At 36.7% G+C, this 72,089-nt stretch overlaps 3 long non-coding RNA genes across 4 annotated transcripts; all 3 read right to left on the bottom strand.

Moving 5' to 3' along the window:
- Positions 1–33,357: 33,357 nt before the first annotated feature.
- Positions 33,358–37,882, bottom strand: LOC149145699 (uncharacterized). Of its 2 annotated transcripts, XR_016264248.1 has the most exons (3): positions 36,935–37,590; positions 36,695–36,749; positions 33,358–36,431 (listed from the first exon to the last, which is right to left on the bottom strand). It is a non-coding gene; the product is annotated as an uncharacterized LOC149145699 (long non-coding RNA). The 2 variants fall into 2 exon arrangements; XR_016264247.1 differs by having other exon boundaries at positions 36,695–37,882.
- A 6,179-nt stretch (positions 37,883–44,061) lies between these two features.
- On the bottom strand, positions 44,062–49,528 carry LOC149145698 (uncharacterized). Its single transcript, XR_016265183.1, has 2 exons — positions 45,865–49,528; positions 44,062–45,763 (listed from the first exon to the last, which is right to left on the bottom strand). It is a non-coding gene; the product is annotated as an uncharacterized LOC149145698 (long non-coding RNA).
- Positions 49,529–57,724: 8,196 nt separating this feature from the next.
- LOC149145697 (uncharacterized) lies at positions 57,725–61,982 on the bottom strand. The gene is made up of 2 exons (XR_016265182.1): positions 58,175–61,982; positions 57,725–58,140 (listed from the first exon to the last, which is right to left on the bottom strand). It is a non-coding gene; the product is annotated as an uncharacterized LOC149145697 (long non-coding RNA).
- Between the last annotated feature and the right edge of the window lie 10,107 nt (positions 61,983–72,089).

The following is a 72,089-nucleotide window of genomic DNA, read 5'->3' as shown; positions in this document are numbered from 1 at the left end:
AAATCATTTGCAAAAAGGATTGTTGTTCCCCAGCTAAGAGGGAACTGTAATTGTAGAACAAGGTGGTTTCAATGAATTTTTGTGGCTCGGGAGAAACTAGGTATACTAGAGCCTTTTGAATCAGCTCTAGGGTCACCTCCAGGATTTTGACTCTGGTAGAAGATATCAAACAATTCTTCTTCTCAACGTAAGATGCAATAAGCCATGAAATGAACTTAGGAAAAAGATAGACAGAGGGTGCAATTTGGTAATATAGCCCTGATTCAACTACTTTGAAAGGGTCCTCTCCCTTGACGTAGAGGTCATACATGTCAAACTAGAGGTCTGACAAGTGGTAGGGAGAGGACGGGTCGAATATTTGTGCCTCTATGTCCATCAATGGCTCAGTGTAGGATGAGGGTTTGGCTTCCCATGCTTTGGGGGTCTTTGGGGCCAGTTTCTTCATTTTGAGCATGGAGACAAAAATTACAGGTAGGAGGCTAGCAGATTACCTGGTTGACCAGGTGAGAATTGGAGAACAACGTAGGTGGGAGCTCTGGAGTAGTCCGGTGGATGAATGACATCATTGACCAGTGGAACGGTGGGAGAACTTGGCTACAAGAAGAATGAATTTAAATTCAAACGGATAAATGGGTAGGGCCTTTATAGGCGGAGGGAAACGATCATCTAACGTCAGATGAGGTCATGAGGAGGAGACACGTGGCAGAGAATGATTGGAAGGGTGACAGGTGGACCATGGAGGGGGTACTTTACCATTACTCGACGCTTGCTTTTTGGCATTTTCAGTGACCCAATGCATGGCGGGTGTAGTCCCCAACTCTCTCCAATAGGTGGGCGAGTGGGAGGCGGCATCAAGCCGAGACCCCCCAGAGTTAATTTGGGTCCTCGATCAGCTGATCCTGCCTTGTTGACTTTTCAACTCTGGGGGTTGACGTCGATGTATCGGTCACGCCAGTCCCCCTCCCCCCGAAATGCTTCCTTTAGTTGGTCAAGCCATGATGAATGGTGATCCACCTTTTAGTTGCTCGGTCTTTAAGCAGGGGCCCTCCAACAATTTTCCTTCATCCTTTCGGCTTTCAACCGAAGGAACTATTTTTTTGATATTTAACAACATGTGTCACATAACATTTACATCAATGTTGTAACAAAACATAATTTTGTTTTCAAAAAGGTTAGTCAGATCTTGATTCAAAGTTGAAGAATTGTCATATACCTTTGATGAAAGAACAACAACTATTTCATGAATCCTCTTAACACGGCAAGCCTTCTTAGGCATTATACTATAGGTGTATTGATGTATTGAAGTTCCAACCACATTATTTAGTAATATGTATAGAAATTAAAGATGTAGGGAATTTGTTTCTCATATACCATTCAAAATTTCAACCTACATGCTAGTAAAACCTCCAGTTTACATGTCAATCAATAATTGATCAATTCGGCTAAAGTGTGGATGCAAGAAATAACCTCGATCTCATTGTAGACACATATACTAGGTCAAATATTTGTCACAATAAGACTTCAATTATGCATAGGCTTACATGATACAACAAGGTGTTAATATACAAACCCTTACCATATTAGAATCTTAGCAAAAATAAACTGAATATAATCACTTTATAATGATAGTTCTAAAAAATTACTTCAAGGCATACTTCAACTAGAAATTGCAGTGTCACATCTTAGTAATTGCCTTAGTTTGTATGAAAAAGGTCTACTATGAAGATACTCTTAAACTTTCCTTGAATGTCATAAGCAAGAAAAGTCACAGAGGCTTTGTATCTCAACAAAAGGTTGCATTATTACAAAAAAGATACATAAGTTGTGCATATATTGGCCTCTTTAAGAATTTGAACTGAGCTTAGAATTACCTTTTCCTTACTTCCAAAGAAAGTCTGGATATACCTTAGAGATCAACGAACCAATATAAGGTTACTTAGATTTTCTTCAAGAGAATGAGAAAAAAAAACAATCAAAACCCCCAAACAGAAACCTCGACATAACGATTTTACCTCAGAACCTTCGATCTTCCTTGATACATTTTTAGGAGCCCTGGAAATGTATAAAAAATGTCCAAACATTTCAGAACTCGCTCAAATTTATGCCCTAACAAAGGGTTGAACTTTCTTCATAAAGAAAGGGCAATTATATCAAGAAGAGGGTTCAATTCAAAGTGATAAAATTTGAATAAGTTAAAAAATGCCCTACGAAATTTTCAATTATACAAAAATTCTACCAAAAACCCATATGAGAAACCCATGAATCCCTTGAGCCAAAATGTAGTTAAAAAAAAATATTTCCAAACTAGCCTCCATCTGATCTTCCAATACTCCTTAGAGTGACGTAATTTCATAGAGAAGAAAAAATGTGAATTGCTTGATACATTTTTTATGAGGATCGATCCTCTTTTTATAGTGAGGGATGAACCTCTAGGAGGTCGAATTTCCATAAAATAAGGAACAAATATTCTTTAAAATTGAATAAAAGATCCTCTTTTAGGCCAATTTTCTTTGGAATGAAGACACACTCTTGAATTTTGAAATTGTCCCTCTAATAATTAATTTGAACATTCCTTTTTGACCTTGACCATGGAGAAATTATAAATTATAATTTATTCATTTAATGTGCCTTAGGCCAACATGTAATACCATGCCACATCATCTCCTTTTGGGGATATTTCCCATAAGATGAGGTTTCCAACTTTGATAGGGAATATCTCTCAAACGTGAGGATTCTCATGACGATCCATATACCATTGAATTAATATGATGAGAGGAATGCAATGATAATGATCATGAGAAAAAAAAAAAAAAACTAATATTCGTACCCAAAATTTCTCATTAGTTGTGGGGAATCTAAGGATTTTTGTCCTTTAGACCTTCAATTGATGAAATCCAGATAAATATTAAGAGCATTCAAGAACCAACTTTGGCATCAATGACAACAACATTCAACATTATCTTTTAGAGTTAATGCCTCTTACCTTAGGAAATTTTTGTATTTCCCCTTTTCCTTATAGCATTAGTTGAATTCGGAAATCCAGAAGTTCAGAGCTTGTAGGGGTAGTTTCCTTATGAATGACCTTGATATCTCAATGTATGTATTTTCCCTTTTGTTGTGTTAGTATTTGGAAATCCGAAAGTTTGAGGGTTTAGCAAAGGTCGTGCCTTTGCATAGGCTCAGATTTACTAGATTTCACATCATTTCCGCGAGTTAGAATATCCAAGGATAACAAAGGTTGTTAACCTCTTGGGATTTCGGATGCTCATAGGCCTGGATAATTCCCATTTTAATTTTCATGTGGGGGTTGCAACACATAAGTAATATTGGTGCTAGCACATGTATGTTGTACTAGATTTAAATCTAAATATTTGGGATTGGCGAAAGGCACACGCCTTTCTACAAACCAAATAAAAAATAAGCTAGATATAGTTTTAGGTGTTGGAATACTGGCCCACTAGGGGACCATTCCCAATGAAACCCTTCTCAAAGTTATCCTGAGATCCAGGATTATGGGTGTGTCAAGGGGTATCCACAAGGGACAAATCATGTACATGTGGATGCCAAATGATAATATAAAGGTGACGTGGCATGTGTTGACATGGCTGAAGTGATGTGGTTTGGGTTGGACCTTAACGAGAATCTAGTGGTTTTGCCACACACTCAAAGCAGGTTAGAAATATTTTCAACATGATAAAATCACTTTTATTTTCCCACATATGTGGAGTGGTATCACCTTTTTTCCCATTGAATTGGTGTTCAACTTCGTGCAATTTAATAAAGAGAAATCTATGCATAGTTGAGGTTGAAACTCAAGATTGATTGGGGGGGTGCTTAGGGTTGATGTTTAAGAAGAAAGGGGCCCCCCTTCCCAAAATTCAAACCCAATAAGTCTGGCAAAGGGTCTACGATACTAGTGTGACACACAATATGACAAGTGACTCAAAAGATAAGTAATAACATAGAATCCTCCCTTCGAGTAGGAATCCTCCCTTTACATCACATAATTGAATAATCCTTGGATGATTCAAATGACAAGAACTCCTTGGTATATATAGGAGTTTAAAGGATCATAATACAATTAGGACGTACATAACAATAATAATGTAAGGGCACAACAATAACATAAGTGGGATTCTATGGGGCACAAGTATAACAATATGGGGGCTACGCTAGTATTATAGGGGTCTAACATGCCCCTCTCCTTCAAAAATATGTTGTCCTTAATGCCTAAGTATTTTTGGATGCTTTTATATAAAATAATCATCCTCCCATGTGGAATCTTCAACAAATAAGTTCTTCCACTTAATAAGACACTCTGAAATTTATCGATTCTATAGATATCATATTCTTGTTTTCGTGATTGCTTTAGGCTCCAATATGGTTTTTCCTTACTCATTAAGTTATGGCCTTATATTTTGAACTAGGATCTCGTCAACTATAAGCTTCTTTAATCATGAAACATGGAAAACTAAGTGTACTCATGAAGATGCAAGCAACTCTGATTTGTATGCCATAATACCAATCTTTTATAACACCTTGTAAGGGCCATAGTACTTGGGTGATAATTTATTATTCTTCTTAGCTTGCTTGAGGGACATTTGTTTGTATGGTTGTAGTCATAAAAATACCCAACTGTCCACATCAAATCTTATTTCACTTCGATGTTGATCTGCTTGTTGTTTTATTTGATTCTACGCCAAAGTCAAGTTATCCTTTAAGAGTTGGAGAACATGGTTGTTGATGCTCGATGTGATATTTCACTTCTTGAACCTTAGGATTGTCTCTTAAATACGATGTGATGGATGGTGGATGATATCCATAAATTGTCATAAATGAGGTCATTTTTGTTGTGGTATGGAAGGAAATGTTATACCACCATTATGTCATAGGTAACCACTTGACACATTGTGTTTGTTTATCATATACAAAGAAAGATATCCTTCCAAAGATTTATTCACTATATTAATTTTCCTATCAGATTGAGGATGATAAGATGAGCTATGAGCTAATTAAGTGCCAAGACAAGAAACTAATTCTATCCAAAATTTTCCAATGAAAATGGGATCTCTCTCACTTACATTAACCTTTAGGTTTCCATGTAGGTTTTTAATTGTTTCCACAAATTCAGTAGCCACTGTACTGGATTTGAAAGGATGAGATAATGCACAAAAGTGTGCATACTTGGTAAGTCTATCAACTACCACCATGATGACACTCTTTCCTTCGGACTTGGAGAACTTATGAGAAAATCCATTGAGACCTCCTCCCAATGTTGAATTAGAGTGGATAATAGTTGTAAAATACCTAAGGAATTAATTGTATCAGTTTTATTTTTTTGGCAAATCAAACATTCTGCCACTTTCTTATGAATATCAGATTTAATGTCATCCCCAAAAAATTCCTTCTTAACCCTTTGGCAAGTTTTAAAAAATCCTGAGTGCCCTCTTTTATGAGAGGTGTGTAATTCCAAAAGACCTTTTTGTTTGAGTTGGGAGTTCTTACATAGATATAAATAATATTTGTACCATAGTGAATCTTTTTTTGAGATAAATGTATCGGATGCAGTGGGATCTTGCTACAACTTGTGAATGAGTGTCCACACCTCTTCATCGTTCTTCCACTCATCCCTTTCTTTAGTTATCCAAATAGGTTGGATAATAGAAATGACAGAGAGAAATGCCTCCACATCCTCTTTCCTTCTTGAGAGTGCATCTACAACAACATTTTTCTTCTCTTTTTTGTAGATGATTTTGAAGTCATAATCCAACATATCCATTTTCACTACTCTTCTAAAGATAATATTTGTTCCAAGAAGTATTTAAGACTATCATGATTTTTTTTTACCTTGAAGTGTCTTCCCATTATATAAGGGCATTATTGCTTTAGGGCATGTAGTATTTCCAACATTTCCTTCTCATACATAGGTTTTTATAAACAATTTCCCTTGATTGGACGACTTTCAAAAGAAATAGGTCTTTCTTATTGCATTAAAATAACACCAATGCCATTTTCAAAGGCATCACATTCCATAATAAGGGTTTTTTTGGAGTCTAGTATAGCTAAGAGCAGAGCTTAGCACATTTCCTCTTTAATATAGTCAAAGGCCTTAGTTGCTTCTGGAGTCCAAAAAAATGTATCTTTCTTTAGTAATGTTGTTAGAGGTGTTGATATTTTCCCTTAATTCTTAACAAACTTGTGATAATACCCAGTCAATCAAAGAAATCCTCGAGGATGCCTTAAGGTTGTCGAGGTTTTCCATTCTTTGATTACTTTAATTTTGTTAGGGTCTCCCTTAACACCATCATGAGATATAATATGTCTCAAATATTCCACTTCTTTTACCCCAAAGAAAATTTGGAGAGTTTTGCATACAATTGTTTCTCCTACAATAGTTTGAGGACCCTGTCAACATGTTGAACATGATCTTTCCAAGATTTTTGTAGATTAGTATATCATCAAAAAATATTACACAAATTTTCCAAGGAAGGGTTTGAAAGTGGAAAATCATCAAACCTTGAAATGTGGAAGGTGAATTAGTAAGGAAAAAAGGCATCACCAAAAATTCATAATGACCTTCATGAGTTTTGAATGTTGTTTTTGGAATTTCTTTGTCTTCATTCTAATTTGATGATATCCTAAACGGAGATCCAACTTGGTGAAGTAAATTGATCCATGTAGTTCATCCAACAATTCATTAATGATAGGAATGAGAATTTTATCTTTAATAATGAGCTTGTTGAGCTCTCTATAATATAGACAGATATGCCATGATCCATCCTTCTTGTGCATCAATACTGCTGGAGAAGAGAAATAGATTTGGCTAGGTTGAATTATACCTCACTCTAGCATTTCTGCAACCCTACATTCAATTTCACTCTTCTGGGCATAGGGATATCTATAAGGTTTAATGTTTGTAGGAACACTTCCTGGAATCAAGTGGATAGCATGATCATGATTTCGAATAGGTGGGAGACCTTTGGGAGTCTCAAATACCTTAGAATGATTGTCAGGACTCTTCGGAGATTAGAGAAATGGATGCCTTAAATGTTTGAACATATAGTGAGCATAATTGTTCAATTACTCCTCATTTTTCCTTCTTCAAAATATTTTCCATGCCATTAGAGTTGACTATCTTCACAAGTTTCCTTGTGATACACCTTAATTCAATTTCCTTTCCTTCCCAAATAATTTCAGAAAAGTTCTTGAAAATTAAATGTTATCGTCCCCAAAGATTGTACTCAGTTGACTCCTAATACAACATGAGCGCCCCCCATTGGAATTACAAGTATTGGACTATTTAATATATAATCCCCTATGGTTAGATTGATATTATGGCACTTCCCTGAGCAATTTATAGTTCCTTCATCTGCAGCCATCACTTTACACTCAAGTGTTGGATATAGAAAGCAATTTAAATCCTTGGCTATTGTACAATGAATAAAATTATGGGTACTACCTGAATCAATCAATACTGGTACCTTTTTATTCTTGATATATCATTTTATCTTGAGAGTTTAAGAAGTGGTAATTCTCACTAATGCATTACATGGTATGGTCGGATTCATTTCTTATTTTGCGACTCCCAAGGTTGGTTCTCGGTGTATATATTCTTCTTTTTATGTTTCTTGTTCCTTTTCTTCCTCCTATTCACAATCTATGTAAAATAATTTCTTCTAAGTACACTTATGACCTTTAGTTTATTTGTTATCACAACTATATAAATAATAATAATAATAATAATAATAAAAACAAAACAAAAAAAACAAAACAAAAAACAAAAAAAACAAAAAACAAAAAAAACAAAAAACAAAAAACAAAAAACAAAAAACAAAAAACAAAAACAAAAACAAAAAAACAAAAACAAACAAAAAACCAAAAAAAAACCAAAACAAAACAAAACAAAACAAAAACAAAAACAAAAACCATTTTTCTCTTTTTCCTCCAGTTGTTGTGTTGTCGACCTTGTAGGTTGTTGGAGGCTAGGAGTTGCAATACTTCCATCTTTATAGGTTTGAGTGGTAGACCTTGTTGTTTCCATAATATTGCTTTTAACTTTTCTTGTTGTTAGGATATTCCGACACATAGGAAATAGTTAAGTATAACTTGGTCTAGTATAGAGTTAGGTAAAGTGTGTTTCTTTACTATGTACATTTTGTAACTTACAATCCGATAGTCACGATATGTAGTGATCCGACGGTTCATTCTCTCCTCGATATTACCGACACTTGATCCGTGGCTTAAAACCCGATTGGTCCATGATCTCTATTTAAAGAGCATGGAGGGTCATTTGTAGGTTAACCGTCCATGAGAGAACCTTATGTAAATTTTCATTCTTTTATTAATAAATTGTCTGAAGTGGTCGTGTTGGCTCAGGCCGTGGACTATTTCCCTCTTTGGGGGTTTTAACCACGTCAAAAGTACTGGTGTATTGATCTGTGATCTGTTTGTGAGCGGTGTCCTTTGGTGTTCTGTCTGAGGAACTTACCCTGTAAATTCCTACATGGTATCAGAGCTATTTGAGGGCCACGTCCATTGGTGATCCAAATCTGAAGCTGGTAGAACTGCATCCGACTACCGTTTCCTATATCTATTGTTTCTGACTTCTTTCGGGCCGAGAGGACTGCTCTGTTGTGTTGGGAGCATCTGTTCCAGTGAGGAACCCCTTTCGTTTCACGCGAAAAGGTTTCCGGTAGCACTAGTTGCGTCATTTTTAAGATCTGGAGGTATACAATGTTTATTTGCAGTTTACAGTTATTTTCTCTTTGTTTATTTCAGTTTCGGTTTATTTAGATTTTTTTCATTACCTGATTTATACCATTCATTTCTGCGTATGCTCTTTGCCCCGCGACTTTGTGCGATCTGGGCAAATCAGAAACAGAAAGGAAGGATTTTTCTCATGCGTATGCTCTTTTCCGTTGCGCCTTAGTGTGATCTCGGAAAATCAGAAACATTGAGGAAAATATTTAGTTTCCGGCTAAAGCTAACATCGAGCCGTAAGGTTCGTTTTTTTTTTGTATGTCCGTGTTGGGCTTTGTGTTTTTTGTTTTGTAGGGAAAAATAGCTTTCTCAAAGCAAGCACGCAACCCAAAGCTTCAACCCCCCCCCCCCCCCCCCCCCCCCCTCTCTCTCTCTCTCAAACTTTTTGTATAGCTCACTTGGTCCAAAGATAATTTATGAGAGTAGACGTCTTGAGTTCAAGTCTCCTTTTTGTGGGGGCGGATTTTTCATTTCCGCACATTCCCGCACTTCGTCGGCATCTTCATCAAATTTTCTTCAAAAAGCCATAACTTCTTCATTCGAAAGCCGTTTTCAGAACCGTTTTTTTTAAACAGCCTAATTTTTCGAGATCTTTCCATTGGAACACTTAGTTTCAGCATCTATAGCTTCAGTTTTTGTTAAAATGGAAAGTCCATGCCAAGTTATTCTTGACACCAACTACTTCCAATGGTGGTCCTACATTGTGGATTTACTTAGAACTAAAGGTCTTTACAGAATAGCCTCAGGCCAAGAGACCAAACCGAAAGATGAAGATAAGGCAGCTAAATGGGAAAATAGGCAAGATCAAGCACGTGGTTTGATAGGGATGTCTATTCTCCAGATCTTAGATTCCATATTGCAGAACTTGATACTCCTGATGAAGCATTGAAACAGATTACTAAAGTTTTTGGAATCAAAAATGAGCTTAGAGCCCATCAACTTGAAAATGAGTTGCTTACATTGGACCCCAATAATTTTTCTTGCATTGAAGATTTTTTGTCCAAATTCAAGACCCTTAGACTTCTCTTGGAAGGTGTTAAGGTTAAGAAAGAAGATAATAACCTTATCTATTCCATTCTTACTAAGTTGGGACCAGCCTACTCTGTATTTGTTTCCACATTCCATTCTACAAGAGAAGCCTTCATTTCTCAAGGACAAGACTACAAGTCCCCTTCCTTTGATTCTTTTTGTGATTCTTTAATAAGAGAACAAGAAAAACTCTTACACCTTGGTCTTCTTCATTTTGGAAACTCTTCTAAGAAAGTGTTACCCGCCCAACAGCAACCAAATTCAAAGAATCCTAAGAAGTTGTATCCTAAAAGGAATGGTCCTAAACCAAACAAGGGTCCTAAGCAATTTCACCCTCAAAATGAAAAATCATTTCAAAAAATGATAAGACAAATAAAAACAAAGGGAAGAAGACTGATAGACATTGCAACTTTTGTAATCGAGATGGCCACTTAGAATCCAAATGCTTTAAGAAGATGGAAGCCTTGGAAGCAGCAATGAAGAAGCATAACATCCATTTGGAGCACTCTTCAACTTCAACTTCATCTTCAGGAATGGCACTTTTTGCATGTGGTTGTCAAGCATCTCGGTCTGGCTATGCACTAAATATATCTTCTTCCTCTCATTCTCATGAGTGGCTCATTGATTCTGGAGCTTCTTATCACATGGCCAAAAACAAAGCCATGTTTTCTTCTTTAAATGATTGTAACACCAAAAATATATATGTTGGTGATGATAGATCTCTTAGTGTTGTAGGGACTGGAACTATTCATATAGAAAATGGTCAATTTAATGATGTATTATGTGTTCCAACCTCATCCTGCAACCTTCTATCTGTATATCAGATAACTCATTCAGGTGAAGGTAAAATCGTTGAATTTTCACCTCACGATGTTGTAATTAAGGACCTAAGAGATCCTAGACAGATTTTAGCTACTGGCATTGCTGATGATTCTACAAGGTTGTATAAGTTTCACAACTTTGGGTCATCAAATATTGCCTCAATATTTGTTGCTCATAACGATGAAGTGAGCAAACTTTTGCATGAGTGATTTGGTCACTTAAACTATCGCTCTCTTCAGAATCTATGTAAAGAAAATATGGTGACAGGTCTTCCAATGGTATCTTGCAGAGATGGTGTTTGTTCCGGATGTGTACTCGGAAAACATCATCGGGACAGTTTTGAAAAACATGCCTCTTGGCACGCCTCAGCCCGTTTACAGCGCGTGCATAGTGATTTATGTGGTCCACTTCCAGTTGTTTCATTCTCTGGCTACAAGTATTTCTTAACTTTCATTGATGATTTCTCCAGACACACTTGGGTATACTTCTTAAAAATCAAGAGTGAAGTATTTAACATGTTCTTGGCCTTTAAGGTCTTTGTTGAAAAACAATCTGGACATCAAATTCTTAAGCTAAGATCTGATAATGGCGGAGAATATGTTAACAACAAATTCATCAACTTTTGCACTGAGAATGGAATTCAAATGCAACATACTGTTCCATATACTCCACAACAAAATGGTCTAGCTGAAAGGAAGAATCGCACCTTAAAGGAAATGGCTAATTGTATGCTTCAATCTAAAGGACTTAGTCTTAATTATTGGGCAGAAGCAATTAACTGTGCAAATTACATAATAAATCGCACTCCTACTAAGGTTTTAAATAATATCACTCCAGAAGAAGCATGGAGCTCAATCAAACCAGATGTAAGTCACTTTCGTGTTTTTGGAAGTGAAGCATGGTCCCATATTCCAGATGAGAAACATAAAGCTTTAGAACCTAAGAGTGAAAAATGTATTTTTGTTGGATATTCTGAAGATGTCAAAGGATATAGACTTATTCCACTTAAGTCCAAAAATGTTATCATTAGAAGAGATGTAAAGTTTGTTGAAAATATATCGGCCTACAAGCCTAGTTCGACAGATGTGCCACCTCTCCCTATCTCTTCTACTTTTGAAAATATTTCTTCTTCAGATGATGAAAGCGAGGATGAAAATCCTCCCCCACCTTCTCAGGATCCTCCTTCAGCTCCTCAGCTTCCAAAATGGGTCCGCGCTACTCGGGATGCAGCAGGTGATCTTGTTGGTGATCCTACGGATCAGCGGCGTACACGTTCTCAGTTTGATAGAGCCTCTTCTTTACTGGCTCAAGCTTCAGTGAATTATGATCCTGACACCTTTGCAGAAGCTTCAGGCCATCCAGATTGGGAAGCAACTACGAATGAAGAATATCATTCATTATTGGCAAATGATACATGGGATCTTGTTCCTCTACCAAAGGGACGAAAACTTGTTAGATGCAAATGGGTTTACAGAACCAAGTATGGACCAGATGGGAAATTTGATAAGCATAAAGCTCGTCTTGTTGCTAAGGGTTTTTCACAAGTTAAAGGCATTGACTATACTGAAACATTCTCCCCTGTTGCCAAAATGAACTCTATCCGCCTTGTTCTTTCCCTTGCTACCTCTTTCAAATGGGAAGTCCATCAGATGGATGTTAAATCCGTCTTCTTGCATGGGGACTTGCATGAAGAAATCTATATGGAACAATCTATTGGCTTTATACAAACATACTCCAGCCTTGTATGTCGGCTTAAGAAATCCCTTTATGGTCTCAAGCAAGCTCCTCGAGCTTGGTATGCCAAAATGGATAACTTTCTTTTAGAAAATGGCTTTTCTAGGTGTCATTCTGACAATACTGTCTACACCAAGAAAGTGGGCAAGTCTCTTATCATTCTTGTTCTTTATGTTGATGATCTTATCCTGACTGGTAGTGATCCCAACATTATAAACCATGTGAAGTCTAGCCTTAAAAGGAAGTTTGAAATGACAGACTTAGGACACTTAAATTATTTTCTTGGTCTTCAAGTCTTGCAATCCAAGGAAGGTATTTCCCTTTCCCAGTCCAAGTATGCCTATGATATTCTACGCCATTTTCACATGGAAGACTGTAAGCCAACCCCTTCTCCCTTTCAGTCTGGAGTCAAACTTTCAGTCCCTTGTATTTCTCCTGAAGTTGATGCTACCTTATACCATCAACTTGTAGGAAAACTTTTGTATCTAACCCATACTCGTCCTGATCTTTCCTTTGATGTTGGCCTTGTTTCTCGGTTTATGAAAAACCCACGTGAAAGTCATTGGAAAGTCATTCATTATGTTCGAGGTACAGTTCAGTTTGGGATTCATTACAGTGTCGAAGCATCTCCTCTATTGGTTGGTTTCACTGATTCCGATTGGGCTGGTGACCCTGATGATCGGAAGTCTACTGCAGGTTATGTGTTCACTCTTGGTTCAGGACCTGTTACATGGGCTTGCAAGAAACAAGTTGCCATTTCTCTTTCTTCAGCAGAAGCAGAGTATCGTGGTGCCATAGAAGCCAGTAAGGAAGCCTTGTGGCTTTGTCAGATCCTGTCAGAGTTTGGCTTTCAGCAGCAGCATCCGACTACACTTTGGTGTGATAATCAAAGTGCCATTCAACTATGCAAAGATCCAGTCCAACATCAGCGCAGCAAACACATTGAACTGCACATGCTCTTCATCAAAAAGCTCATTCACGACCATGTTCTTGAAGTGCAATATTGTTCAACAAATGATCAAGTTGCAGACATCTTTACAAAGGCTCTCACAGAGGCGAAGTTTGCTAAACTTCGATTTATGGTTGGAGTTCAGGAAGTTGTCACTAAGGGGGGATAGGCTCTAGTGCCTCCTTCCTTCTCCTATTATGTCATATTTTTAAATCCTTCAATCCTATCCCAAGTTGTTCTTAAGGGGGGATGTTAGGATATTCCGACACATAGGAAATAGTTAAGTATAACTTGGTCTAGTATAGAGTTAGGTAAAGTGTGTTTCTTTACTATGTACATTTTGTAACTTACAATCCGACGGTCACAATATGTAGTGATCTGACGGTTCATTCTCACCTCGGTATTACCGACACATGATCCATGGCTTAACACCTGATTGGTCCATGATCTCTATTTAAAGAGCGTGGAGGGTCATTTGTAGGTTAACCGTCCATGATAGAAGCTTATGTAAATTTTCATTCTTTTATTAATAAATTGCTTGAAGTGGCCGCGTTGGCTCAGGCCGTGGACTGTTTCCCTCTTTGGGGGTTTTAACCACGTCAAAAGTTCTGGTGTATTGATCTGTGATCTGTTTGTGAGCGGTGTCCTTTGGTGTTCTGTCTGAGGAACTTACCCTGTAAATTCCTACACTTGCCACCCTAAATTTATCTTACAATTACTTAGGTTCCCAAAGGAGAACCTCATGTTGGATGTTATCCTTTAAAGTTCAGACCTATGAATAAATTAATCTGATGGTCCTCTTGAATATTAGTTACTTTGATATTCAATATTTATAAGTCCTCAATGTGTTCCACAACAAAACACTTTTGTTTGAGATTTATCAATCGACGAAAGAAGGTATTGCTCTTTGTATATTCATAATGCACTATCAATTCCTTTGTAAACATTGTTAAAGTGATAAGTGATTTACAAGAACAAATCCATATATAACACACAAAATTATTGGGTTTTAAATATAAAGATGCAATGTGTACATTTTATGTGTGTTACACATTGTGTAAAACAAAGAACTACTCCATCTATAGTATCCATGTTACAGGATCCTTGCCATCAAAATTATTCATATTGATATTTGAAATATGGTTGGTCTTCAATGCAAAGTTAGAATCTATAAAATCATGATTCACATTCCTTTTGTTCTAATCATGAGAACCATGGAATACCTTGTCACCACTATGAAGCATTTCTTGCAGCAAATTCGTCAAACCTTCTTTCAAATATTCCATTTCACCTTTTATTTATGCTTTTAGGCCATCCATATTAACATTGATCATTGCTTCCATTTCATTTTTGGTTGCTCTTTATGAGAGAAAAATTTGTTGCATTTGGCCCCATAATTTTGATATATCATGTTGCGTATCTTCCTCTTCTTCATGTGTCATAGTATAGATTCCAAAGGCCTTAATGGGTGCAATTTTTTTTTGTTTGGGAGGAATTTTGGAACCAATTAATGATATATGTGCTTCAATATGCACTTTGAATCACTTCAAACTGATATTTCAAACATAAGTTATGAAATTTTAAAAATACACACCTTTTAAGAGCTTGATTTTGGGCTTGTCGATATGGTTGACCCTGAAACTATTGTATCTCTATTATATTGGCCTCCCAAGGTATGAAATTTGGTCCTAAGGTGACTCTCTATGTTTTCTATCCAATGCCACAACTCAAAACACAATTGGATTCCTCAAGATAAAGTTATGCCAAATCTCTCTCAATGACTTGATTATGGACTAGTTCAATAGAACGAACTTGTACAGGATGTCACGTGTCATTGTTTCAACCTTTGACCTTGAAAATCCTACTCGAGAAACTACAGTCCATTCAATTTCAGTCACTATTATGGAATTCAAATCTTGTGCTCGAAGGGAAAGTTATTTCGATTTTCCACGGGACATTTGTTTGAGAGTGAATTTTGGAGCATACAAAAGCCCTAACTTCACTAGATCATATCTCTGAAAATATATTGAACCAAGGTATGAAATTTTAATCATATGTTCATCAAGATTTCACCTCCAAGTGGTAAAAAATTCATGATCTAAAGCTTCAAAAAAATAAAAAAATAAAAAAAATATAGCGAAAAATTCCATGATGACCCATTTGAAGCAACAAAACCATAGGATCAAGAGCTCTAATACCAAATGTTATATATCCATATAAAAGTAACACAAAAAGTAAGAAAAGAGAGATCAATGACTAGATAATTATCCACTTCGAGTGGTAAACCTCCCTCTACATCACATAAATGAACAATTTTTTGATGGTTCAAAAGACAAGACCTCCTAGGTATATATAGGAGTCTAAAATATCGCAATATAATTAGGGCCTACAAAACAATAATAATGTAAGGGCAGACCAATAATAATAGTGGGATTCTATGGGGCACAACATTAACAATATGGGAGCTACACTAGTATTATTAGTACCTATTGATAGTGTTGGAAACTGCCAACATAGAGGGGGTCTCCCTAGTATGAAGTCCCAACTAGACCTCATATTGTTTGGAGTAGGAGCTCCATCTGGGAAATAGGTCTCACTACCATAATCTTAGTGATTTTCCTTGGTTGCAATAAACAACATAAGATAATACACATATACTTTTGATATAAGAAAGTAGGTTAACCTTGTGAAGTATTCAATTGCAATGTGTATAAAGGTTCTTTCATGAGCAAAAAGCGAAAGTGAGTCTTTAGAAGAAAAGTAATAGTACTATCCTAATAAAGACACACTCATATCTGAAAATAATTTTTAATTATCCTGTGAAATAGTTCACAAAGACACAACGATCATGAAATCAAGAGACACACAATTCAAAGGTGTATACTAAAGCTAACAATATAGTTCATTTTCCTTAGTATACGTGAACATAAATATACACTGCAAACATTGAAATAATAATCTTACAACATTCATGATAGATGCATTAAAGTGTGGTGCCTTTGAGAGCTTCAAATCATCAAGTGAATGTCCCGATACACAATTATAATGGTACATCACTAGCTCTACTATTGGAACATAAAATCACCACTTGCTCCTCAAAAGGATGATCTTCTGTCCTATGCCTAGCTTGAGAAGCCAAGGTGAAATTCCTTTGCTTGAGTTATGAGGGTTCATTTTTAACAAATGGGATGACCTTTCACCTACCATATGACTCTTGACCTCCCTCGTGACTCTTGAGCTCCCATATGATTTTTGAGCTTCTATGTGAAGTTTGAGCTCATATATGAATCTTGGACTTCCATGTCTGACCCTTGGGCTTCCACACATTTTACGTTTTCTATTTTTTAAAATACAAAATTACATTCCACAAATTGTGGCAAAATACATGGACAACATAAGACTTTTATGATGACACTTTGAGAAGCCATAATTTTCCGATTGTGACATAAAACTTAAATATAGTGTATCAATGCCAAGTTCTTCTCTTTGCTGCTATAATTTTGTCCTTAATGATAGATATTTATTGTACTTCATCTTCTCCCTCCTTAGGGGTTTGATTAGAGTCTTCCATGTCATCTTTATCTTCATCCAACTATCATGATTCAGAGTTCCTTTATCTCCCTGTTTGATGGTCCCTTTGTGTATCACTTCACAAGTGTCTTCTTGCAACCTCTCCTTGATGACCTCCTTGAGAATCATATTGACATGTAAGGATAATAGCACCTACAACTAAATTTCACTCATGATAATACAATATTAGTCCCGAAATCACCTAGTCTAACTTGCTTTCTCATGAAAAATGTTGATTGTGATGGGGCAATGCGCAATGGTTGAGAAAGAGGTCTTCTTTGGAACATTGCACAAGATCAGGAGGAAAGAAGTGAAGGATGAGGGACTAGGAGTTCGGAGTGCACAATCTCAAGGGAAGAGGAGGAAATATTCTACTCATTTCGCAGGCTCAAGAGGTAGGGAAGGCAAGCTTGCTCATTGTGACTACGCAGTGCATAGTGCTTGAGGAGAAGGGTGTAAGAGTTGGATAATTGAGCATTGTAAGAGATGAAAGATGACCTTACTACTCACTGAAAGTGTGCAGTGCAAAGAGAATATGAGGTTGACTAAGGCATTGCACAAAGGGAAAGTTCAAGGGACAAAAGTGGCAACCTAACTAAGCCAGTGCATAGTGGTTGAGGAAGAGGCTCAAGGGACTGTGCAGTTGAGCACTAAAAGGATCCAAATATGGCCCCACTAGCCACTGAGAATGAACAATGCTCAATTCAAGGCAGGGTTGGTCAAGCTTGCATAGTTGAACAAGTAAAATCAGAATGATAAGTGACTAGTAAGCTCTAAGATTGCTCATTGTGCAGTGGAGGAGGATGTCCTCTAGGATTTCACAATGCACAGTTCCAAGGGATAAGGACTTCATCATTGTCCTAGGAATGTGTAGTGCATAGTGTTTGAAGGTTGAAGGTTGTTCATTGATTGTGCAAGTTGGGAGGAAAAAGAAAACTCCAAAATTGACTAATTGTGAGATAAATGCAACAAGAGAGTAAGAGAATATAACAAGTCTTAAACATGATCAAACACACATATACAACCTTGTACATGACAACAAGATACATAGTACCCAAAACCAACATGTAAACAGTGAAATGATGCTTATATCCAAGTATGACATGTAAGATACATCTCTACAACACGAGTGTTGACTGTCACCAAAAGGTGTGCTAGGCCATGAGAATGTGTCCAACACATATTCTAAAAATTGGATCAAGTAATGCAAAAGAGTGCACTGGAGTTGCCTCTTAAAGGTGTGCCAGAACAACATCTTAAAAAAGATGACACTTCGGATTTCTTTAGAAAGCGACTCGAACACTTATAAAAACTTGGAGAACAAGCATGGAACAACTTCAATGACTCAAAAAAATAATTTGTATGATCAATAGGAGGCTCCAAAATTTGAAAATAGGCAAAATTTAGAGGGTGTTGTAGTAGTGACAACACTTGGCAATTCACTGGAACAACCCCAACTTCTATGTTCAAGTCTTATTTTATGCACATAATCTAGCCTTTCAGGAAATATTAATTCATCGTATAGATTACCCAAGCTTCCCTACATATCTCGATTATAGATATAGTCTCCTCTATTCCCTTTCTTGGCTCAAACACATTTACAAGGATTGTCATATCTCAATTGTTTTGATTAGGGAGAAGGATACTATATATTTGCGAGTTTAAGATGATCAAAGTTTAGTTCCATCTTCAGTGTTGCCTTATTGTCATCAAAACTTGTTTAGTACCCCATCAGAGTCACTTCAAGGAGACACAAGCATTGCTTCACTACTAGTGAGCTTGTTCAGTACCCCGACGAAGTTGCTTACTTCACCTCTCTGCGCAAGAAGCCTTTCTCTTCTTTCACCCCTTATTTTATTTTCAATATGCTCATTTCCATTTTATCGATGTTTATATTTCTAGGGTGGAAGAGGGTTCCCAAATTATTTTATAAGAGAGGTTGTTCCTTTTTTTTAGAGACTCTTATATATATTCCTCTGAAATTAATATGCTTGCTTTAGTTTTCTCCTTTCTCCTTTCTACTCGATTGGATCGACATGCGAAGACACCATTTAATTTCAATGCTGAGTAAAGGAATGAAGATCCCAAAATAGATACGAGCATCGTAGTTCTACTTAATATTTTTTGTTCATAATGAATCATATTTTCCATTCAGACACCATTGACCTTAAATATATTAGACCCATAGAAAGAAGGGGAACTAAAATATAGGCAGGCGTTGTTGGATGTCACAATACCTCTTTAAAACTTTTGCCACATTTGTCAGAAACAAACAAGACATAAGGTCTTATTTATGTACATTGACCAAAACAAATCAAAAAAATAAAAGAAAATACATGACATGACATGAACAAAAACAAATGAAGTACATACAAGGAAAGAGATATGTACATAGGCAAAAACACAACCCAAGGTTGTTACTGAAAGTAATGTTTCAAATATTGGACATTAACGGGAAGAGGGTCAATCCTCCCATCTAAAGATTGAAGATGGTAATTATGATGGCCAATATTATCATGAATGGTGAAGGGTCTGATCCACAGGGATTGGAACTTGGTGTGCTTACCTTTCTCTTCATGGGCTTTGTCCCATTTCAAGACTAGGTCTCCTACACCAAATTATTTATTCCCTGCATATTTCTTGTCAAACCAGCACGTGATACAACTCTGGTGCACAAAAAACTTTTCTTTCGTCTTACGCCTTTCTTCTTCTAACTTGAGAAGGGTATCTATCCTACTCTAAACAACCAAACATGGTTTACCTTGGGATTCTTGGGAAAGTTGTAAGGTCGGGAGGTACAAGTTCAGAGGAAGGATAACTTCTTTTCCATACATAAGGAAGTAAGGTGAGGTCTTCAGAGAGGGCTTCGGGGTAACACGATCATCCCATAAAGCATTCAACAATGCATTCTAGTTCCTTTGCTCAAAGTAAACGGTTTTCTTAATTATGTTAATTAAATTCTTGTTTGTAGATTCAGCTAGATTGTTTCTCTAAGGGTAATAGTTAGATGAGTGCTTTAAAATAATACCATTTTCCAATGCAAGATGATAAAGTTTTAATGACAAAAATCAAGTTGAATTGTCAAACTCAAGTGACGTAGGAAGTGAATGACCTCCTACTCGTTCACTTATTTCAAGGAAACTACTTCAAACCACCGAGTAAACTAATATGTGGCAGTTAAAATATATCGGTGATGCTTTGATGAATGAGGAGAAATCTCATCAATAAGATCTAACCCCCATTATCAAAATGATTCTTTAATGACAATAGGTTGCAATTGGGTCACTGACTTCTTATCACAACCAACATACATTTGACATACAGGACAATTACAGGCATAGGCGTGTGGATCCTTAAATAGTGTGGGACAATAATAATCGGCCCACATTAATTTGTGATCCTTTTCGCCGAAAGGTGTGAGGGCAAGGTGCCTTGCTCTAGATATTCTCACACATCATCATATCTGGACATGGATGCACTTGTAGGGGTAACTTGATTGATGTTGTACATTTTAATTTTGTGTTCCGAACCAAAAGAATATTCTTCTGATGAATCAACTGCTTCTACTACAAGCTGACAAAGACCATGGCCTTTAATCATATGAACTGGCTTGAATTCTAGATCATATTATTTCAAACTTGTCATCCAGTTCACCCTCCTCTTATCTAGATCTTGTTGTAAAAAGAGTGATATGACTGCCAGGTGAGGCACAAAGATGAGAACATGGATTTTCAAGAGGTAAGGCTTGAAGTGCTTCAACGTCTTGTATATTGCATAAGCTTGTTTATCTATGGTGGGATAATTCAATTCTGATCCCTGTAGGCCAACACTCATGAAAAATATTTGTCACTTATTACGTTGTTTATCTTTCTAAGTTAGGACAAATGCAATTGATATATCATAAGAAAAAATATATAACAAGAAATCTTTGTCGAAGTATAGACTATGTAATGTTAGGGCATCGATAATCACTTGTTTGATCCGAGTGAAATCATCCTTTTCCCTTTAGTCCCATTTGTATATCACATGATTCTTGATAATCTCTTACAAAGGCTTAATGATCTATGCATAATCAGAGATAACTTTCGAAGAAAATTTATCGTCCCCGAGAAGGATTGCATGGATTTGTTGTTCACGGGAAAGGGAATCTAAGAAATAATCTTGACCTGCTCAAAATCCACTTTAATCCCACTTTTTGCTATGAAGTGTCCCAAAATATTTCCCTTATACACAACAAAAATGCTTTTCGTAGGATTTAACAAAATTTCATATTTCTAACATCACTCGAAGATTTTCTTTAAATGATGAACATGGTAAGATCTTTTATTTGAAAACATTGTAACTGCATCCAAGTAAATGACCACACTCTGGCCAATCAATCCCCTGAAGACGATGTCCATAGCCCATTGAAAGTTATCACCCGCATTTATGAGTCCAAATGACATTCTCCATATGCAAAAGTAACCCATTTCGTCTTGACTGTTGTTTTGAATTTGCCGGGTTCCACTATTAGAACTTGGTTGTATCCTGAGAATTTTTTTATCAGTGAGAACACATATGATCTAACCATCTAGAGTATCTTCTCCATAGATGGCACGAAATAATTTTCTTTATCAAAAGCCTGTTCAAGTTGCAAAAATCTACACATAAGCATATTTCCCCGTACTACTTTTTGACTGGAACCAACTTAGAAACCCAAGTAGAATGATGAACTTTAAATATGATTTGAGCATCCAGCAACTTCCTTAGTTCTTTTTGAATCAAGGGTTCGTGTGTAGGATGAAATTTTCTCAACTTTTATTGAAATGGCTTTACCCCTTCCTTCATAGGTATCACGTGCCAGATGATTTTGGTATCATAAGTTTTCAAATCATCATAAGTCCACACAAACACATATCAATATTGTTTGAAGAGACGAATAAAATCTTTTAGTTCTTGGGGAGAACAACATGTACCAAGCTTCACATACTTTGGATTTCCTTGTTACCCAAGTTAACTGGTTCATGAAGAAACATGGAACTTTGGGTTTTTGTGTTGATTGGTCCCCTGAAGTGATTTTTGCAAGTCATGGAGCTTATCTAAAGATACCACACCCTTGGGTACGGGGTTTCCTTTATGTTCTTGAGGATTTTCTTATAAACCCTTGTTGTGCTCATCTTCATCGATTGCCGCATCTTTAAACACATCAGCATTAGCCATGAAATTCAGTATTTGTTGGTCATCATTGAACACACGTAAATTAGTCACGTTGTCAGGTATAGATGGCTTATAAATAATCTCAATAGAAAAACCATCTCTAAGTGGTGATAACCTAGCAGCTGCATTAGCTAAAGTGTCTACAACTGCATTATTAATCCTAGGAACAAAATTAATATTAAATGCTTCAAATGAAGATAGGGATGCCATACCTCTTGTTGGTAGTTTTTAAGATTAGATGACACAGTGAATGGTGTTTCGTACTTGACATGTAACAATCTCTATGTCACCTATTACTTTTAATGTTTCCACCTTGAGGTCTATGAATTTCTTTAGTCCTAGTATGGGTGCTTCATATTCTGTAATGTTGTTCATGCACTCGAACATAAATCAACATGAAATTAGATACTCGTTCTTCTTAGGTTCAATCAAAATGCAACGACCTCTAGAACCCTCTTATGTTTTCAAACCATCAAAATATAGATTTCAAATGTTAGTAGCAACTAGGTTAGTTTCTACACTAGAAGTATTTACATCTATGTTACAAAGATCATTAGCACTAGTTGGATTGCAAGGAAAGAGTTCTAACTCTGTATCTGGTGGTACAGATGATGGTTGTGCAAGATAACATCCAAGATAAACTTCTAAGAAACCATTTCTGAATTTTTCTTGTGCCAATCTAATCATCTCCTTCTGTGCTTCATGTGTCGTAACGATATGCTTCATAAAATGTTCACTCTCACCTTAAATATGATTTTTCTTGCTCCTATAAGGAAGCCATAAATGATACTAGTCTATGGAAAAATATCCTTGCAACTCGCTAGACCAATCTCTACTTAGAAGCAACCCACATGCTTCCATAATGTCCATAATCACAATGTCAATGCATTGGTGAACTCTATGATCAGAAGAAAAGCGAATTATAACATTATTTAGTTCACCAATTTCCTGCACCAGTGATCTATCTAATTGTATGAATATGGCATCAGTTTCTTCCCATTTTTCACTGATTTTCTTTTTGAAAAATAAAGGCATAACATTTGTAAATGCACCAACATCCACAACACAGATATGGACATTATAATTGAAAATTTTGAATGTTAAGAGAAAAGGGGGCAAGTAGATATAGAATTGACATTGGAAGCATTAAATAGTTATTCGCGAATAGTGGGAGACTTACCAAACGAGGCTTGGGAAGAAAAAATTATCTTACCCGATGGAAGTTGAGATGTAAAAGCCTGGATGATCAACTCACATTAGCTTGCGAACTTTTCTAGCTCATAGATACAAATATCAACACGATATTTCTTCATATTCTCAATGATGTTATACTCAATGTCTTCATCCTTGGCAGGGTGTGTTGAAGTGGTAGGTGGTGAAACTTTATTTGATACCTCAGGAGTGACATACTTCTTCTTATTATTCTTGAAAGTATTCTTAGAAGGTTGAGTGCTTTTGGATTTTCTTTTTGAGCTCTAAGCAGGATTGCGAGATGGTAAAAAAGTTATCAACAACTGCTTCCTTAAATATTTCTCATGCACTGGTCCTTTTCTCCTTAGATTGTGTTGCTTAGTTGTTGCAGAGGATATTCACCCACTGGGGACTCACTAGCACCTTATCGATCGTTATCCAGAATAGGAACAAAAGTGAAAATCGAATCACCAGGACTTGTATTTTCCTCCATTGAGGTTGGTTCATTAGCCTCTTGAGTTTGCTCTGAAATCTATTTTGCTGACAAGCTTTTTATGACATTAGCAACCACACCATTCATGCTATGATTCCATTGTGGGCATGTTTTTTCAAAGTACGCTTCTTGATGAAATGTACAATAATTATCCATGCCTACGTTCTCAATGACACTATATACAAAATTAGAGCTTTGTGCACACTTGGTTGGTTGATTGATGTTATTCATAAAAATTGGCTTAAAGAACTTATTACTAGTGGATGCCTCACTTGACTTCCTTTTGAACTCGGATACTTCGTTAATCAAAAACTTCAAGGAGTCCTTAGTCAGGATTTCCATGTCAAAAATATCCTTCTCTTTAGTTTTAGCAGATGAGGCTTGAGACTTTTTCCTAGTGTCCTTGGAGTCTTTTGAGTCTTACTGATCAGTAATGACCCCAATAAATCTTAAGTACTAATCAATAATTGCTTCAGAGAAATTAAGAGCTAATGTTTCCTTCGTGGCTCTTTTAACAAAGACAGAAATATTAGTAGGCAAGGCATCATTGTAATAATCCTTAGTGATTGAATCAGGAGGTTGCACATCATTAGAGAGCCTGTTGAAAATACGAGAAAATCTTTGATTGAAATCTTTCACCTTCTCTTTGCCCCCCATCTTTATATTATCAATTTATTTAAGTAACATGGAAAGGATTTTATCATCAACAAATTTTTCCAAGAATAATTGCTTAAACTCCCTCCAATTATAGATTGAATTTGCAATAAAGATATGATACCATACTGATGCTTTACCCTCATAGTGTACAAAAATAACTTTTAGGCAACATCATCATAATGCATCTCTAACATTCACATATCTAAGTAGAAGTCATCAATGTGATCGTTAACCTTTGCCTTCTTATCAAGATCATAATTTGTGAATAATTTCTCTGGGTTATTTGGTAAGCGATGGAGGTTAGCTAGTAGAGAAAGAGGCCCTTGGGCCATCCAACACAATTGGTCTTCAACCATGTCTTCATTATCTTCCTCCTCCTCACTCTCTGGTTCTAAATACTCTTTACTTACATTCACATATGTAAGTATAAGTCATCAATTTGATCATTAACCTTCGCCTTCTTACCAAGATCATAATTTGTGAGTAATTTCTCCAGGTGATTTGGTAAGCAATGAAGGTTAACCAGGAGAGAAAGAGGCCCTTGGTCCATCCAATGCAATTGGTCTTCAGCCATGTCTTTATTATCTTCCTCCTCCTCACTTTATGATTCTGAAGACTCTTCTTCATTATTCAAATTTTCATTATCATTCAATTGTTCATTGTCCTGTGGTTGTTTGTCATCTGAAAAATGAAAGTCCTCCTCATTTCCCTTTAGATTTTCCCCAATAAGCAGTGGAATATCCCCTTGATGATAAAATTATTCAGGCGGTTTAGCTAAATCCTAAAGGGTAGCAGTAACTGAATCTTCCACTGAAGAAAATAGAATACCACGACGGGTTGTCTCTTTCTTTAATTTCTTATGGTGGAGAAAAAATGTAATAGGGAGTAATCCAAGGGATCTAGAAAACTGACAAGAGGTTGAATCCTCTGGAGTTGCTCGTAATTACTTTCATAAGCACGCTCTAGAATTTGATGAGATGAATCTTCTTTCTCAGAAAGGTGGGTTGGATTTTGGATAGTTGCTACCTTGAACTGAAAGTTCTTGATGTGTATGTGTTGAGTTATCAAGCATACAAAGGTTTCCCACTTTCTAGTGCCAGAATGTTGACGATGTTGGAAACCGCCAACATATAGGGGGTCTTCCCGATATGAAGTCGCAACTAGACCTCACATCGTTCTATTGGCACAAATACCATGATCTTAGAGATTTACCTTGGCTGCAATAAACAACATAGGAGAGTATGCATATGGTGCATAAGAGAGGTAAGCTTTGTGAAGTACTCAATTGAAATGTGTATACAAGTTCTTGCATGGACGAAAAAGAGAATGTGAGTCTTTAGAAGAAAAGTAATAGTATTATCCTAATAAATATTGACACATATATCTAAAAGAATTTTTATTATCTTGCGATATATTTCACAAAGAAACAAGGATCATGAAAGCAAGAGACGCACAATTCAAATATTTATACTACAGCCAACGAAATAGTTCATTTTCCATAATATATATGAACACAACATACAACGCAAATAATGAATAAGTAGTCTTACAGCATTCACGATATATGCATGAAAGTGTGTTGACTCCGAGAGCTTCTAATAATTAAGTGAAAGTTCCAAGATACATAGTTACAATGATACAACTCTAGCTCCAATAGTGGAACATTAAGCGACCACTTGCTCCTCAAAAGGATGATATTCTCCCCTATGCCTAGCTTGAGAAGCCAAGGTGAAAGTCCTTTGCTTGAGCTACGAGGGTTTATTTATAACAAATGGGATGAATCTTCACCTCCCATGTGATTCTTGATCTCCCCCATGAATCTTGAGCTCCCATATGAATTTTGAGCTTATATGTGACCTTTGAGCTTCTACATGACTCTAGGACTTCCTAGTGACCCTACACATTCCATGTGTGACCCTTAGGCTTCCACACATTTTACGTTTTCTCATTTTTTTGAAATTACATAATTAATTTTCCATTAATAATGTGGCAAAAGTACATGAGACAAGTCAACACTCTTGTGTTGACACTTTGAAGAGTTACAATTTGGAAATTGTAACATGAGACTTCATTGTAGTGTATCAATGCCAAGTTCTTCTCCTTGTTGTTATGTTTTCCATGATAGATCTTATTTATATTTCATCTTCTCCCTTCATAAGAGTTTTATTAGAGTATTAGAGTCTTCAATGTCATCTTTGTCTTCATCCATCTATTGTAGTTCATAATTCCTTTATCTCCTTGTTTGATAGCCCCTTTGTGTCTCACCTCCACAAGTGTTTTCTCACAAATTTCCTTAATGACCTCCTTAAGCATCATCTTGACATATTAGGATGATAGCACCTGCAACTAAAGTTTACTCATGACATGACAATATCACTCCCAAAATCACCTAGTCTACCTTGTTTTCTCATGGATGCTCACCGTGATGGGATGATGCACAATCGCTGAGAGAGAGGCCTTCTTGGGCACAGTGTGTAGGATTAGAAGGCGAGAAGTGAAGGATTGGGAACTAGGAGTGCACAATGCATAGTGTCAAGGGAAGAGGAGGTATACTTGTGTGCTTTGCACAGGTCCAAGACGCAGAGAATGAAGGCAACACTTAGAGGGATGTCGGCCCACACTTATCGAAAGGATAAGGACACATATAAGTAGAAGAGCTCCGCACTTATAGGAGCCTGGAAGAAAGCAAATTCGCACAAGACAAATAGATCGTAGAGAAAATCACATAATAGGGCAAAGTTTGTGATATCACAGAAATGTGAGTTGTATGATATTGTAGAGTTGCAGGAAACACATCACAAAATTCATAAACACAACTAAGGCACGTCACAGAAGGAGGAGAGCTCACCCAAGCGAGTTGGTTTTTGGGCAAGGCCAAGGGTTGGTTTTCTGGGTTGTTTTGGGGCACCATTTTTGGGGTTTCTGTTAGGCAAGGTGTCAGCCTTAGGTTGGGCACACCCTAGGATGTGGAACTTGGCATTTTTAGGCAAGTGTGTTGGGTTGGGCCAACAACTGCCATCTTTTGTAACTTATAAAGATTGGGCAGAACATGATTTTGGACATGGTTGGCCCTTTGTAACTCTATTGTAGATTATATTTGAGGTTAATAAAAGAAGTTGGAGAATTGTTGGGAGCTCCCCCTCCCATGTATATTGTTGTGTGCATTGGTTTATAATTGTTGTTATGATATCGCAGAATAGTTGAATGTTAATGAAGTTAATGGATAGATGTTTTTATTTCTTTTGCTATTGAATAAGATTGAACTTGAATTGGAAAATTAAATAAGTGTTGAAGTGTAAAAGAGTTAGGCATAGTCCGAGTTAGAGTAGTTGTATAATTGCAACAAAATATAGCCATTGTCTCACAAGCACCCACGATGGTCTTCAAGGCGGCCACAACGTGGGGCCATGATAGATGGTATCAGAGTTTACTTTGGGAAGGTGGGCACTTGAAGAAGTTTGGAAGAACTACGACCAAGGTTGTGAGCTAATTAAGAGTTGGGAAGTACGATGGCAACTCTACAAGAGGGTCACAATAAACTTATGCAGCTCATGGACAAGTTAGGCCGCATGAACGAAGAGAGGCCACAATTGCAATAAGAACTTGAATATTTGGAAGAAAATGTTAGAAGGGAGTTTCCTTGACTTGGTTGGGCGATTGGGTAGGTTGAAGCTGCTAATTGTGATGATGAAGAAGAATTTGTGACACATGAAGAGGAGGTTGCTCAAATGTTCAAGTGATATGTAAGTGTTGCAAACATGGTGCCAAAAGAGGAAGCGTTTGGTGGGACGATACATACCACATCTTAACTAGATTTGGGCATGTCACATCCATTGAAGGAAGAAGTTGGTCGTAAGGACAAGCATGAAGGAACAAGTGTTGCAACTTCGTTGATGAAAGAGAAAGAACTTGGTGAGATAAAGCTTTCTGAAGTTGGACCAAATTCGTTTATATCGCAACCATGAAAGAAAGATGAAGTTGTTGATGAAGATTGTAAGAACGTGTGATGGATGACTTTCAGTTGGAAGGTTAAGGTATGTTTGCATTTAGTTATACCATGGATGATTTTGGCTTTTGCAGGACTTGTTTGGGTGGTATGCAACCTTAGAGTAGAAAGTGTGAATTCCCGAGACAAGGGTGGAACGTGATGAACTTATGTGATGAGTGAGTCATGCTTAGCCGAACGAAGATTTGGCTAAGTGCCTAGCATGACTCATGGAAAGGAAGGGAACACCAAAGTGAAGAAGACGATATGATGCATATTTAGGTGAACTTCATCATCAAAGCCTCATTTTGGCTAAGTAGAAGTCTTTGGTGAGCCTTTAGTGGAAGAGGCAACAATGATGGAAGGGACCTGTGATGACAATGAGGGTAGGGTGACTGAGGGTGCCACCCTGACCAAAGGCAAGGATGCAATGAATAAAGTTATGTTGGCCTTGTTGAAGAGGACGAGTTGGGCAACCTAAGTCGTGTGCAACGAGTTGAAGAAGATGGGCATGGAAAACTTCATGTAGAGACATCAAGTGAGGGTGCTTATAGAGATGTCGCATATGGGCGTCAAGCATAAGTTATAAGTGAGGATGTTGTGCAGGATGGACTTCCCGATGTCACATGAATATGTTTTGTAGATGGACCAATGAGGATGTTGGGCACATTCGAACAACAAGGCCATGGTCGTTTTGAAGGAAGAGATCGGCCACCTATGGGAGCATTCATGCGACGAAGGTAGAGGCAACTTGCAATGGGACTTGCGACTGAGACAAGTGTGCTTGCTTGAAGTCTTGGATGAAGGTAGTTCAAAGGAGCCTATGATGACTTTAAGAGAGTTGCAACATATGAAGACTTCGGTGATCTTGGAGTATCTAGTTCATTCAAGATCTAAGGTCATTTTTGGACTTGACTTTGATGCGGTATGCGACGCAGACCTTGGGCACAGTATGGGATGTGTTCACAGGAAGCGACTTGATGGATGTGATAGGAGCAAGATGGCTTGCAGTACGATGGTGGTTGCAGCGACGAATGTGCATTAGTGAAAGCACTTAGGCATGGGTTGAGTTTGATGAAACTTAACCATTTTGATGGACATGGATGTTGTTGGTCTATGACCATGGGTGGCACATGGACGAGATGATGAGGCAAGTGATGAATTGCCCCTTTGACAAATTTAATGAGCAACGTATCAAAGATGAGATGGAGTCTTCTTCATGGACCTAGATATGGCACGATGTTTCACTGTTGGTTGAAGGATTGATGTGTGAGGATGGGAAGAAGTTATTGATCGAAGTTGAAGATGTGACAAAGTGTTGGAGAAACAATCGATGATGGCATGAGGAGGTGCATTCTCATGGTTTCAACATGATGGTTGCATTGATCACCCAACTAGTTCGAGTCATGAGATGCGCAAGTGCACAAAGGCATGTTGGAGTTGAGTTGGTGTATGGCAGCGACATTTCACATGATCATGATATGTGGTGGACTAGCACAATATGAGTTGCAACCAAAGCATGCAAGAGATGGAGGGAGCAGCGTTTCGTGAGTTGAGGCAGTGTGGAGGACTGCAACAAGTTGTGGTTGATGACAGTGAGAATTAGGAGTCTTACCCAGATAGAGTCATGAGCCTTGATGAAGGTCGTGTGATGATGGCAAGGAGTTCATGCAACAAGAACGATTAACGTTGGAGTTGGAGGCTTTTTTCCACAAATGGACTTGGATATGGAGTTTGCTAAGTGGAGTTGTTGTCAAGGATGACAACCATTTTGAAGTGGGGGAGGATGTAAGGGCCCCGAGTTGGCACGAAGGTCGACAGGTGCCCTTGATGGGCCAAGCTCACTTGGTGGCGAAAACCTGATTTGTAGGCAATACGAGCACACACACATGGAGGGGCACCTAAGTCCACATAGGGGCTGTGTGCACGAGTTGGAGGGGTGCACGCCCACACAATGGTGGGGCACCAAGCAAGACATAGCAGGAACAAAATGATGGGTGCATCTGCCCACACAACAAGGCGATGAATCGACTCGATAAGCCCGCATCGCGTACACAACACGGTGACAAATCGACTCAGTAAGCCCACACCCACGGGCACGCATGCACCTATGGTGGGGCGCCTGGGTAATGCGACAAGCTGAGATGTGGCGTACAAAGCAAGCAAAGGTACGATGGAATGGGATGAGGGGAAGCGAGTTGATGGAGTAGGGAACACGACATTGCGACGAGGCAGTGGTGTGGAGCACACAAAGGCAAAGAACCCAAACAACAACGTGCCCACCCATGAAGGGGCACCTGCACAACAAGGAGTAGGTCGACTCAACACTTATAAGGGTGTGAACCCACACTTAACCAAAGGGCAGGGACGCATATAAGTAGAAGAACTTGGCACTTGGAGGAGGCAGTGAGTAAGTTCACAAAAGACAAAGAGATCACAAAACAGAGCGCAAAAAAGGACAAAGTCTGCAATATCACAAAAATGTGAGTTGTGAGATATCACAGAGTTGCAAGGTGCACATCGTAGAATTTGGAAACACAGCTAAGGCACATCACAGAAAGAGGAGAGATCGCCCAAGTGAGTTGGTTTTTGGGCAAGGCCGAGGGTTGGTTTTTTGGGACGTTATTTTTAGGGGTTTTGTTGGGAGATGTGCCAGCTTTAGGCTGGGCATGCCCCATGTTGTCGAACTTGGCATTTGTGGGCAAGTGTGTTGGGTTGCGCAAGTGACTACATTCTTTTGTAACTTGTAAAGATTGGGCAATGCATGAGTTTGGACATGGCTAGCCCTTTGTAACTCTATTGTAAATTATATTTGAAGTTATTAAAAGTAGTTGGGGAATTGTTGGGAGCTCCCCCTGTCATGTAAATTATTGTGTACATTGGTTTATAATTGTTGTTACGATATCACAAAATTATTGAATACTAATGAAGTGAATGGATAGAAGTTTTATTTTTGTTTCTATTGAATAAGAAGATTGAACTTGAATTGGAAAATTGACTAAGTGTTGAAGTGTAAAAGAGTTAGGTGTGGTCCAAGTTAGAATAGTTGTATAATTGCAATGAAATTCTTTCGATGCCTTCAAATCGACCATACCGTAGGGCCATGATACCAAGCCAAGTAGGTTAAAAAAAACAAGAAAAAGAAAGAAAGAAAAGAAATTAAATAATTAATTATTTTGAACAAAATGAGCAATACAATAGACCAAGTTGTTCTTTATCCAATTGTATTATTCGTTATATTACCAATAAAATCCATATATGATATAATATACACCTTTACACCATTTATTTTGTTACACATGAACTATTATACCGTGTTGAGCCAAACGAATAATGTGCAGCACGGATCATCCGTACGAGGGTTTCAATCCCTCTCGCTTCCTTCATCGCTTTGAAACAAATAACCCAAAATATTTCTATGGAACATGAAAGACCCATTAATATTGACCAAGTTGTTCTTTATCTAATTATTGCCAATACAATCCGTACATGATATAATATACACCTTTACTCCATTTATTTTGTTACACATGAACTCTTATATCCTGGAGAGGTCACTGAGCAAACCAAAGTTACACATGAACTCTTATATCCTGGAGAGGTCACTGAGCAAACCAAAGTAGCGAAGAGCTAATTTGTAGCATGGATCATCCGTACTAGGGTTTCACTTCATCTCTCTTCCTTCATCACTATGATCCTCAAAACAAATAACCCAAAATATTTCTATGGAACATAAAAGACCCATTAATCTAGAGCAGATAGTCATTTCACAGAGCAGATTTTACACAAGCCCGTACAATGTAATGTACGGGGCAGAACTTAAAGAAAATTTAGAAGATAATCCCAATGTTTTCAAGCAATCGTTTCCAAAAATCCTAACGAATTCTCTTTGATACCCCTCAAAGTGGGACTTCACTTCAACGGGCTTCAACGGTAACTTCACTTCAACTGGGCTTCAACCGTGGGACTTCACTTCAACCCGGGTATGATGCACTTTGATTACCTTGTCAATGGCGCTGGTTGTGTATCTGATGACTTTGATTTCGAGCATAGAATTGGTTTTCATTTTCCTCTTTTTTTTCCCTTTTTGGTTTTCATTTTACTCCTTTTTTTTTCCTTTTTTGAAATATTCGATGATTAGCCTTTGGTTCCATTTTGGTGGAAACTTTTTATCTATATTTCTCCTGTCTTGCTCGCGGATTAATGTGATATTTTTCCACCTTTGATTTATGGCATAGAATTGGTTTTCATTTTGCTCTATTATTTTCCCTTTCTGATCTGCATCCGATGATTAGCCTTTGGTTGATTTTGCTGGAAGCTTTTTACCTATATTTCCCCTGTCTTGCTCGCGGATTATTGTGGTATTTTTCACCCCGGTATTATCTTCTTCTGTATTTGTTGACCATAATGTTTTTTGAGTATTGTGAATCTGGGACATCAAGATACATAGACATGATCATGTAAACTCTTTTAATGAAAAAGGTTTGTAAATGTTTTTATCGTTTGTGCATTTATTTATCCCCATTCTCTTTGATCAGTCTAAGAACGATTGAGTAATCTAAGAATCGGACTTTTCATATTGTCATTGATGAATCTAAAAACGAGATCACTCTTTCTTCCCATTCTCTTTGATTAATCTGAGAATCATGTAAACTCTTTTAATGAAAAAGGTTTGTAAATGTTTTTATCGTTTGTGCATTTATTTATCCCCATTCTCTTTAATCAGTCTAAGAACGAGATCTCTCTTTTGAGTAATCTAAGAATCGGACTTTTCATATTGTCATTGATCAATCTAAAAACGAGATCACTCTTTCTTTCCATTCTCTTTGATTAATCTGAGAATACGATCTAGAATATTCTTTCATATTGTTTAGGTAGGACGTGAATTTTTTACAGCTTTAATTTGCATCATTGTGAGACTCGACTTCCAATATAATCAATATATTGAAAACCATTATTAGGAAGCCAAAATACAGTATGAGAAACCATGATGATATATTGCTATTAACAAGTTAGTTATTACATTAGAACCCATGATATCATTACATAACACCTACAAGCTGAATGGGAGAACTTGATAGATCTGCTAACATAGTGACATAAATTGGAAATTAAATAACCCCAGCCATTCCAAAACAAATGGTCAATGCCAAATTAGGAGGCCGCATGCAAAAACAAAATTTAGAAAATATCGTCGCTAACATTTATACGTAGAAAACATTATGTACAAAGAATAATAGAAGCACTTCCCCCCCGAATGACTTTTTATGGCAATCTCACGCTCGCCTGCAGAAGACCAGATAAACACGGACACGCTCGCTTGCAGAGGAACAACAGAGGGGACGTTATTCGGGCCAGTTAATGAGGAGCAGCAGCGATATATTGGAAAACCCAAGAGATACCAATATGAACAAACAACGCCTCAAGAGAACGAGAACATAAAACCAATATTCCAACTTATCGGTTCATTATCCCAACTGACTCATTTCATGAGATCGAAGACACAAAAGGTCAAGCAGAAGATGTCGAAGTCCCAAGACAAAGCTAGAGAAAATCCGAGTCGTGGCTACTAAATGACCAAATACTTATGAGAGAAGCCAAAGTTGCACAAACACTCAATAATGGCAGAGGTGAAATCACTGGCGCGTGCAGACAGGAACCATGAGAGTCTAATACTGATGAAGGCGGGTGGGAGTCACAATGCAGAAGGCCACCCCAAATGGTCATCATCCATTCATAGCAAAATGCAAAAACAAAGCGTGCACGACAGGGGCTATGAAAGTCTAATTAATGGTTAGACTGAAAGCAAGGGGAAATCACAGTTTAAAAGGCCACCATGAACACGCTCAGGTCGTAGCCACAGGCAGCTTCGAAATACAATACAAAGCCTGCATCCCACATTATTCATTTCATTACAAAAAGGGCGGGCAAGACATTCTGACGTATCTGCTGGATCATAGAAGGCGGCCATGGTTGAAAAATCACCAGTACAGAATCTACATGCCACCTTAAGCAGCCATATACATTTCGTCACAGAAAGTAATTGTGGTGCAGCCGCCAGCCCTAGTGAGCAGAAGCCCGAAGAGAGCACCTCTTCGGTACATTCCAACATTTTCACTGATCAGAAATAGATGCAATCCAGAAGTGACACGATCGCTTGAAAGAGTGACAAAACGAAGTCATCATCTTGCCCTGAAACCCATCTCGAAGATGTAACCTTGCCACGCAGCCAAGAGCCGATCCAGAGAATCGAAGACCATGTCCGGAAAAGTGTTCCACGCACAGCAAAATATGCTTGAAGATGCAACCATACCATGTAGCTAAGAGCCAATCTAAAGTCCATGGCCAGAGATGTGTTCAATGCATAGCGGCAGCCAGATGTGAAAAGAGTACACAGTCAAAGAAACAGGAAAGAGTGAAGAAAATTGAAGAAAGTGGCCGATACAACAAATTAACGAAGATGTGAAAAGGTTAATAGAAAGAACCACTCCAAAGAACAATCCGTTACAACCAACTGTAAAAGGGCATCCACGATCCTATTGTGCCAACTCAGCCGATGCGGCAACATCTGTTGAAGTTTTGGGCTTGCAGGAAATACCAGTAGGAACAGCTAACGATTTCGATTTCAGGGCAAGCAAGAAGAAATGAATAATGTAATTTGAGAGAAATTAGAAAAAGTAATCTCTTTATCACAAAAGTATCAACATAATCAAGGTGGACATATACGTTTACCTCTGTATCACAAGAGTATCAACATAATCAAGGTGGAAGATACAATCTGATGAATGCCATGGAGAAGTTGAAATAAAGGAAAAGATGAATTATATTCCAAAGGCTTTGAGGCACCCCGGACAGACGGGCTATGAGTGCTTTCAGAAATTGACCATTGAATGGCAAATATGTTTTGAAATATTGTTTTGCCTCGTCAAGCTGAACAACCTTCAGATAACGCTTGATCCAGTACACCTTCAGAGAAACAGAATATCGCTTGTCCCAAAGATACTAGACCATAAAAACAATTACACCTTCGAGTTACAAGCGCAAAAAATGAAATATAATTGTAATCATTTCTATTCCCATGGAGAATATGACGACTAGGTGTTAAAAGCAGCACTCAAACATTGAAAACACTCTTTAGACATCAAAGGACGGATCCAGATTTATGATGTCCCTACTTATGAATGACCCATTTACCTCTAACAGACAGAGAACGAGAACATGTAACTGCAACTAAAAACCACTCATCAGAGTTTAGCAAACCTCCTGGATGATGATTTCGACCGGGATATGCGTTCTAACCCACCTTTCAATCCACTATCCTGCACAATTTATGCCTAAGGCTGCAGATTGTGGAGCAATCATAAAATATCGACAGACTAATCCTCTAAAGTATTCCAACACTACAAAGTACACACTCAAAAAGAATCTTAGATCTATAAACCTGTGATATTTTGTCATGCCTGTTGATAGTATTTCAAGACAATTTTCTGCTTTCCATCCACTCGTTGCCCTGCAGCCCAAGGACCAATTCTTTCCCAAATCAGCCATACGAATGATTAGAGGCAACGTTAATGGCAAATACACTACATGAAATTAACAGACCAAACCCCCTTTTTTAGATCCTGTAACGGACCCTAATTAAGCTTTCCTGACAAGTTGCGAGGAAGCGAGGAATTGCTATGATAGAAATCCAAATTTAGATGAAATGCCCTGCAGCCCAAGGATCAATCATCTCTCAAGTCACGCATACCAAGTATCAACAGCGACAATGCTAAATACTCACAAGGAAATAAAAATAAAACTAGAAAACACTCGACCACCACCACCACCATCCCTTTATATTGATACCGCGTCTACTGAGCCTTCATTCTCCTGCCACTAAAACATGTAAACCATCTAAACAAGAGCAGCACTAGCTTTGAAAGGGACGAAATGATTAAGATAATACTTTCAAATACAATAGCAAATGGTGTGACGACCTTGTGGCGTCTTAACATCCAATCTCCAGAGCTAGCCAACCAAGTAGAGACCAACAAGCAGATCCACTATTGGGAACCAAAAAGCATAAGATCATACGGTCCTGTTATGAGCAGAGACTAAAAGGTTGCGCTTCTTTACAAAGCAAGCGCATATAGTTATAAAGCATACACAACCCACTACCTAAGAACATATAATAAACCTAATTACTTACAGAGCGAAGTTTCCACTGATCTATTTTGATCCTCAAACCACAACAGGAAAAACATATTTAACCTAATCACTTACAGAGCACAAAATTAACCTAATCACTTATAGAACACGAAATTACCTGAAAGAAAACCCTAGATTCGTGTCGCTTGTTATCTCCATACCTATGGAAAACCCTTCCCCAATCCACAATCCCATCCCGAATTCACATCTCAACATAAGCGTATGTGGTATGTTAAGGTGCTCGAATATATAATAACAGAAACAAGAAAAGTACAGAAATTAAAGATAGACAGCACCAAGTAGAGAAAGGATGGAAGGAACGGTAAAAAGTACTGAAATTAGGGACAGAGAAGAGTACTCATAAAAAACCGCACGTCTCTTGTAATCTGGGAGGAAAAAATACCAACAAGTAATGCTATAGAAAACCTGCACGCCTCTGTATCCTGAGAGGAAAAGTACCCACAAGTAATGCTATTTTAATAGCCACAATCAAGACGCTAAAGACAGATGAAAACCAATACCTCCCTTCTTTAGATGAGGGACATCCATCGCATTTCCCTTCCTTCCATATAATGTGAGAGGAAGGTAGGAAAGAAGCAATGAATGTGATTTAGCAAAATGCAGAAGTCATCAATTTATAGGCAGAAGGGGTTAAATGGACGGTGAAGATGAAACGGTGGAAGCAGATGGACGAAGGTGATTAAAACGCCAGCTGGAAAAGAAAAAGAATGAATGGCGCGCATTGGATTCCTATCTTTTTACCACCGACTTATTTTAATTTGAACGGCAGCGTTGATTCCAGAGATATGTTCCGTGGTACATTGAGCCTCTATCATTGCTATTGTTTAGAGGCCTTTGCGTACACGTAACCTCTATAGTTGCAATCAGAGGGTAAGTTGGAAAGCGATTCTTGAATAAATAAATTTAGATGGTTGATATACTATCTATCTATTTCAAAACAATAGTATAGTTATAATTCAATGGGAGGTTGGTAGGTTAAAATTGTGATTGGAAAATTATTTTCCCTCTGAACGTTTCTAATGGATTGTTCTATTTTTAATGTAAAGTTAAGGATAGTAATTCTTTAAATAAATTTGTTATAATTAGATTTATTAATATGAGGGAAGTTACATATAAACTATTTTAAATTATTTAAAGAATCAAAAATTAAATTTGTTCTAATTAGATTTATTAATATGAGGGAAGTTATATATAAATTATTTAAAGAATCAAAAATTATCTCGAGATACAATTTTTTTTTCAAATTATTAAATTTAATAATAATATTAATTTTTTAATATGAATATTAAATTTAATGATATTTTTAACAAAATTTAAAATAAAACTATATCAAATTTATATTTTCAAATATTACAATTTTGATATGGAATATTTATGTTTTTAAAGATTTTAATATTAGTATATACATAAACTATGGTTTTTCATTTTAAAACTTATTTTATAAATATTTAATTAAAATTAATATTTAAAAATTTAAAGTAAAATTTTTTATTTTTGATGTTGAATTGTATTGTAAATTTTTTTATCTATATGGTTATTTTCATTTTTATTTCGTATTGACATTAATTTTTTTATTTTTATTATTATTTTATTGGAGACATGACATACTTACACATCCTGTCATACTAGGTTGTAGAATCCCAACAAGCATACCCTTTAAGATAAAGAAAAGAGAGGAATGTTTAATATCTAATTTGAAGATAAGAAAACTATATTGGATGATTTATGTAAACTCAAACTAAAGTCATTTATTAGTTGTTCTCATGAGAAAATATTAGTGAGATCTTAGTGTGGGTATTTCAAATGTACATATGATCATAACTAAGAATACATGTTGATCATTTATTTAAAGTAATTTTCCAAGAGAATAATGATGCTTTTATCACCATTGGATTACTTGAATTGTGTATGATCAATTAAAAAAAATGACATTCACCAAGTTTCCATCTAATTTTTATACATGTAGCAACGAATTGTTGGCTTAAGAACAAAGACACAATGTCGATACTTTGTTAACAACATCAATGAGTCCTGGCGCTCTTACCAAATTGTAATATCGATGTTTTTTCCATGTCGATCTACCCTTAACTATAGGTTGGATCATCAAATCATGAATTTTGCTTATGAAGCCACAAATTACCTCAAACCAAAAATTATTAGCTATAGGTCAAGCATGTATAGTTGGACTCCATCTTAGTTTGGTTGTAGAATTAAAGGCTTACATCAACAATCCAAAGTGTTTGTGCATTCCTTGTTTGCATGTTCATTGTTACTCATGCCATTAATTGAATAAGTATATCCCTCCTCGCTATAGATTGAGTTATTTCTATCTTTTCTTTGGTTCTCGTAGGTCAACTTTAAGTCTTTCTAGCTTCGAGTAGTTTTTCTCATCATTCTACATCTATTAGTGATGTTTACTTAGAATCCCATTACCCTACCTTTGTTTGAGTCCCATCCCCATTTCTTCTATCCCATGACCAAATCCTATCAACCATAATGCCAATTATTCAACTCAATTGAATCTATATCATTCTCATTAGGGATATAAGCCTATGATTTGGATAGGGTTATTCAATCGTTAGCTATAGGTTAGCACCTAAAAACGTGAAGTCTAGTCCCGAAGCCATTAACTACCTCAAACCATGAAATGCTTAGCTATAAGTCACATGAGTACAATATGGCTCCATGTAGTTTGGGTGCAAAATTAATGGTTGGATCAGTGAATCAATGTGTTTGTAGGTTGAGCGTTTGATAGTTTCACTATTACTTGCACCATGGCCTGAATAATTGTCCTTCCCCATTGTAGGTTATGAATTCTCTTTGGATTTTGTTTTTTAAATCAAATAAGCCAAACATAGATGAACCCCCTTGATGATCATTGGTGTAATTGTCCATAGAGGCATTACATAAGATCTTTATTGCATGAATTTTTTATAATAAAAATGACAAAATGTACATTACCATAAAGTAGAGCATGAAAGAGTCAATTCAATTGTACTACATTCATGGAATCTCTTACTTTAATGTATGAGAAACTCAAAATTAATCTTAATATAAAGAGGATCTAAGAGAATCAATTCAATCTATGGAATCCATGATATTAAGGTTCATGTATACAATCACAATTTTTAAAAGCACACAATACATATTCTTTAATGCAATTTAAAGATGTACAATCCAAGCCCTGAATACTATAGGCTTCATGTATATGAAACAAGATTTAAATAAATTTTGAGATTAAGATACATTCCTATGTTACAAGTAAATAAAAAGAATTGGATATCGATACTAGAATGTATATGAATAATGTTCAATTATGTCATTTGAGTTGAAAATGGACAAATTTAAACTTAAAATCCAATATCAAAATATAGAATCTACTATAAAACGTAACCCTATTCAAGATGGATTTCTCTTATTTTCCAATCTTTAACCCAGGTTTTCTATCTATAAATTATTCAATCTAATATTAAAAAAACCATAATAATGACAAAGTGCTATCAAATCTAATGATGACATAAAACCCTATATGATAAAAAAAGATATTAACACTTATTAATATCCCTGACATATAAATTTGGAATAGCAACCTATAAAAGACTTTAAATGCATCCATCACCACTCACACCAATTTTAAATGCATCAATCACCACTCACACCAAATCCTAGATCAAGAAGTAACCAACCACACAAAGAGGAAGGATTAAATGGGAAATGGAAAGGTTAAATGCATGGAATAAACAATCTCATACAACTGACATGTCAAGCCTATAAATAACACCCATTTCAAACGCTCCAAAAACTTCTCCAACCTTTTAGGCAAACCATTACCATTTCGAAGCTTTGGGGTTGAAGATATAAATTAGGGAATAAAAAAATGAAAAATCAATGTGTAAATATACTTCCCATGTTTCAAAACATGTTAATATAATTTTTTAATATGGTATGTAAGGAGTTGTTGAAGAGCAATGAATTATTATAGTTATGTTGTTCAAATATATATATATATATATTCAATCAACTTATAATTAAACGCTCTATAATAATAATAGATATATAATTAAGGTAACGTGAAGAGTGTCGATAAGATTATTTCGAAGGAAATCACCAAAATAAATACGATTAATGTAGTCTTCTATCCATTCTTGTCTGGACTGAAAGAATGCGAAAAGAATGCGGTGTTTGTTTTATTGTACATTTTTTGAGGAATTTAGTAATGTAGAAATACTAGGATTTTCAAATACAAATCCCTTGACATGTTGATTACTACGAAGATAGTTATTTCCAAGGGATTGGTCCATGGAAACCTAAGATCCATCAATAGTGTTACCATAAGAACCTTGGGGACTCTTTTCCCATTGGATTTCAATTGGGCATCATCTAATGGTTAGTATAGAGCTTAGGCCCATTTCAATCCCCTTCCACTTTTATTGGTGGACCTAGAAGTAATTGCAAGATAGAGGTGGTGGTACTATAGGGGTGATATAGTGTGTTGCTTAGCTTGTTATTATTAACATTTCCTTCCCATTATATAGAGAGTGCAAAATTCATTGGAAGATGCCATGTGATGGAATTTATGACGACTTTTTGATTACCTGGTGAATCCAAAACCACCCTTAATTTCTAAGATAAAAAATGGTTTGTTCATTTTGCTTTGCTTCTTCCTTTTTTTGATCTGTATTTAATGATGATTTTTAGTTTGTTTTTTAGCACTTTATGTGGATCCAAAAGCCTTTAATTTCCAACCTAGGGATGGTGTTTATTTTGCTTTGTTTTTTCCTTTCATTGCTTTGTTTTTTCTTCTTTTTTATTTAATTTCCAAGTTTGTTTATTTTACTTTGTTTTTTCCCTTCATTGCTTTGCTTTAATTGCCTTGTTATTTCCTTTTTTAATTTAATTTGTAATATAAAAAATAGTTTGTTCATTTTGCTTTTTTTTTGGTTGATTTTGCCTTTGTTGTTCCCTTCGTTGATTTAATTTCCTAACCTAGAAAATGGTTTTGTTCATTTTGCTTCTTTTTTTTTGTTCCCTTCATTGCTTTGTTTGTTCCCTTCATTGATTTAATTTCCTAACCTAGAAAATAGTTTTGTTCATTTTGCTTTGTTTTTTATTTTTAATTATGTTTTGCATTTTTGTTTAATTTCTTTGTTTTCTTTTTTTATTTCATATAGTTTTGTTCATTTTGCTTTGTTTTTTATTTTTAATTATGTTTTGTATTTTTGTTTAATTTATTTGTTTTTTTTTTTTTTCATTTTTGACCGGCAAATGTTTTGTTAATTTTACTTTGCTTTTTTTATTTATTTAATTTTTACCCAGAAAAAATTGTTTGTTTATTTTGCTTTGTTTTCTAGGTTTGTTCATTTTGCTTTGTTTTTTTCCTTTTTTTTTTGCTGTCTTTTTTAATTTAATTTCTACCCTAAAAAATGATTCTGTTCATTTTGTTTGTTTGTTTTCTAGGTTTTTGTTCATTTTGCTTTGTTTTTCCTTAATTTAATTTCTAATCCAAAAAATGGTTTTATTTATTTTGCTTTGTTTTTTTTAATTTGATTTCCAACCTAGAAAATGGTTTGTTCATTTTGCTTTGTTTTTTTTTTTAATTTAATTTCTAACCTAGAAAATGGTTTGTTCATTTTGCTTTGTTTTTTTTAATTTAATTTCTAACCTAAAAAATGGTCATTTTGCTTTGGTTTTTTTTTTTTTTAATTTAATTTCTAACCTAGAAAATGGTTTGTTCATTTTGCTTTGTTTAATTTCTAACCTAGAAAATGGTTTGTTCATTTTGCTTTGTTTTCTAGGTTTGTTCATTTTGATTCATTTTTCCTTTTTTAATTTAATTTCTAACCTAGAAAATGGTTGATTCATTTTGCTTTATTTTTTTTAGCTATTTGCTTGTTATTTCCTTAATTTTTGTTCATTTTGCTTTCTTATTTCTAACCTAGAAAATGGTTTGTTCATTTTGCTTTGTTTTCTAGGTTTGTTCATTTTGATTCATTTTTCCTTTTTTAATTTAATTTCTAACCTAGAAAACGGTTAATTTATTTTGCTTTATTTTTTTAGCCATTTGCTTTGTTATTTCCTTCATTTTTGTTCATTTTGCTTTCTTTTTTTACAACCATTTGCTTTATTTTTCCTTCATTTTGCTGCTGCTTTTTTTTGCAACCATTTGCTTTGTTTTTCTTTCATTTTATTTTTCTTCATTTTTGTTCATTTTGCTTTCATTTGCTTTATTTTTCCTTCTTTTTTACAACCATTTGCTTTATTTTTCCTTCATTTTGCTGCCGCTTTTTTTTTGCAACCACTTGCTTCGTTTTTCCTTCATTTTATTTTTCTTCATTTTTGTTCATTTTGCTTTCATTTGCTTTATTTTTCCTTCATTTTGCTGCTGCTTTTTTTTTTTGCAACCATTTGCTTTGTTTTTCCTTCATTTTGCTTTCATTTTGCTGCTGCTTTTTTTTTTGCAACCATTTGCTTTGTTTTTCCTTCATTTTACTTTGTTTTGTTGTTTTTTTGGTTTGTTTTTTTGCAACCATTTGCTTTATTTTATTTTTCCTTCATTTTGCTTTGTTCATTTTGCTGCTGCTTTTTTTTTCAACCATTTGCTTTGTTTTTTCTTCATTTTGCTTTGGTTTTTTTGGTTCTGTATTTAATGTTGGTTCGTTTTTGGTGGAGTTTGTTATTTATGATTATTAGCCTATCTTGCTTGCTTGCGAACTGTTGTGGTATTTTCCACAGGTGAATTACCATTACGAAGCCTCTGAACTCTCTGCTGACTTCTCTTCTCTGTCTGCTTTATGGTGGTATTCCATGGAAATGTAAATGAGCATCATCTGGCCCCCTTTTTTACTTCAGTATTATCTTTTCTCCTTCTGCTTTATGGTGGTCTTCCATGGAATGTAAATGAGGGCGCCTTTTTTACTTCGGTATTATCTTATTTTGCATGGTTCTCATGCTTCTATTGGCCATAATGTTCAGTGTTGTGATGAACGAGTGTTCTGATGAATGTAGGACGCAAGTATGAAGAAACATAATTATATTTATATAATCTCCTTTTTTGAAGAAATTTAATATTTAATTTGATACTTAGTTCTTGTTCTAATATCGTTGTGCATTTATTTATCTCCACTAACGAGATCCTTTTGATTAATCTAAAAGGATTTATTTATCCCCCCACTAACGAGATTCTTTTTTATTACTCTGAAAGTATCGGACTTCTTTGATTTAATCTAAAAGGAATCTAACTTCGTTCATATTGTATTTTATCAACAATCTTAGAATAAGATCGCTCTATTTCTTCACTCTCTAATTAAATAGTATTTTTTAGTATTATTTAGGCCGATCGCCACTCTGACAGATTTTTGAGACTCCACTTCCCATGTACCCGACAAATGGCTACCTTTTCTATTTTAAATATAAAATATGTATATAATCATATTCCATTGAAACCATTATTAAAAAGTCAAAACATAGTATCAGAAACCATTATGATAAAATTTCTATTAAAAAGTTAAATATTACATTAGAATCCATGATATGAGTATATGACAGCTATAAGCTGCACGGGAGAAATTGATATATCAGCTAACATCGAGACAACCCGTGATACCATTACATGACACCTTACAGGTAGAAGGAAGAACTTTATTACATGACACCTTACAGGTAGAGAAGGGAGAACTTTATATCTGCTAACATCCTGAGATAGATTGGAGATTAAATAACCCCCACCCATTACAAAGCGTAAGTCGATGGACATTAAAAAACCATGGTCAACGCCAAATTAGGAGGCCAGAGCAAAAACAATTTATAAATTATCGTAGCTAAACATTATATGAAGAGAGAAAAGTAGAACCACTTCTACGAATGAATGCCTGATGGCAATCTCACGCTCGCCTGAAGAAGACCAGATAAACAGGGACACGCTCGCTTGCAGAAAAGGACCAGATAAAACAGGGACACGCTCGCTTGCAGAAAAGGACCAGATGGGACACGCTCGCTTGCAGAAGAGAACCAGATAAACAGGGACGCGCTCGCTTGCAGAAGAGGAACAACAAAAGGGATGTTACTCGGGCCAGTTAATGAAGAGCTAATGAAGAACAGCGCCTCAATAAAAACCGACATTCCAAACTTTTCGGTTCATTATCCCAAGTGAATCACTTCATTAGAGAAAATGAGACCAGAAGAAATGAGAGTCGTGGCTCCTAAATGACCAAATACTTATGATAGAAGCCAAAGTTGCAGAAAAACTCATTCATAGCAGAGAGCTGAAATCACTGGCGCGTGAAAACAAGAACCTGGACAGTCTAATACTGATGAAGGCAGGAGGAATGCAGAAGGCCACTGCAATTGTCATGATCGAAGCCAAGTAGAACAAAGACCCATTTATAGCAAGTTGGTTTAATACTGATGAAGGCAGAAGGAATGCAGAAGGCCACTGGAAATTGTCATGATCGAAGCCAAGTAGAACAAAGACCCATTTATAGCAAGTTGGTTTAATACTGATGAAAGAAGAGGAATGCAGAAGGCCACTCCAAATTGTCATGATCCAAGCCAAGTAGAACAAAGACCCATTTATAGCAAGTTGGTTTAATACTGATGAAGGCAGGAGGAATGCAGAACGCCACTCCAAATTGTCATAATCGAAGCCAAGTAGAACAAATACCCATTTGTAGCAAGTTGCAAAGCCAAGTCTAATGAATGGCTAGACTGAAACCATGGAAAAGCATGGGAAGGCCACGAGCCACGACGAACACGATCAAATCGAAGGCACAACTATTTGGAGAAAAAATACAAAGCATGCATGCCACCTTAACCAGGGAGGGCGAGGAAGAAATTATGGCATATCTGCTGGATCAGAGAAAGTGGCCCCGAAGACAACAGTACAAAATCTACATGCCACCTTAAGTAACCATATACATTTCATCACGAGGAAGACATTATCACATGCGTTGAATTGTAGAAGGCGGCCCTGGTGAGTAGAAGCAAAAGACAACACCTCGGGGAAGACATTACGACATATTCACTGACTAGAAATAGATGCAATACAGAAGTGACACGCTCGCTTGAAAGAGTGACACGCTCGCCTGAAAGAGCGAAAACACGAAGCCCTCATCTTGCAAAAAGAATGCTTGAAGATACAACCAATGTAACGAAGAGCCAATCTAGAGACCTCACGTCCATGTCCAGAGATGTGTGGTCAATGCACAGCGGCATCTTGCAAAAAGAATGCTTGAAGATGCAACCAATGTAACGAAGAGCCAATCTAGAGACCTCACGTCCATGTCGAGAGATGTGTGGTCAATGCACAGCGGCAACCAGAGGTGGAAAAAAGACAGTCAAAGAAACAGGAAAGAGTGAAGACTATTGAAGACAGTAACCGATTCAAGAAATTAATGAAGATGTGAAAAGGTTAATAGAAAGAACCACTCCAGAGAACAATCCGTTACAACCATAACTGGAGCCTGTTGTGCCAACTCAGGCTATGCTGCAACAGTTGTTGAAGTTATGGGCTCCCAGAAAACACCAGCAGGAAAATATAACGATTTTAGGGCAAGCGAGAAGAAATATGTAATTTGAAAGAAATATCTTTCAAGTACAAAAACATATACGTTTACCTCTGAATTACAAAAACTATAAAAAATCAAGGTGAAAGATACAATCCGACGAATGGCATGGAAAAGTTGAAACAAGGAAAATATGAATTATACCCCAAGGGCTTTCAGGCACCAGAGAAACGGGTTCTGAGACCGTTCAGAAATTGAATGTTCAATGGCAAATATATCATTGGACGCCATTGAAATATTGTTTTGCCGCGTCAAACTGAACCTCTACAGCATAACCTTCAGATAACACTTGATACTTGATCTAGTACATCATCAGAAACAGAATATCGCTTGTCACAAAGATAGACCATAACAACAATTACACCTTCGAGTTACAGGGGGCAAAAAGGAAATATAATCTGTTTGAAATTGTAATCCGTTCTATTCCCACGGAGAATATCACGACTGCGTATTAATAAAAGCAGCACCATTGAAAGCACACTTTAAACATCAACTAAAGAACGGATCCGGATGTATGATGCCCCTACTTATGAATGGTTAACTTGCACCTCTAACAGACAGAGAATGAGAACATATACATGCAACTAAAAACCACTCATCAGAGCTTAGCAAACCTCCTGGATGATGTTTTCGACCCGAAAATGCGTTCTAACCCAGCTTCCAATCCACTGTCCTGCACAATTTATGCCTAGGGCTGCAGATTGTGGAGCATTCATAAAATATCGACGGACTAAACCTCTAAAGTTAGCCAACTCTACAAAGTACACACTCAAAAAGAATCTTAGATCTATAGACATGCGATAGTTTGTCATGCCTGTTGATAATATTTCATGAGAATTTTCTGCTTTCCATGATCCACTCGTTGCCCTGCAGCCCAAGGACCAATCCTTTCCTAAATCAGGCATAGCAATGATTGGAGACAAAGTTAAGGACAAATAGACTACATGAAATTAACTACAAATAATCCTAAATCAGGCATAGCAAGGATTGGAGACAAAGTGAAGGACAATTAGACTACATGAAATTAACTACAAAGAATTAAACACCAAACCCCCTATGTAGATCCTGTAAATTAAGGCTTCTTGAACAAGTTGAAAGGAAGCGAGGAATGATTCCGCTTCCTATGATCGAATTCCAAATTTAAATGAAATGCCCTGCAGCCCAAGGATCAATCATCTCTCAAGTCATGCATGCCAAGGACCAACAGCGATAATGCTAAATACTCGCAACGAAATAAAAATAACGATAGGAAAAACTCAACCACTGTCCCCTTTATATTGATACAGCAGCGACTGAGCCAACATTCTCCTGCCCTTAAACATGTAAACCATCTGATCAAGAGAAGCCCTGCAGCCCAAGGACCAATTCCTTCCCAAATCAGGCATAGCAATGATTGGAGACAAGATAGTACCAAATAGACTACATGATATTAACAACAAATACTCAAAGACCAAACCGCCTATGTAGATCCTGTAACAAATCCTAATTAAGGCCTCTTGAAGAAGTTGAAAGGAAGCGAGGAATCATTCCGCTTCCTATGATCGAAATCCAAATTTCGATGAAATGCCCTGCAACCCAAGGATCAACCATCTCTCAAGTCATGCATGCCAAGGACCAACAGCGACATTGCTAAATACTCACAACGAAACAAAAATAACGCTAGGAAAAACTCAACCACCATCCCCTTTATATTAATACTGCAGCGACTGAGCTAACATTCTCCTGCCACTAAACACGTAAACCATCTGAACAAGAGAAGCGTTGAAATGGACGAAATGATTCAGATAATACTCTCATTGGTGTGGACGGCTTTGTGGTGTCTAACATCCAATCTTCAGATCTAGCCAACCAGGTAGACCAACAAGCAGATCCACTTCGGGGAACCAAAACGCATGAGATCATATGGTCCTGTAATCAGCGACTAACAGGTTGCGCTTCTTTACAAAGCAAAGCCATATAGTTACAAAGCATATGCAACCCAATAACTGAGAACATGTAATAAGCCTAATTACTTACAGAGTCAAGTTTCCACAGATCTATTTTGATCCTCAAACCACAACAGAACAAACGAATTTAACCTAATCACTTACAGAGCACAAATTACCTGAATGAATATCCTAGATTTCTGAACAACAAATTACAACTTGTCGCTTGCCATCTCGAAACCTATGTAAAAGCCATCCCCAATCCACAATCCCATCCCCAGTTAACATCTCAACATAAACGGTTGTGGTATGTTAAGGTGTTAGAATATATAAGAAATGCAAAGAAATTAAAGATAGACAGCACCAGAAGAGAAGAGATGGAAGGAAAAGTAAAAAGTACTGAAATTAGGGAAAGAGAGCACCACTCAAAGAAAAAAAACCGCAGGCCTCTGCAATCTGGGAGGAAAATACCGAGAAGTAATGCTATAAAAAAACTGTACGCCTCTGTATGCTGGGAGGAAAAAGACCGACAAGTAATGCTATTTTAAAACTACCTGCAGACAACCGCAAGGAGGACGCGAAAGACAGAAGAAAACCAAAACCAATACCTCCCTTCGTTAGATGAGGAACATCCATCGCATTTCCCTTCCTTCCTTGTAATGTGAGGAAGGTAGGAAAGAAGCGAATGAATGTGATTTGCCAAGAGGTAGAACTCATCAATTTATAGGCAGAAGGGGTTAAATGGACGGTGAAGATGAAACGGTGGAAGAATATGGACGAAGGTGATCAAAACGCCAGCTGGAAAAGAAAAAGAAAGCATGGCGCGGATTGGATTCTTATCTTTTTTATGGACGAAGGTGATCAAAACGCCGGCTGGAAAAGAAAAAGAAAGCCTGGCGCGCATTGGATTCTTATTTTTTTTATGGAAGAATATGGATCAAAACGCCAGCTGGAAAAGAAAAAGAAAGCATGGCGCGCATTGGATTCTTATCTTTTTAACCACCGACTTATTTTAATTTGAAGGGCCGCGTTGATTCCAGAGATATGTTCCGTGGTGCATTGAGCATCTCTCAATTGCCATTGCTTAGAGGTCTTTGCGTGTACACGTAACCTCGATAGTTGCAATCAGAGGGTAAGTTGGAAAGCGAAACAATAGCATACTTGTAATTCAAAGGTAGGCTGGTAGGTTGCAACGTGATTGGAAAATTATTTAGAAACAAATTTTTCGCTTTGAAGGTTTTAATGGATTGTTCTACTTTCAGTGTAAGGTCAATGATTAATATTAATATTAAATTTAATAATAATAATAATATTTTTTAATATAAATATTATATTTAATTTTTTTTATTTAATAAGATATCAAATTTATATTTTCAAATATTATAATTTTGACATCAAAATATGTCTTTAAAGATTTAATATTAAGATTTCGATGAGATATGGTTTTTTTTTTTTTTAATTTATTTTACAATATTTAATTAAAATAAATATTAAAAGATTTTGGAACAAGTTTTTAGATTTTGTGTTGGAATTGTATTGTAATTTTTTTAATCTATATTGTTATTTTTATTTATATTTTGAAGTAACGTGATTTTTTATTATTATATTATTATTGGAGACTTGATATACTTATATATCTCCTTATATTGGGTTGTAAAATAGCAACTAGCATACCCTCAAGGTTAAGGAAAAGAGAGGAGTGTTTATTGTCTAATTTGAAGATAAGAAAATTATATTGGATTATTTATGTATAACTAACAAAAAGTTCATTGAACAAGGTCCATGAATAATGTATCTAAATGCTCCCCTACACAGTGTTATAGTTGACTTCTAAATATATACAAAAAATTTCACATTTGAAGACAACATCACTTAAAATCTAAACACAAACTAAAGTCATTTGTTAGTTGTTCTCATTAGAAAATATTAATGAGGGCTTAGTGTGGGTGTTTCAAATGTACATATGATCATAAATGAGAATAAATGTTAATTATTTATTCAAAGTAAATTTCCAAGAGAATAATGATGCTTTTATCACCATACCATTACTTAAAATCAATGAATGATGTATAAAAAAAATGGCCTTCACCAAGTTTCCACCTAATTTTTCTATATATAGCAATAGATTGTTGGCTTAAGAACAAACTACCTCAAATCATAAAATTATTAGCTATAGGTCATGCATGTTCAGTTGGACTCCATCTTAGTTTGGTTGTAGAATTAAAAGCTTGCATCAACAATCCAAAGTGTTTTTGCATTCCTTGTTTGCATTTTTCATTGTTTTTTTTTTAATCTAGGATAATCGGTAACTGGTGAGAGTTATCCTGAACAAGCCCAGGATCAAATCCAACTGGCTGCCACTATAAACCTAGGCTAGGTGCAATAGCCTACAAGCCGCACACAATAGCAATTAACTTATGCCTCAAAAAGCACTGAGACGTCCGCTCGGGGGGTCAACTTTAAGTATTTTTGGCTTTGAGTACTTTTTCTCATCTACTTTGTCTCATCATTATACATCTATTAGTGATGTCTACTCATAATCACATTACCCTACCTTTGTTTTAGTCCCATCCCCATTTCTTCTATCCCATGACCAAATCCTATCAACCATAATGTCAATTATTCAACTCAATTGAATATATATCATTCTCATTAGGGATACAAGCCTATAATTTGGATAGGGTTATTCAAACCTTACTATAGGCTAGCACCTAAACACGTGAAGTCTAGTCCCAAAGCCATTAACTACCTCAAACCATGAGATAGCTACAAGTCACATGAGTACAATATGGCTCCATCGTAGCTTAGGTGCAAAATTAATAGTGGTGGGAGGAATCAGTGGGATTGTTGCAGTCAGAGATCAAAGTGACAGAGGCTAGAGCAGTCAGATACTGAAGAGCACAGAGAAGGATTGACAACAGTGCAGAAAGCTGAGTCAGCAGAAGCGCAGAGTTTTCAGTCAACAGAGAATATAACAGTGAGAGACTTTGATGACAGAGGCATCATTCTGATTCAGGTTGGATGTTTTTTTGTTTCTGGAGATTGCTGGAGCAACAACACTAGAGAGAAGTATTGCATGCAGAACATTCCAAAGGTTCAGGATCGAGCTGAATTCCTTTCTTGTTGAGAGGGAGTGTTGAAAATAGCAACAAGAAATGTTAAAAATAGAATCCAAAATATTCCAATTTTAATTAGTCCTTGACTTAAAATTGTGAATTAAATTCGAATTTAGACTCACCAATTGCTTGAAAAATAATTAATTAATTCTTCTTGAGTTAATTAGCTGGAGAAATTCAAGTTAGAAATCTTTGTGAAGTCATGCAAGAGTTATCCCTTAAATTAAGGAGATTATCTCTTAATTAAGGAGATAAGATTGAGTTGTATTTCAGTTGAAATTAGTTAACTTAGTTTATTGAGTTAAGTCGAGTTAAATCAGTTCCAAACTGTTTGAGGAACTAATTGTGAGTTCAGTCAGTTAATGCGTGCATGCATCCAACTAGTGTACTCCAGATAAGTAAAGATCCTCTCATCAGTAATTCATGCATGTCTATTCAGAGAAAGATCCAGTTGAGCTAAATGTCAAGGACAAGTTACTATTAATTGCATGAGTTTTCCTATAAAGGAAACTCATCCATGCAAAAGGAATAAGGTTCCTTGAGGATTGCGTAGTTTTACAGGGTGTGAGATCAGTGTGAGTGATCAGTGTTACACTTGGTAACAGTAGGATCACCTAGGAGAAACAACACAAGGAAATAGGAAGCTTGGAGGGTAGAGGAGAAGGTTTGTGAGAAGCCTTGTTTGCCTGTGAGCATCTAGGAGGATTGTACTGAGAGTTGGTTAGTTGTGGGAGCTAAGGCTTTGTATTATTCTGATATATTTCCACCTTGTATGATAATACAGATAGTGGGGTTTTTAGTTGAGGCTTTCCCCTGAGTATTCTTCTGTCTTTCATGTGCTTCGATTCTTCTCTGGTTATATGTGTTCCGCTTGATCCTACTCAAATCTTTTTAAGCTTCCGCAAAATTGATTCTAGAAGTAGATTAAAGTATTTTGCTTCAGTTATATTGCATTATCAAGTTAATCTACAGTCAAAATTTCTACATTAGGCACCATACCTCTTTGCGCACCTCCAGTCGAATTGTCATGTCCTGCTTCAAGCTCTACATTTCAATGCAAAGATTTTGCAACTGCGCATGGATCTATTGAACCCCCAAATTCGAATCCTGCATCTATGTTTCATGCAGTCTCATTGCAATCTCCAAGGCCTCTGCCTGAGTTGTTATCTTCTGTTGTGATAACACAACCCTTAGGTGTGGCAGGAGTGAAGCCACGAACCATTCGCGGTGTTGTCCATCTGTTAAATTCATATTAGCTTCACGGATTTTACACTTCAATCTATGATCTAATTCCCAAGGTGCCTCGCCTAGTTTCATCGCGATTTCCTTGAACCCCACAATTAACTGTGCCTCAGATTTAGGCCTACTGAACTCTTTATTCAGCATAGTCTAGATGTCCGCCACCCCAATGTTTGGGTTATCATTAGAGTATTTAATGTACTAGGTTAGTGCATGATCCTGCAGAGCACTAACAAATGTTACCTTCTTCATGTGATCATCTATAACGCCCTAAGCTTCCCATACAACTTTCACAACGAACCAAAACTGGTTTGAGTCCTCATTTCCCAAGCCCTTGAACAAAGGCAACTTCATTGAATTCGCCATGCTGAACTGCGGTGGAGGTAGAGGTGGTACAAGTGAAGTCATAGGTGATGGTGGTGAAGTTGGAGGTGGTGTGGGTGGAGGTGGCAGTCGCGGGAATCCTTGTCTTATTAACTGAATAACACTTCGTAGAGAAGCCTGCACTACTCCCACTTCGTCACCCAATGGAGGTAAAATCAATGGACTATATTCAGGACCCTTTCTTCCTTCGGTCCTATAAGTATTTCATCTTCGTGTAGCTCCGAACATCAAGGTAGCTGCATAACCCATTTTTCGCACATCCAGGTATTCAAAGACTTTAAATACTTACCTTGTCGACCTTTGAAAAAGCACCGCTCCGCTTCGCTGTAGTTGACTGAGGTATCGACCGCGAATTCAGTCACAAATCCTCCTATGATGCGATCAAGCCAATGATCGACAACGTGGGTGATCTTATCCTCAGAGACTTCCAATCTCTATACTAATTCCGGGGTCTAGACAATATAACCGTCAAGTCTCCACCTTCCTTGGCTATCTGATAGCTTTTCGATCGACTTATATAGCTCAACCGGAAAGGAACAGAAAAATATGTCGTGTATTTCTATATATAGGTCCCGTCCAGCAACTGTTCCTTTGTCAGTGGCGGATTTCTGTTCTCCTGCGCCGCGAACTCATGGATCTTCCTATCCAACCAGTCTTTGATCTCTTTCTTAGTTGGATTCCAGTGATACGACATCACACATATCTTATGCATATTCTGGTCCCCACAACGGAACCATTTGTTGGCTTGGTGGGGCCTGACCCAGGGTCAACGTTAGTTAGCCAAACAAATCCCTACACTACTGGCCCTTTCGACATCAGCTTGCGAAGAACGGACCGAAGTCTCACCCGAATCAGTATAGGGGGATGTTGGAACTAAGTTTTCGCACCCTAAGATGGTTGTGACGTCAGTTTATTCCTCCTATTCCTACTTTCGCACAGGGCATTATGTTCTAGGGCTTTGTTTTCCTAGCCCTTTATTCCACCCTTCAATACCTCCGCGAAGGGGTACGATTGGCCTTCGTGCAACCCTAACCAGTGATTGATATAGTATTGGTCCCACCAAACCACCATAAATGGAGACTTTTGAAACCAATATTTAAACAAAAATAAATAACATTAAGTACAAATAAGTATTAATTTATGTCCAAAATTTCCCCATACATTACCTGGGCCCACAACTGTCCATAAATAGTATCTTACTACTTAACTCTGCAAACCATATTGACCCAACTAGAAAACAGCTAAAACCATAAAGGCTTCCAAAATGGTCTATTCCAGAAGTACAAAGTAGTAGTCACTTCAACCCCCACTCATCAGAACTACAGCTTTGCATCCCAAATAAATATGCCTACCTGCACAAAACAAAAGGGAATGTATGTCAGCCATAACTGTTGTGTTGTTCAACAATTAAACACCCTATATCATTCTCATTAGGTATATAAGCCTATGATTTGGATAGGGTTATTCAACCCTTAGCTATAGGTTAGCACCTAAAAACGTGAAGTCTAGTCTTGAAGCCATTAACTACCTCAAACCATGAAATGCTTTATAGCTACAAGTCACATGAGTACAATATGGCTCCATGTAGTTTGGGTGCAAAATTAATGGTTGGACCAGTGAATCAATGTGTTTGTAGGTTGAGTGTTTGATAGTGTCACTATTACTTGCACCATGGCCTGAATAATTGTCCTTCCCCATTGTAGGTTATGAATTCTCTTTGGATTTTGTTTTTTAAATCAAATAAGCCAAACATAACCAAACATAGATGAACCTTGTTGATGATCATTGGTGTAATTGTCCATAGAGGCATTACATAAGATCTTTGTTGCATCAAGCTTTTATAATAAAAATGACAAAATGTACACTACCATAAAGTAGAGCATGAAAGAGTCAATTCAATTGTATTACATTCATGGAATCTTACTTTAATGTAAGAGTATTAAAAATCAACTTCACCATTCTCTTTTTCAATCATCATTTTGAGAAACTCAAAATTAATCTTAATATAAAGAGGATCTAAGAGAATCAATTTAATCCATGATATTAAGGTTCATGTATACAATCATAATTTTTAAAAGCACACAATACATATTTTTAAATGCAATTTAAAGATGTACAATCCAAGCCTTGAATACTATAGGCTTCATGTATATGAAACACGATTTAAATAAATTTTGAGATTAAGATACATTCCTATGTTACAAGTAAATGAAAAGAATCGGATATCAATACTAGCGAATGTATATGAATAATGTTCAATTATGTGTTTTGAGTTGAAAATGGACAAATTTAATCTTAAAATCCAATATCAAAATATAGAATCTTCTATAAAACGTAACCCTATTCAAGATGAATTTCTCTTATTTTCCAATCTTTAACCCAAAAACCAAAGAGTACTATCAAATCTAATGATGGCATAAAACCCTATATGATATGATAGAGAAAAGATATTACAAGTACTACCATTGGTTTGTTTTGTTCATTTTGCTTTGTTTTTTTTTTAATTATGCTTTGTAGTTTTGTTTAATATCTTTGTTTTCTTTTTTTATTTAATTTTTAACCTAGCCAATGTTATTTAATTTTTTTACCTAGCTAATGGTTTCTTCATTTTGCTTTGTTTTTTCTTTTTTGATTTAATTTCTACCCAAAAAAAATGGTTTGTTTATTTTTTGTTTTTTAGATTTGTTTATTCTGCTTTGTTTTTTAGTTTGTTTATTACTTTAACTTCTAAGGTTGGTTTATTTTGCTTTGTTTTTCCTTTTTTAATTTAATTCCTTACCTAGAAAATGGTTAATTTTTTAACTTAGCTAATGGTTTCTTCATTTTGCTCTCTTTTTTTTTTTTTTTTTAATTTCTACCTAAAAAATGGTTTGTTTATTTTGCTTTGTTTTTTAGGTTTGTTTATTACTTTAACTTCTAAGGTTGGTTTATTTTGCTTTGTTTTTCCTTTTTTAATTTAATTCTTTACCTAGAAAATGGTTTATTCATTTTCTTCTGTTTTTTATTTTAACTTCTAAGGTTAGTTTATTTTGCTTTGTTTTTCCTTTTTTAATTTAATTCTTTACCTAGAAAATGGTTTATTCATTTTCTTCTGTTTTTTCCTTAATATTGTTTTGTTTTTTCTTTTTTGATTTAATTTCTACTCTAGAAAATGATTTTGTTCATTTTGAATTGTTTTCTAGGTTTATTCATTTTGCTTTATTTTTTTTAATTTAATTTCTAACCTAGAAAATGGTTTGTTCATTTTTTCTTAATTTGATTTCTAATCTAGAAAATGGTTTGTTCATTTTGATTTGTTTTCTGGGTTTGTTCATTTTGCTTTGTTTTTCTTATTTAATTTGCTTTGTTTTTTTTTTCTTATTTAATTTGATTTGTTCATTTTGCTTTGTTTTCTAGGTTTGTTCATTTTGATTTATTTTTTCTTTTTTAATTTAATTTCTAATCTACTTTGTTTTTTCTTATTTAATTTGTTTTGTTTTTTTTTTCTCATTTAATTTGATTTATTCATTTTGCTTTGTTTTCTAGGTTTGTTCATTTTGATTTGTTTTTCTTTTTTTAATTTAATTTCTAATCTATAAAATGATTTGTTCATTTTGCTTTTACTTTGTTTTTTTAAGTTTTTGGTTTTGTTTTTTGATTTTGTTTTTTGCTTTGTTTTCTTTTTAAGTTTTTTTATTTTGATTTGTTTTTACTTTTGTTTTTTTTCAAGATTTTTTCATTTTGATTTGTTTTTCCTTTATTAATTTAATTTCTTTCCTTTGGTTTCATTTTGCTTTGTTTTTTCTTATTTTGCTTTGTTTTTTTCTCTTCCTTCATTTTGCTTTGTTTTTTTGCCTTTGTTTTTTTGTTCTGTATTTTTTTGTGTATCTTTTTTGCCTTTGTTTTTTTGTTCTGTATTTTTTTGTGTATCTTTTTTGCTTTGTTTTTTGGTTCTGTATATCATGTTGGTTCCAAAAACTGGTTTTTTTTGGTTGAGTTTGTTATTTTTTGTGTATCTTTTTTGCTTTGTTTTTTTGTTTTTTTTGTTCTGTATATCATGTTGGTAAAACTGGTTTTTTTTGGTTGAGTTTGTTATTAATGATTATTAGTTCATTTTGCTTTTTTTTTGGTTCGTTTTTGGTGGAGTTTGTTATTAATGATTATTAGCTCATTTTGATTTGATTTTTTTTTTGTTCTGTACCTCATGTTGGTTCGTTTTTGGTGGAGTTTGTTATTAATGATTATTAGCCTATCTTGCTTGCGAACTGTTGTGGTATTTCCCACAGGTGAATTACCATTACGAAGTAGACTATACCCCTCTGAACTCTCTGCTGACTTCTCCTGTCTCCTTTATGGTGGTCTTCCATGGAATGTAAATGAGCACCATCTGGCCCTTTCTTTACTTCAGTATTATCTTATTTTGCATGGTTCTCAACGTTTATTGGCCATAATGTTCAGTGTTGTGATGAAGGAGTGTTCTTATGAACGTGGGACGCAAGTGTAAAGAAACATAATTATATTAATGTAATATTATATTAATGTAATATCCTTTTTTGTTAATTTGATACCTTTTAGTTCTTGTTCTAATATCGTTGTGCATTTATTTATCCCCATTAACGAGATTCTTTTTGATTAATCTAAAAGCATTTATTTATCCCCACTAACGACTTCTTTATTAATCTAAAAGAATCGGACTTGTTGGATTAATCTAAAAGAGTCTAACATAGAATAGTCCGTTCATATTGTATTTAATCAATAATCTAAGAATAAGATCGCTCTTTTTTTTCACTGTCTTTGATTAAAGAGTATTTTTTCGTATTATTTAGGCTGATCGCGACTCTTACAGATTTTATTGAGTCTATTTCAAACATAAATATGTAAATAATCATATTCCATTGCAAATCATTATTAAAAAGTCAAAACATATGAGAAACCATTATGATAAAATTGCTATTAAAAAGCTAAATATTACATTAGAATCCATGATATGAGTATATGACAGCTATAAGCTGCACGGGAGAAATTGATATATAAGCTAACATCGAGACAACCCGTGATACCATTACATGACACCTTACAGGTAGAAGGAAGAACTTTATTACATGTCACCTTACAGGTAGAGAAGGGAGAACTTTATATCTGCTAACATCCTGAGATAGATTGGAGATTAAATAACCCCCACCCATTCCAAAGCGTAAGTCGATGGACATTAAAAAACCATAATCAATGCCAAATTAGGAGGCCGGACAAAAAACAAAATTTATAAATTATCGTTGCTAACACTCTATGTAGAATCACTTCTTCCACTGAATGCCTTTCTGATGACAATCTCACGCTCGCCTGAAGAAGACCAGATAAACAAGGGCACTCTCGCCTGAAGAAGACCAGATAAACAAGGGCACGCTCGCCTGAAGAAGACCAGATAAACAGGGACGCGCTCGCTTGCAGAAGAAGACCAGATAAACAGCGACGCGCTCGCTTGCAGAAGAGGAACAACAAACGGGATGTTACTCAGGCCAGTTAATGAAGAGCTAATGAAGAATAGCGCCTCAATAGACAACGATATTCCAACTCATCGGTTCATTATCCCAACTGATTCACTTCACGAGAGAAAATTAGACCAGAAGAAATAAGAGTCGTGGCTACCAAATGACCAAATACTTGTGATAGAAGCCAAAGTTACAGAAAACTCATTCAAAGCAGAGAGCTCAAATCACAGGCGCGTGCGAACAGGAACCTTGAGTCTAATACTGATGAAGGCAGGAGGAATGCAGAAGGCCACTCCGAATTGTCATGATCGAAGCCAAGTAGAATAAAGACCCATTAATAGCAAATTGCAAACCCAATGGCGTGCACGCTAGACTGATGAAGGCAGGAGGAATGCAGAAGGCCACTCCGAATTGTCATGATCGAAGCCAAGTAGAATAAAGACCCATTAATAGCAAATTGCAAACCCAATGGCGTGCACGCTAGGAGATATGACAGTCTAATGAATGTCTAGACTGAAACCATGGAAAAAGCATGAGAAGGCCACAAATTTCGAGAAAAAATACAAAGCCTGCATGCCACATTAACCAGAGAGGGCGAGGAAGAGATTATGGCATATCTGCTGGATCATAGAAAGCGGCCCCGCAAAATCACAGTACAAAATCTACATGCCACCTTAACTAACCATATGCATTTCATCGAGGAAGACATTCTAACATGCGTTGAATTGTAGAAGGCGGCCCTGGTGAGTAGAAGCGAAAGACAACACCTCTGGGAAGACATTACGACATATTCACTGATTAGAAATAGATGCAATACAGAAGTCACACGCTCGCTTGAAAGAGTGACACGCTCGCCTGAAAGATCGAAAACACGAAACCCTCATCTTGCAAAAAAAATGCTTGAGGATGCAACCAATGTAACTAAGAGCCAATCTAGAGACCTCAAGTCAATGTCCAGAGATGTATGTTCAATGCACAGCGGCAACCAGAGGTGGAAAGAATACACAGTCAAAGAAACAGGAAAGAGTGAAGACTATTGAAGACTGTAGCCGATGCAAGACATTAATGAATATGTGGAAAGGTTAATAGAAAGAACCACTCCGAAGAACAATCCGTTACAACCATAACTGGAGCCTGTTGTGCCAACTCAGGGCATGCTGCAACAGTTGTTGAAGTTATGGGCTCGAAGAAAACACCAGCAGGAACATACAACGATTTTAGGGCAAGCGAGAAGAAATATGTAATTTGAAAGAAATATCTATCTGAATTATATAACTATCAACATAATCAAGGTGGAAGATACAATCCGATGAATGGCATGGAGAAGTTAAAACAAGGAAAATATGAATTATACCCGAAGGCCTTTCAGGGACCAGAGAAACGGGTTTTGAGACCGTTCAGAAATTGAACCACTACAACGCTTGATCTAGTACAGCATCAGAAACAGAATATCGCTTGTCTCAAAGATAGACCATAACAACAATTACACCTTCGAGTTAGAGGCAAAAATGAAATATTATCTGTTTGAAATCTAATCCGTTCTATTCCCACAGAGCATATCAAGACTAGGTATTAATAAAAGCAGCAGCTATGAAAACACCCTTTAAACATCTAAAGGACGGATCCGAATGTATGACGCCCCTACTTATGAATGGTTAATTTAATCTTGCACCTCTAAGAGACAGAGAACGAGAACATATAAATGCAACTAAAAACCACTCATCAGAGCTTAGCAAACCTCGTGGATGATGTTTTCGACCCGAAAATGCGTTCTAACCCAGCTTCCAATCCACTGTCCTGCACAATTTATGCCTAGGGCTGCAGACTGTGGAGCATTCATAAAATATCGACGGACTAAACCTCTAAAGTTAGCCAATACTACAAGTATACACTCAAAAAGCATCTTAGATTTATTGTGCGATAGTTTGTCATGCCTGTTGATAATATTTCATGAGAACTTTCTGCTTTCCATTATCCACTCGTTGCCCTGCAGCCCAAGGACCAATTCTTTCCCAAATCAGGCATAGCAATGATTGGAGACAAAGTTAATGCCAAATAGACTACATGAAAGTAACAACAAATACTCAAAGGCCAAACCCCCTATGTAGATCCTGTAACAGATCCTAATTAAGGCTTCTGGAAGAAGTTGAGAGGAAGCGAGGAATGATTCCGCTTCCTATGATCGAATTCCAAATTTAGATGAAATGCCCTGCAGCCCAAGGATCAATCATCTCTCAAGTCATGCATGCCAAGGACCAACAGCGATAATGCTAAATACTCGCAACGAAATAAATGCTAAATACTCGCAACGAAATAAAAATAACGACAGGAAAAACTCAACCACTGTCCCCTTTATATTGATACAGCAGCAACTGAGCCAACATTCTCCTGCCCTTAAACATACAAGAGAAGCCCTGCAGCCCAAGGACCGATTCTTTCCCAAATCAGGCATAGCAATGATTGGAGACAAGATAATACCAAATAGACTACATGATATTAACAACAAATTCTCAAACACCAAACCCCCTATGTAGATCCTGTAACAGATCTTAATTAAGGCTTCTTGAAGAAGTTGAGAGGGAGCGAGGAATCATTCCGCTTCCTATGATCGAAATCCAAATTTAGATAAAATGCCCTGCAGCCCAAAGATCAACCATCTCTCAAGTCATGCATGCCAAGGACCAACAGCGACAATGCTAAATACTTACAACGAAACAAAAATAACGCTAGTAAAAACCACCGTCCCCTTTATATTGATACTGCAGCGACTGAGCCAACATTCTCCTGCCACTAAACATGTAAACCATCTGAACAAGAAAAGCGTTGAAATGGACGAAATGACTCAAATAATGTGGACGGCTTTGTGGTGTCTAACATCCAATCTTCAGATCTAGCCAACCAGTTAGACCAACAAGCAGATCCACTTCGGGGAACCAAAACGCACAAGATCAAACGGCCCTGCAATCAGCGACTAACAGGTTGTGCTTCTTTACAAAGCAAAGGCATATAGTTATAAAGCATATGCAACCCAGTAACTAAGAACATATAATATACCTAATTACTTACAGGATCCTCAAACCACAACAGAACAAACGAATTTGACCTAGTCACTTACAGAGCACAAAATTACCTGAATGAATATCCTAGATTACTGAACAACAAATTACAACTTGTCGCTTACCATCTCCAAACCTATGGAAAAGCCATTCCCAATCCACAATCCCATTCCCGGTTCACATCTCAACATAAGCGGTTGCGGTATGTTAAGGTGTTAGAATATATAATAGTAGAAACAAGAAAAGCAAAGAAATTAAAGATAGACAGCACCAGAAGAGAAAAGATGGAAGGAAAAGCAAAAGGTACTGAAATTAGGGAAAGAGAGCACCACTAAAAAATCGTACGCCTCTGCAATCTGGGAAGAAAATACCAAGAAGTAATGCTATAGAAAAACTGTACGCCTGTGTACCCTGGGAGGAAAAATACCGAAAAGAAAACTGCATGCGGACAACCGCAAGCAGGACACTAAAGACAGATGAAAACCAATACCTCACTCCTCCCTTCATTAGATGAGGGACATCCATTGCGTTTCCCTTCCTTCCTCGTAATGTGAGGAAGATGGGACAGAAACGAATGAATGTGATTTAGCAAGGTCGAGAAGTCATCAATTTATAGGCAGAAGGGTTTAAATGGACGGTGAAGATGAAACGGTGGAAGAATATGGACGAAGGTGATCAAAACGCCAGCTGGAAAAGAAAAAGAAAGCATGGCGCGCATTGGATTCTTATCTTTTTGTACCACCGACTTATTTTAATTTGAACGGCCGCGTTGATTCCAGAGATATCTTCAGTGGTGCATTGGGCATCTCTCGATTGTCATTGTTTAGACGTCTTTGCGTGTACATGTAACCTGGATAGTTGCAATCAGAGGGTAAGTTGGAAAGCGAATGTTGATTTCAAAAACATAGTATACTTGTAATTCAAAGGTAGGCTAGTAGGTTGCAACGTGATTGGAAAATTATTTAGAAACAAATTTTTCGCTGTGAAGGGTTCTAATGGATTGTTCTACTTGTAGTGTAAGGTCAATGATAGTAATTCTTCAAATAAATTTGTTTTAATTAAAAAAATTGTTCTAATTAGATTTATTAATATTAAGTTCATTATATATAAACCCTAAATCATCTAAACAGTCAAATTCCTTAAAATATAAAGAAATCGATTTAATAATAATAATAATTTTTCAATAATTAATATTAATATTAATATTAGATTTAATAATAATAATAATTTTTCAATAATTAATATTAATATTAGATTTAATAATAATAATAATATTTTTTAATATAAATATTATATTTTTCGGATGCGAGTGAGTACTTTGGATAGTGGTACGAGGGTGGCATGGAGGGTGGGCGCGTGGCCACTCACAGCCGCCAGATGGATTCGTAGGAGGCATGAGTTATGGTTTCACACAAACATCTTAAATGCAGCATTAACGCTGCTCTCCCTTGATTTTGATTTATTTGCAATGGCGCTCGGCTTGGTCTTCATTCTTGTTTCCCCTCCGCACTCGTTCAGGTTCAACAAGGTGGCAGCTCCTCGCTCTCAAAACAAAACAGGGCAGTGTCGGGCTCTGGCTCAAGGTGCTGACAGTTATCAGTGTGTTCAGGCTCCTATTCATCCAGTTTGCATCTTCCTTTGTAGCCACCTCGCCATTCCCTCTTCGGTTGTTTGTTCTGCTCACTTTAAAATGCCCAGAGAGCGCACCAGGATGGGTTGCAGACGAGGCAGCTCTCGAGGCCGTGTTTCCCACCAGCCTTCCTCCACAACCTCGGACCCCTCGTCTGAGGCTTCGGAGTTCTGCTGTAATAGATATCCTGCAACCAGAAGTGGCAGGGGCAGGGGAAGAGGGCAAGTCATAACAGAAGTTTGCTCTCACCACTCACATTCGCACACAGCTCGCTTCTGCTTCCCCTGTACTCTAGGAAATTCATCCTTCATCGTGTCTGTCACCGTAGAAATGTGTGAGGATGTTGTGGGTTCGGGGGAGGTCAGTCATGGGGCTCCTCTGTGTTGGCATTATGATTCAAGTGTTGTCCTTGATGGCAACTCACTCAGAGATTGGTACAGGTGCTCAGAGACTGGTACAGGTGATGGCAACTTAACTAGTGGACAGATCTCAGTACAGCAGGACAAGAAAGAGATATACGCAGGTTCAGCAAGGAGAATCAGCGTGTACACGCAGGTTGGCTTCAGTAAAAGCGTGTACATGTGAAAACGTACCTTTGGTCAGTGGCAGTTAGTCCTTGGAAGTTGTGCCTATGGTTTTGGACCATGGTGTCTCGACGGACGTGTCGATCCCTAGTTTCGAGGTTGATGGTATTATGTTACTATGGTTTTGGCTCTTGGTATTGAGCAAGGCCTAAGGCTATATAAGGAGAAGATCACTAGGCCAAAGGCATGAAGGGTGAGTAATGAAGATCTGAGAAAGTGTGTGATCCAAGTGCTGGTTATGGGTTGGTGATCTGAACCAAGGTTTCACCCATGTGGAGGATGATGAATGATGGAACGAGATCTCAAGGCTTGGAATGATTATCTTCATATGGTTTGACTCTGGATAGACTAGATCTACTGACGCATGTTTATTATTATGATCTGGGTATGTTTTGATGTCTGATATAGCTGCAGAGTTTTAAGGTTGAATTTATAGATCTGTACGCGAGTTGGTTTTGGTAAAAGAGCGTATACACGCAGGTTGGGTTCATCCAAGTAGCGTATACAATGTGAAGTATGATATTTGAATATGGAGCTGGATCTGGTTGTTACTATGATTGTCTGGTTATTGTTGATAGGGTTACAGTGATTCAGAATTGGGTGTTTCAGTGATTGAGGATGCAGGTTGTACTACAATGATGATTGTCTTATGGATCCAGTATGAAAATGTATGAAACGTGGTCCCGGGTAGCTCGTAGGCCGGCACCTACGTACTGGTAAACATATCAGCCAGTACAAGAGCCAGGGGGTTGTAGCTCCCTTCCACTAGCAGCTGGAAAACGAGTAAAGAAGCATTTTGTAGGTAGGCACCTACGTACTAGTAAATGGATCGGCTAGTACAAGAGCTAAGAGGGTTGTAGCCCTCTGCAGGTTGTAGCCTGCGTGCTGGTAAAGGACTGCACCAGTACATTGTAAAAGAAGTTCTCATTAAAGAAGAAAGAGACAAATTGCAGCAGGTGGTTTTCACCCACATTGGGTTTCCACCTTATATCATGGTGTTCATGTGTGTGGCTTTTGTGTGATGATCTGTTCTGTTATACTGCACCTGTTTACTGTTAATATGCTTAATAATGTTCTGATGCATTTACTGAAGATAAGATTAACTGAATCATAAGATCTCTGGATATACGCTAGTTGCATTAAACACAGTCGCGTGTACACGCGGGTTCACTTAACTTAAGTCGTGTATATGTTTCTGAGTATGAAATTGAAAAGTTTTATCTGATCTGATAATACTGATTCACCCCCCCTCTCAGTATTATTTCCAACAATTGGTATCAGAGCAGGTCCTTCAGAGAAGCTTGATCGCTTGAAGGAGATTCGTAGAACAATGGGGAAGAAAGCACGTCAGAAGAAGAAGACAGCTCAAAGGAAAAATGACAACCTGCCGTTGAGTGGAAGCAAGTGTTCAGATCCTGAAGCATCTCAGATTGAAGATGGACAAGCAAATGAAGCATCAGATCAAATCATAGATCAACAAGATCTACCTAACAAAAGGGAGAATGCCCTCAAGGAAGAAATCATCAGATTAGAAGATCAGTTAGAATGTGCCTCCAGAATTCGAGAAATGCTGCTAGCACTGAATAAAGAGCAAGAAAACGAGATCCTCAAACTAAGGCATCAGTTGGATGAAGGAAGGAAAGCTGAAGAGACCTTGGAGAAGCAATGTCTTGAAAAGGAAGAACAACATCAAGTTGAGGTAAATATCTTGAAAGGTAAAATAGAAGAAAAGGATAAGCTTTTACGATTTCAAGATAGTACTAAAGTCTTGGATGATATTCTTAATAGTCAAAGATCTCCTGCTATCAAGACTGGTCTTGGTTTTCGTGGATATGTTGAAGGTGAATCTAGTTCACAAGGTGAGGCAAGAAACTCTAATGAGAAATCTGAAATGCCCAACAAGGAACAACCAAGGAAAGAAAATCCTCAAGGAAGATTCTTTGCTCCTAACTATGGACGTGATAGACGATTGTTTCCTCCACTGAATAATGTTGAATGTTATGTATGTCATAATCTTGGACATGTTGCAGCCATATGTAGAAGAAGAAGGTTTCAAGACCATCATGCAGAAAGATCATCACATTCGAGGTACTTTAATGGATATTGTTTTTCTTGCAATATGTTTGGCCACAAAGCTGCTGATTGCTACAGGAGGAATATGAAACATGTAAGATGCTATGCATGTAACAAGTTTGGACATAAAGCAAGAGATTGCAGGAACAAAGCTCATGATAAGAAGAAATCATCAACATGCTTGAAGATATGGAAGAAAAAGGAAGTTCAGTCAGAAAAATATGGCACAACACAGGGTACTCAGCACAGCACAGACATAACAAACTCAGGGGGAGCTGAAGGTGTAAAACTTCAGTGTTCTAATTCTCATACGCAAGTTTCATGAAGGAAATCCGCGTATATACGCGAGTTACAGGCTGCAAAGTCGCGTATATGGAGAAAGGGCAGCAGAACAGACCCAGGTTCAGTCATGGTTGGCTCAGGCTCAGGGGGAGCAGAACAGACTCAGGAAATGGTTCAGACATGGTTGGCTCACACTCAGGGGGAGCAGATTCTTCAAATAATTCATTGTTGGCATTATGGTTAGAAGTTGTTGATAAAGTCTATGAAGCTAAATGATACATCTTGCTGTTTAGGAATGGTATTGCAGGCTGATGCTTATGGTACAGATCATGATGCTGCTGGTGGCTTTCATAAGTCTTGGTCTAGATATTTCATCACTATGTCATGTATTGTGATATCTCTTTTATGATGTCAAGGTCATGTAACGGCCTATGTTGGTTTCCCCACTATGCCTGGGATGAATGATGAAATGTTTATGTATTGTCATGAGTAAACTCTTAATGTATCTCCACATGGTTAGGTGGATGAGTCAATATTGGTATATCCCCACTAGGTTGGGTGATGAATGTATGTATTGAGTCTTTGGTGATAGGAAGGTCTTCTATAATGTATAAGTCTTTGTTCTTCTTGAAGAACATCTTTTGCAGATCTTGCCTACAGTCAAGGGGAGCATGAACAACACAATTCAACAAGAGCAGGATGGATAGATTGGTACACTTTGGCATACACAAAGGGGGAGCACATTTGGAGATTTCAGCATGTACTCAGGGGGAGTATGGACAGCAGTATGGACAGCAGAAGGTATACCAAAGAAGAGAATATCTTGGTCCACCCTTTGCCCTTGATGTCAAAGGGGGAGAGTGACTTGGTGTGGTGGTTGCCATCAAGTCCAAAGGGGGAGATTGTTGGCATTATGATTCAAGTGTTGTCCTTGATGGCAACTCACTCAGAGATTGGTACAGGTGCTCAGAGACTGGTACAGGTGATGGCAACTTAACTAGTGGACAGATCTCAGTACAGCAGGACAAGAAAGAGATATACGCAGGTTCAGCAAAGAGAATCAGCGTGTACACGCAGGTTGGCTTCAGTAAAAGCGCGTACATGTGAAAACGTACCTTTGGTCAGTGGCAGTTAGTCCTTGGAAGTTGTGCCTATGGTTTTGGACCATGGTGTCTCGACGGACGTGTCGATCCCTAGTTTCGAGGTTGATGGTATTATGTTACTATGGTTTTGGCTCTTGGTATTGAGCAAGGCCTAAGGCTATATAAGGAGAAGATCACTAGGCCAAAGGCATGAAGGGTGAGTAATGAAGATCTGAGAAAGTGTGTGATCCAAGTGCTGGTTATGGGTTGGTGATCTGAACCAAGGTTTCACCCATGTGGAGGATGATGAATGATGGAACGAGATCTCAAGGCTTGGAATGATTATCTTCATATGGTTTGACTCTGGATAGACTAGATCTACTGACGCATGTTTATTATTATGATCTGGGTATGTTTTGATGTCTGATATAGCTGCAGAGTTTTAAGGTTGAATTTATAGATCTGTACGCGAGTTGGTTTTGGTAAAAGAGCGTATACACGCAGGTTGGGTTCATCCAAGTAGCGTATACAATGTGAAGTATGATATTTGAATATGGAGCTGGATCTGGTTGTTACTATGATTGTCTGGTTATTGTTGATAGGGTTACAGTGATTCAGAATTGGGTGTTTCAGTGATTGAGGATGCAGGTTGTACTACAATGATGATTGTCTTATGGATCCAGTATGAAAATGTATGAAACGTGGTCCCGGGTAGCTCGTAGGCCGGCACCTACGTACTGGTAAACATATCAGCCAGTACAAGAGCCAGGGGGTTGTAGCTCCCTTCCACTAGCAGCTGGAAAACGAGTAAAGAAGCATTTTGTAGGTAGGCACCTACGTACTAGTAAATGGATCGGCTAGTACAAGAGCTAAGAGGGTTGTAGCCCTCTGCAGGTTGTAGCCTGCGTGCTGGTAAAGGACTGCACCAGTACATTGTAAAAGAAGTTCTCATTAAAGAAGAAAGAGACAAATTGCAGCAGGTGGTTTTCACCCACATTGGGTTTCCACCTTATATCATGGTGTTCATGTGTGTGGCTTTTGTGTGATGATCTGTTCTGTTATACTGCACCTGTTTACTGTTAATATGCTTAATAATGTTCTGATGCATTTACTGAAGATAAGATTAACTGAATCATAAGATCTCTGGATATACGCTAGTTGCATTAAACACAGTCGCGTGTACACGCGGGTTCACTTAACTTAAGTCGCGTATATGTTTCTGAGTATGAAATTGAAAAGTTTTATCTGATCTGATAATACTGATTCACCCCCCCTCTCAGTATTATTTCCAACACTCTGGAACCTTGGATGGCAAACCAGAACGTTTCTCAGCGCAGAGATACAGGTGGCTCGGCAATTCTGAATTCGACTACACACGCTGGCCCGAGCGCACCAGCAGGAGGCAGTCCTTCAAGTATAGAGGGGCATCCCTCTGAGTTTGAAGATCCAAACCAATTCGGGTGCCACATTGTTAAAGAACAGCCAACAACCTCGCATGAAGATTGAACAGGTCCGCGCCTTTTGGTTTTGGTCAGTTGCTGAAGGAAGTCGCTCAATCCCCTCCGGATACATAGTTTTTCATGTTTTTAAGCTCCCAGAATCAGGTCTCTTTCAACTTTTACTTGTCGGTTTCCCCTGTGTGGGCGGCATTCTCTTGTATGTTGGTCTCTGTTTAGGGGCTTGCTGTTTACAGGTCAGTTTTTGGTCAATGTCTGGGTCAGATTTTGGTCACTGTCATGGTACTGAGTCTAATGTTTTCAGAAACTTCAAGTCCTGAAGTAAGTCACTATGCAGGTCCTCTAGTCAGTACATCAAGCGTCTTTTGTAAGAATGCCATCTCTTGGGCTAGAACTCTCGAGGCATCTGCCTCTCTGTAATCATATTTTTGTATCAATATAGGAGTAGACCAATTTAGAAAAATAAATAGATAAATAAATAAAATAATATATATATATATATATATATTAATATTATATTTAGTTATATTTTTTTATTTAATATTTAATATGATATCAAATTTATATTTTCAAATATTATAATTTTGACATCAAAATATGTCTTTAATATTATATTTAATTATATTTTTTATTTAATATTTAATATGATATCAAATTTATATTTTCAAATATTATAATGTTGACATCAAAATATGTCTTTAAAGATTTTAATATTAAAATTTCCATAAGATATGGTTTTTTTTAAGTTCATTTATAATATTTAATTAAAGAAATATTAAAAGATTTTGGAACAAGTTTTTAGATTTTGTGTTGGAATTGTATTGTAATTTTTGTGATCCATATGTTATTTTTATTTTGGAGCAACATAATTTTTTATTATTATATTATTATTGGAGACTTGATATACTTATATATCCCCTTATATTGGGTTGTAAAATAGCAACTAGCATACCCTCAAGGTTAAGGAAAAGAGAGGAATGTTTAATGTCTAATTTTAAGATAAGAAAATTATATTGGATTGTTTATGTATAAAGAACGTTCATTGAACAAAGTCCATGAATAATGTATTTAAATGCTCGGCTAAACATTGTTATAATTGACTTTTAAATATATACAAAAAGTTTCACATTGGAAGATAACATCACTTTAAATCTAAACACAAACTAAAGTCATTGGTTAGTTGTTCTCATTAGAAAATATTAATGAGGGCTTAGTGTGGGTGTTTCAAATGTACATATGATCATAAATGAGAATAAATGTTAATTATTTATTCAAAGTAAATTTCCAAGAGAATAATGATGCTTTTATCACCATACCATTACTTAAAATCAATGAATGATGTATGAAAAAAAATGGCCTTCACCAAGTTTCCACCTAATTTTTCTATATATACCAATAGATTGTTGGCTTAAGAACAAACTACCTCAAATCATAAAATTATTAGCTATAGGTCGTGCATGTTCAGTTGGACTCCATCTTAGTTTGGCTGTAGAATTAAACGCTTACATCAACAATCCAAAGTGTTTGTGCATTCCTTGTTTGCATTTTTCATTGTTTTTTTTTTAATCTAGGATAATCGGTAACTGGTGAGAGTTATCCTGAACAGGCCTAGGATCAAATCCAATTGGTTGCCACTATAAACCTAGGCTAGGTGCAACAGCCTGCAAGCCGCACACAATAGCAATTAACTTATGCCTGAACAAGAGCCAAAACGTCCGCTCGGGGGTCAACTTTAAGTCTTTTTGGCTTTGAGTACTTTTTCTCATCTACTTTGTCTCATCATTCTACATCTATTAGTGATGCCCTTTAAGTATTTTTTGCTTTGAGTACTTTTTCTCATCTACTTTGTCTCATCATTATACATCTATTAGTGATGCCTACTCGTAATCACATTACCCTACCTTTGTTTTAGTCCCATCCCTATTTCTTCTATCCCATGACCAAATCCTATCAACCATAATGTCAATTATTCAACTCAATTGAATATATATCATTCTCATTAGGGATACAAGCCTATAATTTGGATAGGGTTATTCAACCCTTACTATAGGCTAGCACCTAAACACGTGAAGTCTAGTCCCAAAGCCATTAACTACCTCAAACCATGAGATGCCTAGCTACAAGCCACATGAGTACAATATGGCTCCATCATAGCTTTAGGTGCAAAATTAATGGTTGGATTAGTTTGTAGGTTATTTGTTTAGTCCTAAAGCCATTAACTACCTCAAACCATGAGATGCCTAGCTACAAGTCACATGAGCACAATATGGCTCCATCATAACTTAGGTGCAAAATTAATGGTTGGATCATTGAGCCAATGTGTTTGTAGGTTGTTTGCTTAGTCCCAAAGCCATTAACTACCTCAAACCATGAGATAGCTACAAGTCACATGAGTACAATATGATTCCATCGTAGCTTAGGTGCAAAATTAATAGTGGCGGGAGGAATCAGTGGGATTGTTGCAGTCAGAGATCAAAGTGACAGAGGCTAGAGCAGTCATATACTGAAGAGCACAGAGAAGGATTGACAACAGTGCAGAAAGGCTAAGTCGGCAGAAGCGCAGAGTTTTCAGTCAATAGAAGCAATAACAGTCAGAGACTTTGATGACAGAGGCATCATTCTGATTCAGGTTGGATTTTTTTTTTATTTTTATTTTTGGAGATTGCTGGAGCAATAACACTAGAGAGAAGTGTTGCATGCAGAACATTCCAAAGGTTCAGGATTGGGATCGAGTTGAATTCCTTTCTTGTTGAGAGGGAGTTTTGAAAATAGCAACAAGAAATGTTAAAAATAGAATCCAAAATATTCCAATTTTAATTTGTCCTTGAATTAAAATTGTGAATTAAATTCGAATTTAGTCTCACCAACTGCTTGAAAAATAATTAATTAATTCTTCTCGAGTTAATTAGCTGGAGAAATTCAAGTTATAAGTCGTTGTGAAGTCATGCAACAGTTATCCCTTAAATTAAGAAGATTATCCCTTAATTAAGAAGATAATATTGAGTTGTATTTGAGTTGAAATTAGTTAGCTTAGTTTACTGAGTTAAGTCGAGTTAAATTAGTTCCAAACTGTTTGAGGAACTAATTGTGTGTTCAGTCAGTTAATGCATGCATGCATCCAACTAGTGTACTCCAGATAACTGAAGATTCTCTCATCAGTAACTCATGCATGTCTATTCAGAGAAAGACCCAATTGAGCTAAATGTCAAGGACAGGTTACTATCAATTGCATGAGTTTTCCTATAAAGGAAACTCATCCATGCAGAAGGAATAAGGTTCCTTGAGTATTGCGCAGTTTTACAGGGTGTGAGATCAGTGTGAGTGATAAGTGTTACACTTGGTAACAGTAGGATCACCCAAGAGAAACAACGCAAGGAAATAGGAGGCTTGGAGGGTAGAGGAGAAGGTGATCCAGGTGGATGTTGGTGGCCACCCACCTATCCCATTTGGACCCCCACAACTGTCTCTTTCAGTTTTTCTGTTTCCTTAATTATAGCACAGTTTACTATTTTTAGTAGTTTTTTCGGGTCCTAAACTTCCGGAGCCGTTTTGAGGCCCTAAATGACATTTTTTCTATCTAAAAATCGCCTTTTCCATCATAGTCCTCGGAGAGATCTTTCCAACGGGCTATCATGC

Source organism: Pinus tabuliformis, chromosome X (assembly GCF_031772625.1).
Source record: "Pinus tabuliformis cultivar Carrire ecotype Pingquan chromosome X, CPIR1, whole genome shotgun sequence".
Lineage (NCBI taxonomy): Eukaryota > Viridiplantae > Streptophyta > Pinopsida > Pinales > Pinaceae > Pinus > Pinus tabuliformis.
The sequence above is the reverse complement of the archived record's forward strand: the minus strand, read 5'-3'. Positions and strand labels throughout refer to the sequence as shown.